Source organism: Triturus cristatus, chromosome 7, assembly GCF_964204655.1.
Source record: "Triturus cristatus chromosome 7, aTriCri1.1, whole genome shotgun sequence".
NCBI classification, from domain to species: Eukaryota; Metazoa; Chordata; class Amphibia; order Caudata; family Salamandridae; genus Triturus; species Triturus cristatus.
In genome coordinates, this window is record NC_140590.1 from 281,097,743 (window position 1) to 281,169,831 (window position 72,089).

Consider the following 72,089-nt stretch of genomic DNA (forward strand, 5'->3'; position numbering starts at 1 on the left):
GGTCCTCTTGTGTCCTGAGGACCTTAGGACACAAGTGGACTTCATCCTCCAAGCAGCAGTGTGCCAGAAGCCGTGTTTGCAGAGTGGTGTAAAAAGGGGTGTGGCCTCAGACCACCTCTCTGCAACGCAGGTCTGTGGCACTTACTGGAGGTACCTGGTGGGCTAGTTGGCCCCCAGGGTCCCCAGGGACCCTCTGGATTCAAGGGGACTTAACAGGGACGTTAGAGTTAGAAATTAGCATTTAAAAAACCTTAGAATTTTACTAAAAAAACATAGGTTTCAGGGACGTTATAGTTAGAAATTAGCATTTAAAAACCTTTGAAATTCACTGAAAAAAACATACGTTTCAGGGACGTTATAGTTAGAAATTATCATTAAAAAAACCTTTGAAATTCACTGAAAAAACATAAGTTTCAGGCACGTTATAGTTAGAAATTAGCAGTTAAAAAACCTTAGAAATTCACTGAAAAAAACACAGGTTTCATAGACGTTATAGTTAGTTGGACATTTCACTCATACAAAACCAGAGAAATTCGGCTGTTATAGTGGCATATTATCAAGCACGGCGTTAAAATTATCGGCGCTTTAGCGGCAGAAAACTGCAGCTAAAGCGGCGATAATGGGCTTGATAATATGCCGCAGAGAATTCCAATAGAAGCCCATGTTGACACCAGAACATGGGCTTCTATGGGAATTCTCACGGGCATATTATCAAGCCCATTATCGCCACTTTAGCGGCAGTTTTCTGCCGCTAAAGCGGCGATAATTGTAACGCCGTTTCTTGATAATATGCCCCATAGTTAGTAGAGCTAACTATAACTCGCGCCCCCGCAAAGCACTGCTGATGACATCACATATTACATCACTTATGACATGGTTAGTGACATCACTGATGACTTCACTGATGACATCTCAAATGACATCACTGAATTTATCATCCATGTGATAATCTGATGCACCTCCTCACACCCTAATAAAAACCTTTTATACACCCACTCTAAAATACAGACTACCAAAGACAGACCAATAGCAGTTAGTACATACCCGTTCAGTGATTCCTAGGTCTAAACACACACATCCACTCATTCACCCATACAGTAACTCATAAATGCAGTCATCAATACAGCACTATCATATGCACTCATATACCTATATATACACTCACACACCGCCACTCATCCATAGACTTACTCACACACCTACTCAGTCATGCAAAGAATCAATCACACCAATTTATTCACACACCTACTCACCAATACAGTTATACACAGACCACCTCACTTATTTATACAAATACTAACACATATTTACTCTCTTATACAATTACTGATACAAGCACACACTCATCCATACAGCCACTCTCACAATCACTCACTCTCACGTATAGTCATTTATATACTCAAACACTCACATATACTGCCTTTCACATATGTAGTTACTCACACATATACCACTGAGACATCCATTCACTCACCAACACACCCATACACACACTCACCCACCCATACAGCCCTTCACAGATGCACTCTTGAACCCATACACCCAGTGAATCACTCACTCACATATCTATGCACAGAGGCACAGAGTCACCCACCCCCCACCCACTCACACAGACACTCAGGCACCCATACAGATATTCAGACAACCGATCAATAACCCATATAGACAGTCATGTAGATACTCACCAACCCATGCAGCTGCTTATACACCAACTGACAGACTGATACAGACATTTACACAGTTTACTCACTAACCCATGCATTCACTAAGATACGCTTAATCAGTCACTTATACAATCAGTCACGCACCTGCTAAATCATCCATTCAGAGCAAGACCTCTGTCCCTCGGTCTAGGTCCACTCTCTCCCCGCAGCTCTGCTGTGCGGTCTCTTGCCTCCAGACCCCGACCTCCTCCATGGGAGGTTCGAGGCTGCTATCCGCTCCTAAGCCTGCTGCCCGCTCCTGCGCCTGCTGCCCGCTCCAACTGGGACCAGACTGCCTGCAACCACAGCAACCTTTCTCAGTTGTTTTTTTCTTAATTTTTTCCTGTTTTTCCACTGTTATTGTGCCCATCTGTGTCTTTCTCTAATTCCACCACTGTTTTTATTTTTTCGTGCCTGGCTGTTCCTTTCGCCGCCGCTGCCCCTGCGACCCCTCCCCTACTTAATGGCGGCTGAAGCACGGTTGCGCCGCTGGTGCTGCAAAGGCTCGCCAAAGCCAAGCTGGTCTGCGCCCGTCTGCGACCCAACCGCGGCCAGTGCCAGGAACCCTGGACCTCCCACTACCCATCGCTTCGACACCACCACCCTCCTCGCACTCAACCCTAGAAGACTTAGAGAATGAGAACAGGCCACGCCGAACACAACCCACGGCCAGTTCTCCTGCCTCCACTTCCGCCAGACCCTCACCGCCACCGCGGCCTCCAACACCGCCGACGCCAGCACCAGCAACAACCTAAAATGCATCCTCGTCAACGTACGCTCCGTATACAATCACGCTATGGAAATCTGGAACCTACTCGACTCTCTCTCGCCCGACGTCGCCTTCTTCACAGAGACCTGGACCAACGCATCCTCTGCCCCCGACATCAGCACCGCCATCCCAGACGGATACAAGATCCAGAGGAAAGACCGCCCCAACCACCCAGGAGGGGGCCTCGCCATCACCCTCAAGTGCACCCTCTGCCTCACCACCTCCAGCGAAACCTTCCCCTCTGCCGATCACCTGCACTTCCAGATCCAGACCACCCCCAAAGCCACACTCCGAGGAACCCTCGTCTACAGACCCCCCGGTCCCCAAACACCATTCCCCACCACCATCACCTACTTCATCGCACCCCACGCCATCGTCTCAACAAACTACATACTCATTGGAAACCTGAACTTCCACCTCGACAACCCCAGCGACCACAACTCCACTATCCTTCGTGACAACCTCGCCAGCATCGGACTTAAACAACTCATCAACACACCGACCCACAGAGCAGGACACACCCTCGACCCCATCTTTGCGGCAGGAAAGAGCATCCAAATAAGCCACACAACGCAGCCTTCATGGACCGACCACCACTGAGTACACTGCGCCATCAACAAACTCAAGGCACCGAAACCAGCCCCACGACCACCATGACAGAACTGGAGCAAGGTTACCGACGAGCAACTTAACTCCACCCTCACCCGAGACAACCACACCTGGGCAAACGACGCAGGCAGAGAACTCCACACCTAGATCCCCGGCTGTGCAGACGAGCTCGCCCCGCTACGCAACCCCGACAGACAACGCCCCAGGAAAGCCGCCTGGTTCACCACTGCTTTCCAAGAAACACCAAGACAACCAAAAACCACACCACCTACAACAGACTACCACAACCAGATCAGAGCCACCAAGAGGAGCTTCATCCACAACAAAATCCTGGCCAACTCCACCAACTCTAAGGAACTTTTCAGTGTCATTCAAGAATTCACCAACCCACGCAGCGAAGACACAGACATCACCCCATCCCAAGACCTCTGCGACAAGCTTACAACCTATTTCCACCTCAAGATCAAAGACCTCTACAATTCCATTGACCATCCACCAGGCGCCACAGACGGCCCTCTGCCCCCCAGAAACACCAGCCAGCTCACCATCTCCAACTGGACACCGATCACAGCTGAAGACACCGCCTCGACCATGAAAAGCATCCACTCGGGAGCCCCCACTGACCCCTGCCCCCCTCAGATCTACCACAGAGCCGAGGCTGCCATTGCACCCGAACTACAATGCACCATCAACACCACCTTCAAAACAGGCACCGTCCCAGACGACTGGATTTGCGCAGAAGTCAGACCTCTGCTCAAGAAGCCCAGAGCTGACCCCACCAACTCAAGAACTATCGGCCCATCTCGCTCCTCCCCTTCGCAGCCAAAGTTGCAGAGAACACAGTCAACTGGAAACTGACACGATTCATTGAAGAGAACGCCGTCCTCGACCCGTCCCAATCCGGATTCCAAAACAACCACAGTACAGAGACCGCCCTACTCGCCGCCACAGATTACATCCGCACCCTCCTGGACCAAGGCCACTCTGCAGCCCTCATCCTCAACCAATAATTTCTCCTGTGTACTTCATCAGCCTGTTTCACTGCCGCCCTGGCGCGGGGAAACCCTTTTTGGGTAGCTGTTGCGCCTTATAAATTTAACTATAAATAAATAAATAAATAAATCCTACTCGCCTATCAGCGGCCTTTGACGCTGTCTCCCACTGCACACTAGTCACCAGACTACACAACGCAGGCATACAAGGAACAGCCCTGGACTGGATCCGATCATTCCTCACTGGAAGAAGCCAAAGGATCAGACTCCCACCCTTCCTCTCCAACCCCACAAAAATCACCTCATCCGTGAGCCCCACCCTCTTCAACATCTACATGGCCCTCCTCACAGCCATCGTCTGACAACATGGCCTCAACATCGTATCCTACGCCAAAGACACCCAGCTCATTCTCTCCCTCACCAAAGACCCCACCACTGCCAAACTCAACTTCCAGAAGGAATGCAAGACGTTGCAGTCTGGATGACCAACAGCTGCCTGAAGCTCAACGCCGCGAAGACATAAGTCCTCGTCCTCGGTACCACCCCTTCTGCAAGTGGCCAACCACCCTCGGATGCCCACCTACCCCCTCAGACCACTCCAAGAACCTCAGCATAGTGCTCGACTCATCACTCACCATGAACCAACAGGTCGACGCCGTCACCTCCAGCTGCTTCAACACCCTCCGCATCCTCTGCAAGACCTTCAAGTGGATCCTCCCTGAGTCAAGGAAGTCAGTTACCCACGCACTTATCACAAGCAGACTGGACTATGGAAACACTCTACGCTAGCATCAACAAGTCCCTACTCCGCAAACTCCAGACAATACAGAACACCGCCGCCAGACTCATCCTCAGCATCCCACGACACAAACACATCAGTCAACACCTACGAAGTCTCCACTGGTTCCCCGTGGAGAAAAGAGTCACTTTCAAACTCCTCACTCACGCCTACAATTGCCTAGACAACAACGGACCCAAATACCCCAACAACAGAATCAACTACCATGTACCCAAAAGAAGCGTCCGATCTTCCAACCTTGCACTGGTCGAAACCCCGTGCATCCACAGAGCCAGAGCAGGCGGTAGATCCTTCTCTCACATTGCAGCCAAGACCTGGAACGAGCTACCGGCAGACATCAGACGCGCCCCCTCCATGAACACCTTCAGGAAGACCCTCAAGGCCTGGCTCTTCGGCTAAACAGATCTGCGTACCCCCCCTCAGCACCTTGAGACCCTCATGGGTGAGTAGCGCACTTACAATTCCCTGATTGATTGATTGATTGAGACACTTATACATACACTCATTCCTAAATACACCTTGGCATATATATATATATATATATATATATATATATATATATATATATATATATATATATATATATATATATATATATATATATATATATATATATAGATAGATAGATAGATAGATATAGATATAGTATAGATATAGATATTTAGATATACAGATATATATATATAAAAAACATATTAAAAGTTTACAGAAACACACATTCACTAGATGATGCCATCAGTGATGTCACTGACCATGTCATAAGTGATGTAATATGGGTCGTCATCAGCAGTGCAAATATATATCTATATACAAAAAAGAAGCAGAGAAGCAGAGAACTCTGGGTAGTTCTCAAGTTTAGGTGGAAAGCAGCTCCTGTATAGAGCACTCTAAACACCAGCGACACTCTAGATCTGCTCACCTCAAATGTCTGCTTTTCTATCAAAGGCTTTAAGAATAGGATTAGCACAGTGCTATCCACGCCGAGATAGAAATGGACAAAGTCTTTTGCCATTTCTACAGCAAAGTCTTTAAGCATAGGACTAGCACAGCGCTGTCCATGCCGAGCTGTGAAATGACAAAAGCCATTTACCACTCCAGGCACAGTATTACAGCTTTGAATTGGTAAAATATCAACCAAGCCAACCTGGAATGAGTAAAAGCAACCCCTGACACAGTGTTTCGCTCTCAGAGCTCTTCAGAGAGGTATAGCGTTGTCCAGACACAGGGGAGCACCCAGTATAAGTAAAAAAACATACCCTTTCAGGCATAGAGTGATGAATAAATTATGCAAAAAAGAAGCAGAGAACTCTGGGTAGTTCTCAAGTTTAGGTGGAAAGCAGCTCCTGTATAGAGCACTCTCAACATCAGCGACACTCTAGATCTGCTCACCTCAAATGTCTGCTTTTCTATCAAAGTCTTTAAGCATAGGATTAGCACAGTGCTATCCACGCCAAGATAGAAATGGACAAAGTCTTTTGCCATTTCTACAGCAAAGTCTTTAAGCATAGGACTAGCAGAGTGCTGTCCTTGCCGAGCTGTGAAATGACAAAAGCCATTTACCACTCCAGGCACAGTATTACAGCTTCGAATTGGTAAAATACCAACCAAGCCAACCAGAAATGAGTAAAAGCAACCCCTGACACAGTGTTTCGCTCTAATTAGAGCTCTTCAGAGAGGTATAGCTTTGTCCAGACACAAGGGAGCACCCAGTATAAGTCAAAAAAACACCCTTTCAGGCATATAGTGACAAATAAAATATGCAGAGAACTCTGGGTAGTTATATATATATCCAACTAACAAAGGTAGCCTCTGTGGGGAAGCCCTCCCTGAAGGTTGCTCTCATGTTGCTGTGGACTGTAGTGAAAACAGCTCTGCGCTTACATCTTATGCTATGGCTCAATGCGTTTCAGACCAACGTCCTTTGTCAAGAGCCTCACACGAAGGAAATTGGCAAACAACAGGTAAGTGTTCTGCAGCTTCATTCATTAAACGTGCCCCAGTGGGTGTATGCCCCGCCCCAGTGGGCGTATGCCGCTAGGCACTGTGGTATTTGCAGTCCTTACTTGTGCCGTATACCCATGTGGGTGCTTGTCTTTTTCCTAATTTAAGTGCATTCTTCGACCACAGTGGGTTGATGAAAGAAACACTCGCTGCTGTCCTTGCAATACGAAGTCACACAGCCTGAGCCATCCGCTCCCAACAAAACAGCCAGATTTCCAGCCGCTCAGGATCCGCAAACAAGCGGCGGTGCCTCCCCACGACTGGCAAAGGCCGAAATACATCCAACAAACAAAGGTAGTCTCTGTGTGGAAGACCTCCCGGAAGGTTGATCTAATGTTGTGTGTGGACTGCAGTGAAAACAGCTCTGCCCTTACATCTTATGCCATGGCTCAACGTGTTTCAGACCAACGTCCTTTGTCAAGAGCCTCACACGAAGGAAATAGGCAAACAACAGGTAAGTGTTCTGCAGCTTCAATTATTAAACGTGCCCCAGTGGGCGTATGCCCCGCCCCAGAGGGCGTATGCCGCTAGGCACTGTGGTATTTGCAGTCCTTACTTGTAGCGTATACCCAGGTGGGTGCTTACCTTTTTCCTAATTTAAGTGCATTCTTCGACCACAGTGGGTTGATGAAAGAAACACTCCCTGCTGTCCTTGCAATACGAAGTCACACAGCCTGAGCCATCCGCTTCCAACAAAACAGCCAGATTTCTAGCCGCTCAGGATCCGCTAACAAGCGGCGGTGCCTCCCCTCGACCGGCAAAGGCCGAAATACATCCAACAATCAAAGGTAGCCTCTGTGGGGAAGCCCTCCCGGAAGGTTGCTCTCATGTTGCTGTGGCCTGCAGTGAAAAAAGCTCTGCCCTTACATCTTATGCCATGGCTCAACGTGTTTCAGACTAACTTCCTTTGTCAAGAGCCTCACACGAAGGAAATAGGCAAACAACAGGTAAGTGTTCTGCAGCTTCATTTATTAAACGCGCCCCGGTGGGCGTATGCCCCGCCCCAGTGGGCATATGCCGCTTGGCACTGTGGTATTTGCAGTCCTTACTTGTGCCGTGTACCCATGTGGGTGCTTGTCTTTTTCCTAATTTAAGTGCATTTTTTGACCACAGTGGGTTGATGAAAGAAACACTCGCTGCTGTCCTTGCAATACGAAGTCACACATCCTGAGCCATCCGCTCCCAACAAAACAGCCAGATTTCCAGCCGCTCAGGATCCGCAAACAAGCGGCGGTGCCTCACCCTCGACCGGCAAAGGCCAAAATACAACCAACAAACCAAGGTAGCCTCTGTGGGGAAGCCCTCCCGGAAGGTTGATCTCATGTTGCTGTGGACTGCAGTGAAAACAGCTCTGCCCTTACATCTTATGCCATGGCTCAACGTGTTTCAGACCAACTTCCTTTGTCAAGAGCCTCACACGAAGGAAATAGGTAAACAACAGGTAAGTGTTCTGCAGCTTCATTTATTAAACGCGCCCCAATGAGCGTATGCCCCGCCCCAGTGGGCGTATGCCGCTAGGCACTGTGGTATTTGCAGTCCTTACTTGTGCCGTATACCCATGTGGGTGCTTGTCTTTTTCCCAATTTAAGTGCATTCTTCGACCACAGTGGGTTGATGAAAGAAACACTCGCTGCTGTCCTTGCAATACAAAGTCACACAGCCTGAGCCATCCGCTCCCAACAAAACAGCCAGATTTCCAGCCGCGCAGGATCTGCAAACAAGCGACGGTGCCTCCCCTCGACCGACAAATGCCGAAATACAACCAACAAACCAAGGTAGCCTCTGTGGGGAAGCCCTCCCCGAAGGTTGCTCTCATGTTGCTGTGGACTGCAGTGAAAACAGCTCTGCCCTTACATCTTAAGCCATGGCTCAACGCGTTTCAGACCAACGTCCTTTGTCAAGAGCCTCACACGAAGGAAATAGGCAAACAACAGGTAAGTGTTCTGCAACTTCATTTATTAAACGCGTCCCAATGAGCGTATGCCCCGCCCCAGTGGGCGTATGCCGCTAGGCACTGTGGTATTTGCAGTCCTTACTTGTGCCGTATACCCATGTGGGTGCTTGTCTTTTTCCTAATTTAAGTGCATTCTTCGACCACAGTGGGTTGATGAAAGAAACACTCCCTGCTGTCCTTGCAGTACGAAGTCACACAGCCTGAGCCATCCGCTCCCAACAAAACAAGCAGATTTCCAGCCGCTCAGGATCCACAAACAAGCGTCGGTACCTCCCCTCGACCGGCAAAGGCCGAAATACATCCACCAAAGTGCATAAATGAGTATACAGGTCTTCTTCCATATTATGACCCGCATGGCTTCTTGTATCTAGCTCCACTATGTAGCAGGATTCAAGTCTCCTCAGTTTTTTCTCTCTGTCGCCACCTCTACTATTGGATGGAATTGCATCTATAACATAGTAAATTAGACTTTGAACGTCTTTATTATGGAATCGTTCAAAATGGCGTGCTACTGGGTACGATCTATCCCAGTTCTTTATTGCTCTCAGATGTTGCAAAATTCGCTTATGCACTGGTAAAATAGTGCTACCAACGTATTGCAAATTACATGAACATCTCAAAACATATACAGCATACTTGGTTTTACAGTTATACTGCCCTTTGATCTTTTTTCTCTTTTTGCTAGCCCTGGTTTATAGGTCGTCATATTTCTCCCATGAGCACAAGCCTTACTTTTCATACATTTTATTAAACCATCTTTGCGCTTCAACCACGTAGAGTTAGTTCCAAGTACAACTTTTTTCGAAATCACATTACTGACCAACATTTGTTTAAAAGATCTTACCCTCCGAAAAGTTATTAACGGTCTCCTAGGCATTAATTTCCCAAGTGTTGTATCATTTTTTATCACATGCCAATGTTTAGACAATATATTTCTTACTGGCCCATGTTGTTCATTGTATTCACATTTTTTTCATCATCTTTTACTTTAAATAAGACTTCTTCCCTTGTTTGTTTCTTTACCTTTTCTATCGATGCTTGCAAACAGTTTTTCGTATAGCTTCTTCTTTTAAAACGTTTTTTCAGTTTCAACAACTCATTCGCTTTTACTTTTGGCTCACTACCGTTTCGTAACACCCTCAAACATTCGTCATACGGGATGCTTTTCACAAGGTTATCTGGTTGAAAACTGGCTGCATGAAGCAGTGTATTGCCAGCTGTAGCTTTCCCATACAGTTATGTCTGTACTTTTGAATCTTTTACATAGATGGTTAGATCAAGAAAATCGATCGTTGTGTTACTGACTGTACTAGTGAATTTTAGATTCAAACTATTCACCTGAATCTTACTAATAAAATCATTCACTGATGTTACCGAGCCCTTCCATACGATGAAAAGATCATCTATGTAGCGGCTCCAATGTAAAATATTATTATGCCATTCTTCTTGGTACTGCTTCCGGACCCCCTTGGGAAACTGAGGTTTTGGTGAAATATATGAAATATATATACATATTCATGGAGGGTTTTGGTGCAGTGGTATAAAAATCCATATCTCACAGGGGACAGTTAGGTTTTGAAATGAGAAAGAAAACAAATAATTTTTTGAAGCCAAACAAACAACTGAAATTCAAAAGTTATAGCCTACAGAACTAAATATAACTTATGTCCTCGCCATGCACTGCTCTTGATCTCACATATTACATAATTCATGGCATGTTAAATGACTTAATTGATGATGCTTTCGGCCATGTGCTGTAGGGGTTGGCAGCAGGGCCTTGCCTCTGGCCAGGCCCTGCACCAAACCTGACATGGCCACCCAACTCCCCCGGGGAGCCAGTACTTAATTTGTCAAAGAAGTAAGTGCCAGGGCCCTTCTCAGGAGGCCACAGTAGCCTGCACTACCCATCGCCACTGCCAGAGCTGCCAATGACGGTACCAACACAACTACTAACCATTGCACTCCTACAAGTGATACATTTCAGACTATTTTTTATGTATTTTGACTTATTAAACACACTTATTGTGCTCATCTCAAACTTAAAAAGACAGCACCACCACGTAGTGGACTGTCACTAGAGCCGATGTTGACAATTAAGTGCCAGTGCCGTGCACCAGAAACCGCCAGATCACATTAAGCACTGCGGACAACCAACCACCTGCAGCACCGAGCCTTCAGCAGGGTGCAGTGGTGAGCTTGCCCAGCACCCATCCCAGTGTAGACAGCCAAGTCCCAGGGCCAGCTTTAGGGTAGTGCAACTGGTGCGGCCACATTGGGTGCTAACCTGGGGAGTGAGGCGCTGACCTCAGGAGGGGGACGCTGTGCTTAGCAGTAACTTACGATTTCAAAACATCTTCTGCAGAGTTGCTTGTGCATCCAGCTTTCAGGCAGCAATGAAAATGTCAAGATAACACTTACTTTTAATGTTCCTGTTAGAGAGAGAGATTGGAGTTTTATTTAGTGGCAGTTTTCACTTCTCATAAAGGAGCGCAGAAGTTTAATATGCCTGCAGTAAAGAACGCGTACCGTGCAGATCACAGATCTGTATTTTATGTGGATAGCTGTGGGGATTACTGTCTTTGGCACAGAGGTCCTTTTGTTACTGCAATTCATAAGATACACCCCTAATACAGAACAGAGACTGTTCTGAACTATCATCAAAGAGCTGCATGTAAAGCACATAAAATAATTAGGAAGTTATGTTCTCTTCCTCAGTTTTTCATTATCTATTCCTAATGTTGCTAAAAAGGGTTGTTTGGGTAGATATACATTCTTATTAGTAAAGCTAGCCTTTACCAGTGCTTTAAAACGAATGAAATGAGTGGGAGAGAGGGGCTATGGAGAGATATGGGCTACTTTTGTCCAGTGATAGCCAGGAAATCTGAGGAGGAGGTCATGGGGCACCAAAACGTATCACTGCACTGGGCGCCACACTAAAACCGGTCCTGCAGTCAACCCCTATTGGACACAGCCTACTGTGTCATGGGTTTATTTTATTCGTTCCAGGTTTGCTTGGATGGTATTTTACCAATTCAAAGCTGAAAGGGTATTGCTTTGACATATACTGGGTGCACCTTTGTGTCAGGACAAAGCTAAACCTCTCTGGCGAGCTAAGATAATAACGAAACCTGTGTCAGGGTTTGCCATTATACATTCCAGGTTGGCTTATATGGTGTTTTATCAATCCAAAGATGTAATATGGTGCCGGAAGTGGTAAAAGGCTTTTGTCATTTTACAGCCTTGCGTGGATGGCCCTGTACAAATCCTATGCTTAAAGACTGCAGTAGAAATGGCAAAAGACTTTGTCCATTCCTAGCTCGTTGTGGATGGCACTGTGCTAATCCTGTGCTTAAAAGCTTTGCTAGAAAAACAGACATTCAAGGTGAGTAAATTCAGAGTGTCACTGGTTTTGAAGGGTGCTCTATACAAGAGCTGCTCTCCACCTACACTTGGGAACTACCCAGGGTTCTCTGCTTCATTTTTGCATAATTTATTCGGTACTCTAAACCTGTAAGCGTATTGCTTTGGCTTACACTGGGTGCTCCTCTGTGTCAGGACAAAGCTAAACCTCTCTGAAAATCTATAATTATTGCAAAACGTGTCAGGGTTTGTGTGTTGTTTTAATGGGAGATGTAATTCCCTTCCAGCTTGACTTTAACCCATATGTCAATGAAGTCAAGGACAGTAAAAGCTCCTTATCAATGTCGGGATTAGCCAGTTTAGACCTCAGTCTTGTCCAGTCTACTCAGATAAATTCAAAGTCAATACACCAAACATTAAAGCCTAGCTTGTTCTGAACTGAATTGTGCGCCATCAACAATAGTACCATAGCATTATCATAGCATTATCAACTGTAGACCCTCCAGCCCTAATCCCATTCCCAAATTGGGAGGAAGACATGACTGCCGAGCAAGCTCTCAAGGTCCTGGAGAGAAGCTTGGCATAAATCCTTGCATCTACATCTTCCGCCTCCGCTCCTTGCATGATTCTTTTAAAAAATATAATTTTATTGAGATCCAATAATTTGCAATGCAAATGCATCAATTCCAAATATTCAAGCACCAACAATAAATACACCAGTAAAACACATTTCATAGCAAAATGAATCCAGCATCAGTAAAAAAGATGGCAATACCATAAACTCCACATAAGATAAATACACAGAATCAATCTATACAGCTTCCTTTCTAAATGAGCCATTGAAAGTGCATAAAGAGCTGAGTGTGCAAAGTAGCAATAAGACAGGATCCAGTCTTCTAGTCTGAACCCCTGATTTCATTCAAAAACCGCCCCCTAATTTTATTATATTTCTTTATCCTCCCATTGCGCATAGCTGTTCATTGTTGCTAACTTAATTTTTCGCAGCCAATCCCCCTTTGTGGGGACCACCTGTGTCTGCCACTTTTGAAGTAGAAGGGATCTGGCCATTGCTGCATATAGTAATTTAGTCAATGTATTAGTTAGACCGGGAGCAGGATTGTGCCCCAAGACTTTCCACCAGGTACAAGGACTTCATTTAACCTGCCATTCAGTCTCCATATAGTGAAAAATGTAATTCCACAATTCCTACACAAGCTTCAAGTATCCCAGATACCGCTTTTTTACCACAACTTATCTGCCAAGAATCTAAATTATGAATTACTTTATTCAGCATTCTTTAGGAGCCAAGGAGCAGAAAATCACCTCGAACTAACTTGTGAATTTACGATATGTTTAGCCATCTCTCCCCAGATAAAAAGTCCACTAGCTTCCTAAACCCTGCTTTCGCCCACTTTCGGACAATATTGGGTGCCAGATTAGTGTGAGATTCCATAACTAGTTCTGACAAGGGTGTTACTGCGTGAATATGGGGAATGGCATATCTCCTATAGAGATCCATACGCTTCCAAAGGAACCACTTCAGACTCTTATAGCGGACTTTTTTAGGTGACTTTGCGGATTTTAACACATCACGTATATTTTATTCTTTAAAAATTAGCTGCATTCAATAATTCTTGAAAATTCTATTGCAAAGCTTTACATTAAACCTGGACATATACTGTACAAAATAGGTGAAATAGTAATCTTTAGGATTGGGAAGAACCAACCCATCTTTTTCCACCCCTTAATATAAACTGCTTAGTGCTGCTGCTCTTCCTATTTTTTTTGCCAGATAAATGATGTAAACATAGACTACACCTTTCTAAAAAATGATGTGGTTAAAACACATGGAATAGCCGAAAAGAGAAAATTAAACAGAGGGAGAAATAACATTTTAATCAAGGAAACCCTCCCCAGGATAGTCAAAGGGAGAGAATTCCAACGTGAAAATAGGTCTTGTATTTTTAGAAGCAGCGGGGGAAAATTAAGATCATATAGATACTCAATCCATGATGAGTACCTGATACCCAAATATCTATTCGGCTGCGAGGTCAAGCTCAAGGCTATATCTACATTTACAAAGCTCTGCTCAGAAACCCGCGGCCAGTGCTATTAAATGTCAGTGCACCTAATATCAAGGCTGCATAATCTTGAATCGACCTTATGGCTTTTCCATCCACTACCAGTCACTCGTTTCCCTTTTACCCCACTTACACAAGTTCCTGCTTTCTCCCTTTGCAACTTTTTTTGCAGTCTTTCTCTTCCTACTTCTTTTCTGTCTGTGTATTTTCCTCCCACCTTCTTGCGGCTAATGTCTGCTGTGGAATAATAAGTGCCGGGAGCCCTTCCCGGCAAACACCAGCTCAAATTAAGCACTGGCAGCATCCCCTTTATTTGTGATAAAGGCTCAGTAAAAGGTTATCTTTCAATCTCTAGCTAGATATGAAGAATACCAGCAGAAAACAAACATGCATTAACAGCTTGACTGTTCACAAATACAGCAACACATTGTGTTTATTCTCTAAATGCCTTTAAAGATTTAAGATCAGGTTCCACTTCTAACCCGTTTAAAAGAGTACCTCATTCAGCTATTTTGGAGCTCAAGTGCACTGTGATGTGCACAAAACATGTGAAAAAGTGAAACAAACCAAAAACTGTTTTCATATTTCTTCATGATTACTTTAGCTTGTTGTTTTTGTAAAATAGGGCAGTTCCATTTTATGCGAGGAATGTTTATAAGGACTCAACGTGAATTCCTGTGACGTCACTTACTGTGAATTACATATGGTACTTAGTCCCTCCATTATTTTTCTACGGACTTGTTCCCTGCTATTACCTATTCTCTCTGTCTCATCTCTCACTTCGTTTTTCTTACTCAGCTTTTTCGTTATTTCACATTTCTTTTTTTTTTACACCTTTTTATAATCTTTTCATTGTTCCCTCTGCACGCGGTCTTTTTCTCTACCACACTTCTTGTTTTTTGCCAAGCCATGTCGCATCTTTTTTTGTCCCTTCAGTACCTCTTCTTTACTGTCCGCACTTTCTGTTCCACCTGTTCCTCCTCCCTCTGTTCTGTCCCTCTCCTCCGTAGTTTTGCCTCCTCTCCTCCTAACTCTCTTCCTCCCACCCCTCACTCCCATCCTTAACATCTCACCTACCTCGCTATGCCTCCCTCGGTGACCCTTCTGTTTTTTCTTCTCTCTCTGGGATCTCGTGTCCCATCCCCCTTGTTCTCAGCTTAACTCTTTAATGCACTCCATCTGGTGACGTTTACCGCTCAGGAATTAATATCCGGCTATTAAATGCTCATCCCACGAATCGTCATTGCACATGGCCTTCACATGAGCGCTGCGCCTAGCAGCCGCTGCTGGGCCTTTCTACCAGCTGTGCTCTAGTCCTACGTGCAGGCCTTCTTCTAACGGCGTGCCTCCGCCAGCCGGTGTCTTGTCCCCTCAGCACTACACCGTACAGTGCTGCTGTGCCTGTCCCCGAGTCCGTGTCCTTTAAGAAGTGGTGCGGATGCCAGAACTCTGCGCTGACCCTCAGGCCTGCACTTTAGAATGAATGGTGCTGGGGCCTTCCGGTGACCTGCGCACTTCCGCTGCTAGTGTGTGCCCTCCATTGAAGCCGTGCCCTTTCCGGACACACTTCCTTCCTCTCAGCCCTTACAGTCGAAGGCTACTGGGACCAGTGGCGTAGCAAAAAGGGCGCTATGCTCCCAACACAAGCGAGGAGAATGCCCCCATCAGTAATATCGATGTATTAAATAAAAAGTATCATCAATGTCAGACGCATCTCTCTTCCACTCAGATGGTGTGCCTCCATCACATCACAAGCATTCAGGGGCAGCTTAAGGAGTTTGGGGGCCCTGGGCCAAACGTATTTTGGGGGACCCTGTTCGGAACAGTCTAGAATGTGTTATCTAATTTCAGCTCTTTCGTGCCCTCTTGGGCCAGGTCACTGAGAGCACAGGCACACTCCTCCACATTCTAAATGTGTTCACATCTAATATCCAGGGACAGTGATATGTTTTCGATATTGTGACACAGCAGCAGCTCACTAATATTACTGCAAATAATCTGTGACCCCTTCCCATTTCTCATATGTGAGGTTTTGTTTTGATCTTAAAGAAACTTTTTGTCGATATTGCATGAAACATAAACAGCATTTCTTTGCATAATGTCTGTTATAAGCTCTCACACATCACCCACTTTAAAAAAAACTTTTAAAAAATGGTATTTAAAACAATCTGTTTAATAATTAATCAAGGTCATCAGAGCAAGATTCTCTGCAGAACACAGCTTGTTCTATCAGGGGCCCCCTGAAAGGCTGGGGCCCTGGGCCAGAGCCCACTTTGCCCACGCCTCTGCAAGCATTACATCGAGAGAATTTATTTTGTATGCACTACATAGAAAGTCAAGACATCACTGGTAACTTTTACTACATTAAGAGGTCACCAAACAGAGTCACCAGGTCTTCTACATCATCTTGTAAGGTTTGGCAAACTTTCAAAAACATCCTGTTTCTCAGATCCGGGGCAGTGAATGAGCATGGATGCTTTCTGTCCAGCTGGTTAATTTGCTTCAGTTAATTTTTGCATATTTATATAGCGCGAACTCGACCCGAAGGTATTGGAGGGCTTTACATAGCACCATCAGGGCCGGACTGGCTGTAGCGGGCACCGGGCAATCCCCCGGTGCGCCTCACGGGTGGGGGCCGGTTTTGGGCCCCCGGGGGCCGTTTTTTGTTACAGGGCCGTTTTTGCAGCATAGCTGCAAAATCGCCCGTGTAACAAAATCAGCCGAAAACCGGCCGTGGCAAAGAGCTCGGCAGCACGCCCCCCCCTCCCTCCTGGGGTGGGGGGGGGCCGGCCGAGCACGTTGCCAGGGCCGGTTGTGGTTCCCAGTCCGGCCCTGAGCACCATATTTACATTACACATTCAGGCACGGGGAGATTAAGTGATTTGCCCAGAATCACAGGATGTGGACGCGACCTCGAGGCTCGAACCCGGGTTTCCTGCATCAGAGGCGGCAGCGCAGCCGACGGACCACATCCTCTCCCCTAATTCGCAAAGACCGTCTTCCATTTAGGGCATTGCACAACAGGTTCTCCTGAAAAGGTCGGAGAAAGGGTGTAGGGCTGAGGACGTCAAACTTTGGTACCCGCCCTCCTAGGGGTCCAGGGCTGCGTACCTGGGGGGCACAAAGCCTCAGTAAGCGCTTGTAAATGAAGATGGCCTGGAAGAGCGTCTATGTTTCTTTTTTTGGTTTTCAGGCTGTCTCTATTTACATAAGGCTTTTGAAGTGCATTCTTTATTTAGACTCCCCCTTTCACTCTCAGGCAGAGACATCTCATGGTCTACATTTTAATAAAAAAAATGTACAAAATCAACAACAAATTTGTTTCTGAACGATGTAGTGGCGGGGTCAAATATGTGGCTAGAAACAACAAAAGATTCTTGAGTATTTTGTTGTTTTTTTGCACTGTCAGGCAACAGCACATACAATAATGCACATACCTTAATGAAAAAGAAATGCAAATGTAACTAATTAGTGGGAAATTCGCTCTTTTAGGTTATGAAACCTCAATTAGTTAATGCAATCACTGCAGATGTCTGTTTAGGAGACAAGAGAGTAACAGAATTGAATCCTGGTTGGCACAATGCAGAAAAATGACTTGTGTATTTATGGGGTACTAGATCCCAGCCTGTAACTAAAAGCACTGTGGATATGTAAGTCATTATTTCAAAATTCTTTTACACAGAGGATAAGCGTAGGCGGCTGACTTGCTATATGGTGCACACTTATTTAAGTGAAGAACATTGCACTAATCCAGACAACACTTATGGTGATTTTAGTGGTCTTAGACAACCATAGAAAGCTCTTGAAGCGGTAGCTGTGGAGAGCAGCCTTCAGGCTTAGTCCAGAAGGAGTGTTAAGCAGCATGTTTTACCAGAACTAATAATATAGTGAAGGTTAACTGAAAAAGAAAGGTAAGTAAGCACAAATGCACAGTGGTCTCCAGGGGGAGACCAAACCTTATGCTAAAAAAGTGGAATGCGAACTACGACCGAAGTCGGGACTTGGACCAGAGGACTCAGAAGAGCTTGGGACACAAGGAACCACCTGAGGTAAGTACCCAGGAACCCCACGTAGTCTGTGTGCAGAGTGGAAACACAGCCGCGTACTCAATACAGGTCAATAGGACAGTTGGGGTTGCAGTTTTTAAGAAGAAGAACCCTTCCCAGTGGACTCTGAAGAAACCCTGTGGAAGACAGAAGGTTGGAGAGTCACCCCACCCGTGGATACCCCAGGAACCAGGATACCTACCAGGATACCTACACCAGGGAAGTGCATAAGTGTGTAGAGATGTCGGAAACCACTGTAGACCTCAATGGAGGACTTCAGAAAAGCTGCCACGGGGGAAAAAGGTGGAACAGTCTGGTGGAATTCAAGGGTGGATTCTTGAAGAGAAGAACCTGCAAGCAGAGTGGACAGAGTCTATGCCACTCAGAGGTGACCAGGAGGCACGGAAGAGCAATGACCACCGATGACGGAAGATGCAGGAGTGATGACGGTGACCTTGCTGCTGAAACTGTGAGGACAAGGCAACACTGTGGAAGACCAGGAGCCATTCACAATCTGTCCCACGTCAGAAGTCTAGAACCAGGGGGTCAGTGCAAGAGCACCAACAAGCCTTGGCAGCAGCAACAGACATGGTAAACAAAAAAGGACCAACGTTGAGACCAGCAAGGTCCAAGGAACTCACCAATTGCAGGAGAGTCAGACCAGGCCTGAGCAAGCAGGGGAGCCCACTGATGCCAAAGAAGACCCTCAAGAGCATCCACAGGCCGGAGGGACAGGAGTCGCAAGAGGATCTTGAGCAGCTCACAACGGATGCAGGCTCACGTTGCAGAGGATGTGGTGATGGCAAATACCTTGGTAGGAAGAGATGCTGGAAGCTGGAGCTTCTTGAAGCCTGAAGATATCTGGAGTACAGAGCCAACAAGCCTTGGCAATGGCAAGTCACTGCAGTGCATAAGGGGTCTGTTCCAGCGTTTCCGAAAGGGGTACTGGTCTCAAACTTGCTGAAAAGACAGGTCAGGCCTCAAGGGAGTTGCAGAACCACCACCTGTGTTACTGAGCCTTTTGTAGTCATTGGGACATCAGGAGCAGCAAACCGGCCAACTTCGGTGCGGTGCCTGCAGATGCAGGGGAGTGACTCCTTCACTCCACGGGAGATTACTTCGGGTGTCCTTAATGCTCACAGGCCTGGAGATGAACCTGGAAGAAGTACAGATGATGAAGAAGACTTGCAGAAGAGCGAGACCAGGAGCATCATGAGTCTTCCTTGGTGCAGTCTCGGTTCACAGGCGAAGTCCAGCGAAGTCCAGGTACCCAAACGGTCGAAGTTGAAGTGGTTTTGGGTTTGAATCTCATTCCACTGAGAATCAGAAAAGCCACCCACAGGTAAGCCCTTAAGTACCCTAGGGAAAAGGGTTGGAATGTTTCAGGGCTCCCTCCCAGAGGAGGAGCTGGACATAGGGGAGGATACTCCTATGTCCTTTGTCCAGTTTCGCACCAGAGCGGGAGCCAAGGGCTCCCTGAACTGGCTCAAACTGAAGTATGCAAGAAGGGCACCAAATGTGCCCTTCAAAGCAGTCTGGTGGTGCTCGCAAGAGCCCCCACCTCAGCCCAATGCACTAAGTCCTATCTGGGAGGTGGTCACACCTCCCTGTGACAGGAAAACTTCTGTTCTACCTTCCCCTTTCATGCTCAGATCAGCAGCAGGAGGGCAGGAACGTGTCTGCGGTCAACAGCAGCACTAGCTTCCTGTTAGACCCTGAAAGGCTGGTACTGGGAATACAGGGGGGCACCCTAGGGGAGCCCCCCAGTACAAGGGATCCTACATCCAACAGTGGAATCGGTGTTGGGGTAAGATTCCAACATGTTTGATACCAAACATGACCAGTTTCTGTCCGGTCAATAAATGACTTGATGTCCACCATATGTATTAAATGGCTACCCCACTTACAAAGCCTGGAGAATCGTCTCTGGGGTTTGTAGGGGTGTCCTGCTCATGCACGGTCAACCTCACACTTATAACCAAGCACTTGGCCTCAGGATTCAAGAGCCTGCCATAGGGCTGACTTATAGGTTTTAAGTGTAGTGACCTCATATATAAGGAAACCTATATTGGCTGTGAGAGCTGCAAATACCAACTCACACAGGCTGCAATGTCAGGCCTGAAGTCACAGTTTGAGTGGTCTCTCATGGGTGGCATAATGTATGCTGCAGCCCATGGGAGACCCCTGGTGCACCTTTTCCTTGGGTACCTTAGCACCATATACTAGGGACTTACAAGGGTACACCAGTAGCCAATTGTGGAGGTACCACAGTACTTACCATTGTCAAATTTAGGGCGAGAGCACAGTGACTGGAGTCCTGATCAGTAGGATCCCAGTCAGGCTAGTCATAAAACAGAATAACACCAGCAAAAATAGCGGGTGACCATGAAAGCGGATCCTACTTTTCTACAATAAGATAGACTGCCACAAAGGGATTTAGTGTTTAAGATAAAACAAGCACTTTAAATATATATATATTAGTAATAAGTAGCCAGACAGTTTTTGGTGCAAAGATTTTTATTTCCATTAAAAAGATGTTTTAAAAAATTCAGCCCCCTTACGTTACCCCTCAAAAAGAATAAATATTTGTCACCTAGAATTTTTAAGTGACTCCAGAAATCAAAGCCTATGCTTGTTACCAGCCAGCCTTTACATTTGGTGATTAACCAAATGTACATATTTGCTTTCCGTTCAGGAAGCAGATGACCCAAAAAGAGGGTGTTATGTGGGGACTCATTTTTTTAATGGACAGAGACCGCTTGCTCAGAAAGATGCCCTGAGGAAGATGCAACATCACTACCATTCGTGAAGCAGGTGCAGTGCCACTGGAGCAATGGTGTGAAGTTACAGTACACACCACTTATATTTGTGTTACTAGAAAAAATAGGGCTGTGGAGCCATTTGCTTGCTAACATTGGGAGCCAAGTCAATATTTCTGTACTGCGGCGGGAAGTGCCCAGGTGAAGGGGATCCTAGCGGTGCCACTGCGGTTGAAATCGGCCTCGGAGATCCGGAGCTACACGGCCGGACTGGCCGAGCGGCTTTTGGGCACCGTGCTGGGCGGAGACCTCTCCTACGCGAGACCCTGGTCGAGGGCCGCGATCTGGCGGATACGAGGCGGCTCTCGTGGACCCAGCTGAGACGTGGTGAGCCCTGCGACTGGCACCCGAGTGGCTGCGGTGGCTTCCTGACGTGCTGAGGCCGGCCCCTGCTGGGGAACTGGTACCGGGGGGAGGCTGAGCTGGCGGACTGGCTGCCTAGGCCTATCCGGCGTGTCTGCGCCCTGGTCTGATGCCTGGGCCGATGGGCCTGCTGGAGTGAGGAGACGGGAGAAGGAAGCTGTGGCGCCCGCTGGTGGGCCCGATCCCTGCCCGCAGAAGGTGATATCCGGCTGCCGGAACCTGCCGACGACCTGCTCTAACCCTTGTGTGCCGGCGGGCCGGGGAGACACGGCGATTGAGAGGCTTACTGAGCGGGAGGTCGGCCGGGCTGCCTCCCGGGCCACTGCGAGAGGACGGTGAGGCCGCCATTGTTACCCGACTAACGCAGACCCGCGCCCTGAATGTGACGAGAGCTGGCCTGGTCTTCCCTACTTGGCGGTGTTCCTCGTGTGGAGGGGGTGACTGTGTGGTGACCACTCCACCTACGCGTTCCTTGCGCTTGGTGGCCTGCTTGTTGCTTGATACCCCTCACCGCCATTGTTGGTAGGTGGCGGGCCCTCGGGGGAACCATGGGGAAATCGGACGCCAAACAGAGGAAGCTCCCCTTCGAGAAGCAGACCTTCCGTGGCGCCGAAGCGGTGCCGGAGTCGCAGACGGTGGTCCCTGAAACACAGTTGGACCCAACACCGGACGATGATGTCAAAAGTATGTTCCGTGACCTTAAGGGCTGCCTAAAGGAAATTGACGGAAAACTCGACTCCATGGCCCAGCGACTGGATGGCATATCGCACAGGGTCGACAAGCATGAGGAGCGTATCACGGCGATGGAAGCGAGAATTGCGGACTGCGAGGAGGGCCACGGAGACACCCAGGAGAAGTTACTCCGAATAGACAGGGTCCTGGAGGTGATACGTGGGCGCAACGAAGATTTGGAAGCTCGCTCCCGCCGAAATAATGTACGAATTATTGGGGTTGTCGAATCCACTAACATTGGAAATATGGAACTATTTGTGGAAGGAATGTTCCGTGAACTGTTTGGAGAGGGACTGTCGGCCATGTTCTTGGTTGAACGCGCACATCGCACGTTGGGGCCGCGACCCGTGCCGGGGGCTCCGCCGCGGCCAATCCTGGCCCGGGTTCTTAACTACCGGGACAGGGATACCATCCTGCGGTTGGCACGTGAAAAGGGGGAACTAACTTTTCAAAATATGGTTATCTCCTTGTTTCCGGATTTTACGCAGGCTGTGCAGGCCGCCAGGCGCGAATTCATACCGGCCAAAAAAATCTTCCAGAAGGTGGGGACTAAGTATGCGATGCTGTACCCGGCCAAGCTGCGGATCCATCATAAAGGGAAGCCCATGGTATTTACTACGGCGGCAGACGCGATCAAGTTTGCGAGACAGGCGGAACGTTCGCAACGTGAGAGGCGAGATGACCAAGAGAATCCGCCGATGGGACAGCTAAGTGACATTGAATGACATGACACAAAGACACGCGTGCCCATGCTGGGTCGCTATACTACATTAATGTAGGGCGCGCGCCCTATGTCCAACACTGAGTGTCCCTGAGACCTGCAGAGGGAGATAGGTCCGTCCCTGAGCTGAGAGACTGGTCTGTTCATGCATTATTAACACTACTAGTATCCTGCGGAGAACTGTGATGAGAAGCATGCAGGGACTTCCAAGCTGTACCTTGAGATACTGCTTTAAATGCTAGGCGGAAATGTCCGGCCACCCGGTCGTTTATAGACTGGGGAGTGAGCCGGTAACCCCACGCCCCTGTGGGATGATTCCCGAGATACTATTGCAAGACAGTTTCAGTTGGGGGGGGTGGTGGGTGGGGATGATATCTCAACCTGATTGGGGGGTTGGAGTGGGTGGGGGGGGGGTTGGGGTTATTGTTGGTTGGTTCTACATCACTACACTTTCTGGCTACACCACTACATGGCGATGCGGTCCAGACACGGGCAGACTTACTTTGGTTGCTGATTCATAGGACGGGAGGGCGAGATACCTGCGAGTGGGCCCTTCTACTGGGTCCCTCGGTGACCACACGTCTACATGAGAAAGGCACACACAAGCCGCCCTGACCGCGTTGCGCTGCCTTACCTGGAATATCCGTGGTCTTAACGATCACCGAAAAATACGCTTGACCCATGCACATCTGACGCGACACCAAATAGATATATGTTTCCTACAGGAAACCCACTTGACTCGCGCCGCCGGGGACAAGCTTAGAAATGCACGGTGGGGAGAGGTACACACATCGGGTTGCTCCAACTACTCCCGTGGAGTGGCCATTCTTATCCGTAAAGGCCTTCCCTGGCAGACGTTCAAGGTACAAGCTGATTCGGATGGGCGCTACATCATACTACTTGGGCAGCTCTTTCATATGCCGATCACGTTGATTAATGTATATGGCCCCAACTCGGATGACCCTGGCTTTTTCCGGAATGTCTGGCACCTGGCGCAATCCCTGGGTGGGGGGGCTTGCTTGTGGGGTGGAGATTTCAATGCTGTACTTTCACTGGAGCTAGATAGGGAGGGGGTGGCCCGCACGCATCATCCGCTAGCGGCTGGCCTCATCCGTGGCCTAATGGCAGATTACACTCTACTAGACACGTGGCGCGTACTGCATCCCGCGGTTAGGGAAGGCACCTGCTTCACCCCGCACAGGGGTGCCTGGTCCCGCTTGGACTACTGGCTCTTAACCCCGCAGGTACATGTATGGGTCTCTGCAGTCACTCACAGGGCGCGTTCCCTCTCCGATCACTCTCCTGTCGAACTAACTCTGAATGTCCCCAAGCCATATATCACACCCTTCACGTGGCGGCTACCACCACATGCCCTGACAGATCAGGTGTTTCGGGAAGAGATTCATCAGCAAATACTTGACTACTTTGAGCTGAATGAGGGATCTGTGGCTTCGCTATGCACGCTGTGGGACGCATTTAAAGTGGTGGTAAGAGGCCACTGCATTGCGGGGCAGGCAAGGGTCCTAAAGACTATCAGGTGTTCGCTAGGCAAATTAGAGGATCGCCTGCATTCCTTAGAGGTGCAATACTGTTCGGACCCCTCGGCGGCCACGTTGGCCGAAACTCGCACAACGCTAACTGCATATCAGGAGGAGGCTGACAGGGAACTTAAGTTCCTGACTAAGCATGCTGTGGCCCGTAGATATGGAGAAGGGGACCGCCCGGGTAGAACACTCGCCCTGCTCCTGTGCGCACAAAGACCATCTCCCTTCATATCCTCAGTGATGACACAGGGAGGGGATAACGTATGCACTCCCCCTGAAATCCTAGATACGTTTCGGACCTTCTACAGAGACCTCTACAGGTCGCGGGAGGCCCACACGCCGGTGGAGCTTGCTGAATATTTGGATACTGTACAGCTTATCTGGTTCAATGCGCACCAAAAAGGCTACTTCGATCGGCCTTTTGAGGCGGATGATGTGCGGGAGGCCATAGGCTCCTTGGTGGCCGGAAAGGCGCCGGGTCCGGATGGACTGCCGGCGCAGTTCTACAAGGAATACGCAGATCTTCTGGTCCCCCGGCTGTTGGCAATGTATGCTGAGGCGGTCGAGTCGGGTATGCTCCCAGGGTCGCTTAGAGAGGCTGTCATCATCACCCTCCTGAAACCGGACAAGGATAGCCAACAATGCGACTCCTACCGGCCACTGTCATTAATTAACACTGATGCGAAGATTTTTGCGAAAATGCTGGCCACTCGGCTACAGCCGGTGTTGCCCCTCATGATCCGTCCGGATCAGTCGGGATTTGTACCGGGCAGATCGACCTCTCACAACCTCCGTACCCTCTTTGGAGTACTACACTATTTGGCCCCACATGTTAAGGCTGCGGCGGTGCTACTGGACGCCACCAGAGCGTTCGACTCCCTGGAATGGGGGTTCCTGTTTCCGCTGCTGCAGCGCATGGGTGTGAGTGAAGCCTTCATTGGCTACATTAGACTGCTCTATACCGGCATCACGGCTAGGGTGAGAGTTAACGGGCTCGTCTCGGCGCCCTTTGCAATTCAGAGGGGTACCAGGCAGGGATGTCCCCTGTCGCCCCTGCTCTTTGCTATCGCCACGGAGCCTTTGGCTGCTCGCATCAGGCAGCATCACGCGGCTAGAGGCATTGGGTTCTCGTCGAGGGCCTTGACGGTATCACTGTATGCTGATGATATCACGTTATATGTCACTGATCCTCAGACGAACCTCTCCCCTCTGACGGGAGAACTGACGCATTATGGTCAATTATCGGGGGTGAATATAAATTGGGAAAAGTCGGTAATTATGCCCCTGACGTCCGGGACTCCCCGCTTTACTCCGGATTGCCCGCTGAAATGGGCCACTGGCCCGGTGCGATACTTGGGGATTTGGATAAGCACGGATAAACAGCAAATATGGACGGAGAATTATGGACGGGTGATGAGTTGGGTGGAGGAGAGGGTCGACCGCTGGAAGCACTTGCCCCTTTCGCTGGCTGGAAGAATTGCGGTGGCCAAAATGGTGATCCTGCCCAAACTCCTCTACCTGTTTGGGAATATCCTACTACCCCTGAATGCACATTTTTTGCGGCGGCTACGCTCGAAGATGGTGGAGCTGGCCTGGGGGGGTAAACAACCGAGGGTGGCATGGGAGACTCTGACTCTCCCACAGCGACAGGGAGGCCTGGCGGCGCCGGACTTCTCCTTATATGCTTACTGTGCACAGGCACAATTCCTGCATTACTGGGCACATCCTACACCGTTTCAACCACATGTGGCGATAGAGACGGACAGAGTAGCCCCGCTGCCGCTAAATGTAGCACTTTACGTGCCACACACCCGGAGATGCACGGACATAGACCCGGTGCACGCACTCAGGTGGGCATGGGATGGGCTGCGGCGGAGGGCCGGACTTGACCTTCTTTATTCACATTCTGTGCCCCTGCGCGGGAACCCGATGTGGCCGCCGCTGCGCAGCATGCAGACCGGGGAGCGAGCTGAAGAGCTGGGCCTCCGCACTGGGGGCGATTTGTTTCCGGGAGACACCTTCCTAACTCCGGAGCAGATGTGTAATGCAGAGGCTCCGACGGTGCTGGACACGCTTCTTTACTATCAGCTCCGTCACTCGTGCCGGAGGTTGTCTCCCGCGTTCCCGGCGCCGCCGCCGGCCCTGCTTGCCTTGGAAAATGTACTAGCTGTGGAGTCCGGGCGCAAACTTATATCCCGCTTGTATGTGCAAATGCAGACTTGCCACCCCGTGGTTCTGCCGGCGGCGCGGGGCATGTGGGCGGCAGAACTGGGTACGGATATTTCGGATCAACATTGGGACTTGTGCTGCAAGAATCTTGAGATTTTGTCCCCCAACTATAGGCTGCGCCTGATCCACTTCAAATATATACACATGACGTACCGTACCCCTAGCCGATTGCACCGGATGGGTTTAAGAGACACGGATGAATGTTGGCGCTGCTACACTCAGGGCGCCACCTTTCTGCATATGGCATGGAACTGTCCTACATTGTCGTCATTCTGGGCAAGGGTAGTAGAGATTATATGCGAAATCACTGGCCTACAGATCCCGTGCACCCCACAGGCTGCGCTGCTTGGTATTTTGCACATGGTTAAGCCCAAACACCGTAAGCTACCAGCGATGCTATTGTTACTAGCTAGAAGACAAGTTGCGATGCACTGGGGAGTTGCTACGTCACCTAGCATTCGAGCGTGGGTCACGAGCGCAGTCTACTGCCAGACACAACTTGCCCTGTACTGGGAGCTTATGCCGCTGCGTTCACGACCTAAGGACATTTGGGGGCCTTTCACACAATGGTTGGAGCAAGCTACACTGCAGGCGCTGTAACTCGATACTATTCCCTAAGGCGGACGTAAGATGGCGGTGACTGTATTTCTCAGGGGGACTTTTTGGGTGATGAATCGGATTGAGGTGACGCATGCGGGCGGGATGGGACGCTCGGCTGCTGAATGCCACGCACCTGATAGTGTAGCACTGAGTTCGTGTGATGGTACCCACATTGTGATGATCTGCTTGGTGTGGAGGCGTATCGTCATCGCTTGTCATATGTACACAACAGTGTGTGATGTTGTTTTAAGTTTGTTTTTGAAAACTGCAAATAAAAAGAATTTAAAAAAAAATATTTCTGTACTGGGAACAGGCCACAAGCAACAGGACGCAAAGATGTGGGGCATTTCTGACCATTTTCTTTTTAACATAAAGAGGCAGACTGCCTGCTTTAGACCTTAGACATAGGATTGATGGCCTAGTGGAGTGGGCAGCAGAATAGGTATCATTGGTGCAGCAGGTGCAGTGGAACAAGGACCCAAGGTTGTGAAGTTCCAACTAAACCCCAGTTACGGCTGTTTTAGTATCCTTCTTTTATTGCAGTAGGGCCCAGAGCATCCTCGCTTTGCCAGTGTTGTTTCAGGCCTTGGACCAAGGGCACGAGAGAGAGGAAAATTGAAGCAGAGGAGACAACTTGGCTGATGCCTCAGAAAGGCAACGGAGTTAAAGATGGGGCAAGATGGGGGCCAATCTTTAAAATCCTAATGACCCTCAAAACCGGCACTGACCATGCCCACTGCTCACCCCTCTACCCCTCGGGCTACACCAGACCTCCCCTCCACTACCCAGAATCTCAGCCTAACAGCTGGCTCACCACTCCTTCAACAAACCGCGCTCACAGACCAATTCGATCTACTCCTAAGATGTCACATAGTGAAGCGATAGAGCTGGCCAAAACATACAAATGGACACCATCCAGTAAAAGAGAACCCACCTCCAAGATCCAGGTGATCACTGGTATCGGGAGAAACCCTGTTTCACCCAGGTTAACGCCCCGACCGCCAGCACACCTCTCGGGTATCCCTAGGGCACCCACCTCTCAGAAACACAACAGCAACTCGAGTAATACCAACTGCCTACTTATAAACTGTGGATCTGCCTCCAAGCATGCTACAGAACTGGCGGAAACAATCCTTAACTATGAAATTGATATTGCATTCATCACTGAGACTTGGCTCAATGAATCATTCTACCCGATCCTCAACTTAGTTACTCCTGGATTCTCAATCATCAAAAAAGACAGAATCGACCAAATAGGCGGGGGCTTAGCATTATCCACAAGAATACCATCATGATGGTGGAATCTGTCTCCTCCACTTACAGCACCTTAGATTATCTCAACTCCTCCATACGGTTGAAAAACTATAACTCAACAAACTTCCACCTTCTCTACCACCCCCCCAGGCAAAACTCACCCCTTCCTTGACCACCTATCAGACCTGGTAAATCACTGCTCACTCTCAGATGCCAACAATATATTCCTAGGCGATTTCAACCTCTACCGGAATGATGATAAAAACACCCAAATCCAATCCTTAAAAGAACTATTACTCAAGCACAACCTCAACCAACACTGCAAAGAACAAACCCACAACAGAGGCTCAACCCTTGATGCCATCAAAGCCCAAGAGAAGTAGATAACCATCAACAACATCCTCCCAGTTGATTGGTCAGACCACCGCATCATCCTGTTCCACCTACATCTAGAAGAATCATACCCCATCCATACTAAGAAAACCCTTCAGTAGTCCAGAAACCTAAGCCAAGCTTCCCTAGCTGAGCTGGAAAAAACAATGATCCCTAGCCTTTCCCCTAAATCAGGCAACCTCTCAACGATCGAACTCACAACCCACTTTAACTCTACGATGACAGTCGTCCTAGACCAAGTAGCCCCTCTGAAAGTAAAAAAAGATTAGAGACACCCCTTCGAGATCCTGGTTTACCAAGGATCTCAACTCAGAAAGACTACAACTCAGAGCTGCAGAAAGACTCTGGCGAGCCAACCCTTCCTCAACTCACCTCCACCGACTCAGAGCAGACCGCAGAACATACAAAAACCACATCATCAATGAAAAAGCAGCCTTTTTCTGCAACGCCCTTGACAATGCAATAAACCGCCCTAAAGACCTTTTCAACATCATAAAAAACCAGACTTCGAAACCTCCCGCTAAAGCCCCTCAGGGCTCTAAAGAACACTGCGATAAATTCACCAAATTCTTTGAAGAGAAAATCACGTTGATCGAGTCCTCCCTCGATAGCCACACACAAGTGCCTGACTCCGAAGCAGGATTCCCCCTCCCTGAGACAAAGGAGGGCAACCAATCCCCAGGATCCCCCTCCACCCTTAATTGCTGGAAAGCATTTAAAACACTCGCAGAAATGGACATCTCCAAACTAATTGCGAACTCTAAACCCTCCTTCCACTTCGCCGACCCCCTACCGGCCTCTATGGCAAAAAACCTCAGCCACGTCATTTCACCCCTCTGGATGATGATCATAAACAGCTCGCTAAACATGGGGGTCATGCCAGACTGCCTAAAACGTGGCCAAGTCTCTCCACTACTAAAAGAAACAGGCTTAGACCCTGAGGACCTTAACAACTTCAGGCCAATCTCAAACCTGCCCTTCCTGGCCAAAATCCTCGAGAAATGTGTCCTACTCCAACTCAACCAGCACATCGACACAAAAAATCTCCTGGACTCTCACCAATCAGGCTTTAGCAAGGGCTGCAACACAGAGATAGCCTTACTAAATATAGCAGATGACATCCACAAATGTATGGATGCCGGTCGCTGCTGCCTGCTCATCCTCCTACAGCTTTCCGTGGCCCTCGACACGGTAGACCATAAATTTCTTCTCAACACACTAAAACAAAGGACCGGAGCAGATGGCATGGTGCTAAAATGGTTCACCTCTTTCTTTCGCAACAAATCAAAATAAATAACGCAATCTCCGATACCTCCACTATAACCAGAGGTGTCCCTCAGGGCTCAGTCCTCTCACCTACTCTCTTCAATATCTACATGGAGCCCCTCACTACCATAATCAAACAAGCCAACATCACCTACCACCTTTACACAGATAACATCCAGCTCAACCTGGAAGTCTCCTCCCCAGAAGACATACGCCGTCTTAATGACACCCTAAAAAAGATTCAAAACTGGCTATCACACAACCACCTAAAACTTAACTAAGAGAAGACGGAAATCCTTCTCCTCTCCAACGAAGGAAAAACCCACCAGGTCCAAGAATGGATTAAGCTTATGGACTCCCTAAACTTCGACCGTACCGCTGGGCATCCTTCTAGACCCTAACCTGAACATGAGCGCGCACATAAAGGCTACCGCTAGGAGTGTCCACTATAAACTAAATCTACTCAACAAAATCAAGCCCTTCCTCCGGCCAAATGATCTCAAGACTGCAACGCAAGCCCTGGTTCTATCCAGACTAGACCACGGAAATGCCACCCTCACAGGCACAGCGAAATCCCGCCTAGCCCCCATGAGAACAACTCTAAACACAGCATCAAGGATGGTCACTGTAGCAAAAAGACACTATCATTTCTCACCCTCCCTGAAAAACCTCAAATGGCTCCCCATTGAAGCTCGCTGCCAGTTCAAAACTGATTTTCTCACCCACAAAGTCCTTCACATTGGCAAACCAGCCTACCTTGTAGCCAAGCTCACCAAGGCAGGCCAGGCAAGAAACCTGAGGAGCACCAACAACCAACTTCTAATCCCCCCAAAGAGACTCAAACAAAAAGCCCAAAATCTAGAACTCCCTACCAGCAGATCTCAGAACCAAGCCCTCCTTCGTGACCTTCAAAAAAACCTCAAGGATCTCCTCCTCGCTCGACACCTCTAACCTTCACACAATTTCACTGCAGTGCCTTCCCGTAGACTCTCCTTTTTGCTCTGTCTGTCTGCTATCTCTTTTTCATCTGTGTACATGTTGTAAAGCGCTCTGATACCCTTGGGTCTTGCCAGCGCTACGTAAAACTCTCAAAATAAAAATAAAAAATAAAATAAATGAAACAAGGGTCAGAGGAGACTGTATGCTTTGCAAGGCAGTAGCTCTCAGTAGTGAAGCAGGTGCAGTGGCACTGATGTCCAGCAGTATGCGGGATATACTGCATCACATTTATGACTGTCTTACTGTACCAAAGAAGCACGATGGTTAATTAGCCTTGCTAGCATTAGGGCTGAGGGCACCTCTGCTACAAAGATGTGGGCAACATGTGGGAGCTAATTTTTTCTGAATTTCTGAAACGTACACAGAATGTCTTTCAAGATTGGAGAAATGGTCAGGCAGGGTCGGGGAATGAGTGAAAGAGGCAGAAGAGTTAGCCTGATACTCATGGCGGCAGCTATCATAAGTGCAGCAGGTGCAGTTGCATTGGGGTCAAGGAGAGTGAAAGGCTCACAACACCCAAATTATGAGGAGTAGTGCGTCAATTTTTGTTTTCGTTTGATGTAGTTGCTCTTTTATAAATCTCACATTCAGTGTGGATTATTAGCTACAAAAAAAGCACCACTGATATGATTTCATGAGCCCTGCCCTCCCTCAACCCCTTCCCCAAGTCCTCCAATAAAGTTTTGAAAGGGCCTAACTTCAAAACATTTTCCTTAAGGGGGGTTCTAAACAAAAAAGGTTGACGACATCTAGTGTAGCGGTATGTTTTGCATGCTGACAGTTAAATTACCAATTGATTATGCAACAACATAATCAGTTAAGGCGGAGGAGCGTTGCACCACTGCTTTCAGCAATGCAAACAGGAAAAATAAATGATAATACAACAATTTTAATTCATTTTTCAGCACTTAGGCAGTCTGGGGCAGGGCTGGGCTAGGGTATCGTGACGGAGCAAGGAGGAGTGTGCATGACGATTTGGCCAGCCATCTTGGGATGGCCAAACCGACATGAGTACTTATCATTTTTCTGCCCGGCTGTGTAGCACAGTCGGGTGGAGAACAGTCCCAGGCACTGTCTGAGCAGCAAACCAGGCCGCTCAGACCAATCACGAAGCTGCTGTCATGCTGCTATTACCAGGATGACAGCAGTGCCATGATTGGCTAATGCAGCACTGCCAAGTACAACGCATCAAGCGTTATACTAACGCATTGCAGTGTGGTGGTCCGCATCACCGCACTGAAATGCAAGGTCGCGCTTTATAAGCGTGTCCTGAGCTGTCAAGCCAGAGCTCTGCTTAGGCATGGACATTACTGAAATCTGGAATGGCAGCGTGCTATGCGCTGCTCCCGGCAGGCTTGGGGGTTGGGTTCAGGCAGCTGCTCGCAGGCAGCTCTAGCTGCTAACAGTGTAACAGTTTTGTCAGTCAGCCACAGACTTTGATAGGTCGCGGGACGTCCTGATGCCAGCAGCGCATCCCCAGCATGCTTAAGTAAGTTCAAACGCATTGGCTGCTCGCTCTACTCTGGCTAAATCCAAAATGGAAATCCTCCCGTGACCGGACCACCCAACCTGTCACACCATCACCAGCGACAGCCAGCTGACAGTGACTGAACAGACCGTGGCGCAACCACCAGAGTAGCACACCACTGTTTAGTGTGTACACAGCTGAGCCGCCCTGACTGCAGCCCGCCGGGTGTCATCCTGTCCACGGGGAAATCCAACTCATACTGTTGACTGCGACGCGAGCGGCCCGTTTCCGAGCTCCCGCGCTCAACAGACTTTAGGAAAAGAGTAGGTGGAGTGAGGTATGCTCTGGTTTTGTTTTCTATTTGCATTATACTTGCGCACATATTTCCCTGACGCCATTCCTCAGTCACAATCAACAATAACATTGATGATTATGAAAAAAAGGATTAGGCCCCGCACACGGTCTGAAATTACTAGTTTATTGGCAGGGCAGGTTCCTTTTAATGTACTCATGGTTCAGCAGCCTGCCTGGCTCTGTCACTGGTCAGCGTGTGACTAGCACCAGACAAGATCAGGTTTTTAAACAAATCCTGCTGGGCCCCCACAAAGACTTTGCTGCTACGCTGGCAGGGCCCCGGCAAAATCATATGAAATATTCGACTAGTTTCCGGTCACAGTGTTGGTGCAATTTGTCTGTGGTTTTGCAAGCAGTAGTAGCGATCACAAGTGTAAAATTATGTGGAATGTGAGTAGATTGTGGACATACAATCATTTTACAGCAGGATCAGGTGCTTTGCAGCAGTTCTTTTTATAGTTTGTCCTTGCTCAAATGAATGTAATTTCTTCTGTTTTATCTGTTTCCATGTACTTCATTCCTTGATTTTGCTCTAAAAAGAGTGTCACTCTTAGTATCATACCATTAGTAGTTGTATGTCATTTATAAGTACTGTGAAACCTTAAAAATGGCTCAACTAAGCACTATTAAAATGCAACTATGCAGTCTGTGTTTTATGTGGGATAGTGTCCTTCCATTTCTGGTGCTTTGCAATAGTTTGAAGATCTTCATAGAGTTTCTTGTTGCGGGAATGGCTGTAATTTCTGATGTTTTATTTGTTTCCCTGGTTTTCATTACTTGATTTTTGCTTGTGAGAAAGTGTCACTCATAGTCACTGAATGTCACTCATAATTTTTTTTAAAAATGAAAATGTCACACTTAAGCAATCTGAAACCTTGGCAGCTATGCTTAGGGATGTCTGGGTGCCGGGTCGACAGCAACAAGGAGGATGGAGGTGGGTGCTGGCAGGTAAGTAATCTTTTCTTTTTTATTCCCTTTCTTTTTTCATTCCCCTACGCTGCTCCACCACTTCTTTTCCGCAAGAGCCACATCTGAACAAAATTAAATGCTATTGATAACATAAACTGTAACTAGGGTGACCAACTGTCCGTAAATTTTACGGACCATCCGTAATTTGGACCTCACGTCCGTTGTCCGTGAGGATCATTTTTACGGACGCCTTCTGTCCGTAATTTGGGCATTGCAGGGAACAGCACTGTTCCTTGCATGAAGCCTCAACTCCCTGATGGGGCTGCCTTGCACTCCTCCTCAGAGCACAAGAGCAGCCCCACCCGCCCATTGTCATTCTATATGCTGGATGATTGCCACATACAGAAAGACAATGGGCCAGTCTGGGCTGGTAAAGCATGTGATGGGCCTCCTCCAGCCCCTGTCTAGGGCAGGGCATTCTGTCAGACAGAAGAAATGTGCAAAAACGCCAATGCTGCTACATGAGAATCCAGTTCAAGAAAAGAAGCTGGTGAAAGAAGTTAAAAAGAAGGGGCTAGAGCTCTTTCACAGTCTCACCATTTTAGAACTGATGCATTTTCAATATTTTATTCAAGGAAGCCATGATTGCTACTTTTTTATTTTATGCAACTAACAACCTTTGACAAAGCCAACAGTTTTGGCTTGTTGCAGGTGTAACGTTACTTGTTGCTATATATCTGGATACAATGACAGAAGAGGTAAGTTACCAATCAGGCGATACACTATACTAAGCACAGATTTTTAGCTTAGGTGTTTTAAGCCACGCCCTTAATTACATCGAACAACCCCTTTGGAGAGACTCCCCAGTTTTTTCATCCCACTTAAAGCCCTGGAAACAACACCATGTCACAGTCACCTCATAGCCTGGCACTGTGCATCATGCATGACTTATGACTCAGATTGCCTATGTACAGGGGCATAGTGAGCCCACCCCAGCCCCACTCTTTGCTTTAGGAACTACAGCAAGGGTGAAATTCTTGATGGGCCTCTTCTGTCTGCAAATCAGCAGACAAAGGCTCAGCTCATAATTAATATGAAAAGGTGGGTGAGTGCGTAAGTGAAGGGATGGGTGAATGGCTGGATAGATTAGTGAAAGGGTGAATGGGTGAATGAAAGGGTGAATGGATGGATAATGAGAGAAAGGATGGATGAGTGATTGGAAGGATGGATGAGAGAAAAGGTAAAAAGATGGATGTATGGGTGGACAGGTAGATGGATGGATAAAATGGTGGATGGATGAGTGAAAGGATGGATGGATGAGTGAAAGGGTGGATGATGGTCAAGTGAATGGGTGGATGGATGAGTGAAATGATGAATGGATTGATGAATTGATAAGTGAAAGGGTTAATGGATGACAGATGAGTGAAAGGGTGGATGTAAGGATGGATGAGTGAGTCAAAGGGAGGGTAGATGGGCAAAATGATGTATAGATGAGTGAAGGAGTGAAAATGTGGATGGATGAGTGATAGGGTCAATGGATGGATTCATGAGTGGATGAGTAGATGGATGGGTGGAAGGAAGGATGGCTAAGTGCAAGGGTCGATGGAGAGAGAAAGGGAGGATGGATGGATGACTGAAAGGGTGAATAGGTGGAAGGATGAGTGACTAGGTGGATGGATGAGTAAGTGAAAGGATGGCTGGATGAGTGAAAGGCTAAAATGCTGGATGGATTAGTGAATGGATGGATGAGTGGAAGAGTGGATGGATGACTGTACCGATGGATAGGGTGAAAGGGTGGATGGATGGATGGATGATGGATGGATGAGGGAAAGGGTGGATGGAGGAATGGATGAATGAAATGAAGGATGGAGGGATACATGATGGATAGGTTTGCAAATGATTGGATATGTTTGGATATGGATGGGCTTAATTATATTCTATTGCGCGACCTCTGATGTGTTTGTAAAACTTACCTTTTGATCCTGAAGTTTTGTCCTGAATTTTGACATCCTGTCCTGAATTTTTGCCCTGAATTTTGACCCTTTGTCCTGAATTTTTACACTTACCGTCCTGAATTTGCACCCATGCCAGTTGGTCACCTGAACTGTAACCACACTCCTTGGCTCCTGAGGCGAAAAGCCGGGAGCAGGGGACAAATTGATTTTTAAACATTGTGTGTGATACTTTGTTTTTAAACCTGTACCTGGGCTTCCACAAACAGCGCTCCTCGCTGCAACGACCCCCCTCATTCCGACGCCATTCACGAGGGCGAGGCGAGACACGCCCCCTCGGCTGGCCACGCCCCCCCCCCCCCGCCAGGAAAACAGACAAATAGAGCGCGCCAAACGCCCTGCGCCGCACTTGTGATTGGCTCCTGAGGCGAAAAGCCGGGAGCAGGGGACAAATTGATTTTTAAACATTGTGTGTGATACTTTGTTTTTAAACCTGTACCTGGGCTTCCACAAACAGCGCTCCTCGCTGCAACGACCCCCTCATTCCGACGCCATTCACGAGGGCGAGGCGAGACACGCCCCCTCGGCTGGCCACACCCCCTCCTAACCTCCCGGTCAGCGGCATAAAGCATGTGTCTTGGTCGGACGCGCAGCGGACGAGCGCAGCGGGCGCCTAAGGCAAGCCCGTCTGCGCCCGTCCGCGGCCGGCCGGGGCTAGGGGCACGACTCCATGCCAAAACTACATCCTTTTCGTCCAAGGATCTAATTGCTCTCCGAGGCCATTGGCCACTCTCGGATCCCATCCGCAGACGGATCTCCTCTCTCGGCCTGGCCTCCTCTCCCCCCACAGCCCCTAATCCCCCATTACATGCTCCCCTGTCACCCTGCCCCCTTCCCCCTGACCTCCTCCCCCGCTCGCCAGCACTGTCCGTCATTTTACTCAACACCAGGTCAGCGGTCAAGCACCACCATGAGCTGTTCGTCTTACTCGACTCCGAGAAACCTGACCTACTGCTCTTGACCGAAACTTGGTATTGCGACACTTCTCTCCCCGTTCTCCTGGCCACCCTACCACCCTCCTATGTGGCCCTGCGAGCCGACCGGCCGGCAGGCAAGGCAGGCGGTGGTGTCGCCCTGATTGCTCGGTCCGAGTTGAATTTTCAATCACTTCCCTCCCCTCCCATTCCCCCTGCTGACTTCCTGGTAGTCCGCTCTCTTTCATTTTCTCCCCCCATTACCTGCCTATTAATGTACCGGCCTCCCCAGCCCTCGCCCGCTTTCTTGCCGGCCTTTCAAGACCTGTTGGCCAACTTGGTGGTCAACTACGCTTCGGTCTTGGTGCTAGGGGACTTCAATTACTGGCCCTCCGATCCACACGAGTGCTCAGCCTCAAAAAAGTTTACAGACTACCTCTCATCCCTTAATTTCGTGTCGCACATATCCGTTTCCACCCACTCCCATGGGCACACTCTGGACCAGGTCTGGTCCCTTAACCTCCCCGTGGCCTCGGCCACCGTCTCGCCGTGCCCTTGGTCCGACCATGCCCTCATTTCCTTCTCTATTCCCCGTAACGCGAAGCTTAAAACTCCGCATGCCAAAAACATCTGGGCGCGGAACTGGAATAGACTGGATTACCCCTCTTTGACCTCCATGCTTCGCGACTCTACCCCTACTCTTGTTGGCTTACCATCTTCCTCTCAAGCCAAGGCCATCAACACCTGGCTGGCTGAAGGCTGCGATTCTGTGGCGCCCCTACGCCGCATCTCCATCCGCCGACCAAAGGACTGCAATAGATGGTTCAATGACCACCTAAAAGATTTCAAATTGAGCGCTCGACGGGCAGAGAGGCAATGGAGGAAAAACTACAATCCCTTATTAAAAACCCACTTCATTTCAGCACTGGACAAATACAAAACAGCAATCCTGGCTGCTAAGACCGCCTACTTTTCGTCAAAAATTACCTCTGCCGAAAATAAACCCAGGGAAATCTTCAGGATAGTGAATGACCTGGCATTCTCAGATCGAACCTCGCCCAATATCCCTCCCTCCCAACCACTCTGCGATCAGCTTAATACTTATTTTTTAGACAAAATAGCAACTATCAAACTCAATATCCCTCCACCTTCTTCTGCCTTCGTCGATCCCTCCCCCCCTCCCCTCCCCTGCCTGCTTACCTCCATCCCCCTCCTTACTCAGGATTCTTTTATGGAGATACTCCCTAAAGTGAAGTCGGGGTCTCCCGCGGACGTCTGCCCAGCACGTGTCCTGCAGCAAATCTACTCTAGCTGCCCTGACCCCCCCATTGCCTTCCTCAACAGCTCCCTGGCACAGGGCATAGTGCCCACTGCGCTCAAGGCAGCTACCATAGTGCCCATCCTAAAAAAACCTGGCGCTGACTCCTCTATCTCGGCCAACTATCGCCCCATCTCCCTGCTACCCTTTTTGGGCAAGGTGATGGAACGCCATGTTACCGCGGTGCTTTGCGCCCATGTTGAGGCAAATGGGGGACTGGCATCCCGCCAAGCCGGGTTCCGTCCCAGGCATTCGACCGAGTCAGTTGTGGTCTCAGTCTTGGACAAACTCAGAAAAGGTATGGATGGATACAAACACCAGGCACTGGTCCTCCTTGATCTCTCCGCCGCCTTTGACACGGTGGACCACACCATCTTACTTACCCGTGTCAAGGCGGCCGGCATCGGGGGATCAGCCTTGATCTGGCTCTCCTCCTTTCTGAGGGAACGCACTCAGGCGGTCCGGCTAGGCGACTTCACGGCCACTCCCCTCCCTGTCACCTGTGGTGTCCCCCAGGGATCCTCTCTCTCCCCCTTACTTTTCAACCTTTATATCTTTCCTCTCATCTTTGCACTACAGCAGCTGGAGGTCACCGTCTATAATTACGCGGATGACCTCCAGCTCATCTTTGATCTGTCCCGATCTCCTCTCTCGGTCTCTAATTTCCAGTCAACTATGACATTCATCAGGGACTGGATGAACCACAACCACCTTAAGCTGAACCCGGATAAAACCGAGCTGGTTCTCACTGGTGGTTCGTCCAGTCCCTGGAACTCTCTCTTCTGGCCCCCCTCCCTTGGCACTGCACCGACCCCCTCCACTACGGTCAAAACACTTGGTGTCAAAATAAATAGCCAACTCACCCTCCATTCACAAATCAGCTCTGTGGTGTCCTCCTGCTTCCTCTCTCTTCGCACTATTCGCACTGTCTCCCGCTTCTTTTCCCCCCAGGCACTTAAGACCATTATGGCCGCACTCGTGATATCGAAACTGGACTACGCAAACGCTCTTTACCACGGTATCCCCGCATACAGTTTGCGTAGACTCCAGACTGTCCAGAACCAAGCAGCCCGGCTGGTGTACGGTCTTCCTCGGTATCACCACTCCACCCCTCTTCTTAGGGAGCTTCACTGGCTCCCTATAAAGGAACGGGCCCTATTTAAGATCGGCTGCATGGTCTTCCAGGCCCGCCAGGGCACTGCCCCCGCCTTCATCTCCTCACTAATCAAGTCTTATGTACCTTTAAGAGATCTCCGGTCTTCCTCCAAGTCCCTCCTTCAGATCCCTCGTTTCTCTCGCAAAAAGTGGGGCGGGGCCAATTTCTCCACCCTGGCCCCAACCTTTTGGAACTCGCTCCCTGATCACCTCCGCTCTGCCACTCAGTATCTCCCCTTTCGCAGAGATCTGAAAACGTTCCTCTTCAGTCAGGCTTTCCTCACTTAAACTCCCTCAAAATTCCCTTCACCTCTCCCTGGTCTTTCCCCCTCAGTTGCCTATCCCCCTAGCGCCAAGAAACCGCAAGGTGTACGCTGCGCTCTAGAAGTTTTTTAAATTAGAAATTAGAAGGTGAACACTGGTATCGGAACAAATCAGACATAAAATACAGTGCAATACACACAATGTACCACTAGATGGCAGTCTAGTGGAGCAGAAGCACAGTCCTGTTGTTGGAAGATAGCTGGCGGTAACTAGCAAGCTTTACTGTGAAAAGAAGATGTCCTTAGGAGCGTTGGAACTGCAGGCTGTGAGGAAATGTTGCAAAGAAACACTAAAGTTGCAATCACGCCAAACGTAAGGAAATAACATGATGATGGAGCAAGGTTTTGAGAAATAAAACCTGCTCGGATTAACTCCCCAGAAACATTTACTAACAGTGTGCTGTGAGATTAATGTGCACAAACACGAAAATATGGGAAAATGCTTTGCACATGCGTGGACTAATGTGGAGACTACTGCATGAAAAACGAGGCCGCACTTGCGTTCTGCTTAGAAAATAAAATAACATTAATGCTGCTTTGCACGTTAATGCTTTGCTAGATAAACAATCTGGGATAGTACAAGTGGTGGGTGGTAAAACAGTGAGGATTTTATTCATGAAATTAATAAATGTCTGTGTTTTTATTCACCATAGTGATGCTTGCATGGGTCTACATCTCAGCATGTCATTCAAGAGTTAAAATAAATCAAATGTGAATAAAAGAGCTGAAAATTGGGTTCCGACAGAGAGTGGAGAAGGCAGAAGGATGATGTCCTTTGAAGAGCGTTGTATGTCTGCCAAGTAACGGAAGGATGGCCATGGGAACGAGAAGAAATGTACAAACTTCTTCCGCAGAAGCGTCTGTTTTTAACAATGAAAATGTAGAAACTTGTAACATGTTGCTTACTAAAGGAAATGTGATTTCAAAAGTCGTGGTTTATATAATGAGAAATAAAATTAACAAAGAACACTATGAAAAGGTGAATGTGACTATGGTGGCTTGATAGAACACCCCCAAATCAACCAATGAGAGACTGAGTTTCTGTAAATGTTTCAACAAGTGTGGGTTGGACATGTAGGTTTAGGGTATAATTGAGGTGCCCCAGGGGGTGGAGGTAGGCATGGTTGGGAAGAAGCTTAGAGGGAGATTGTCGCTGTCCCTTGGTTTGCTGAGTCCTACATGTTTCCTGACCCTATCCTGTAACCAGTATCCTGATAATCTTTGTTCCTTGAATCTGTCTCAGGGGACTCCTACTATCCCCGCTGCCAAGGGATGGTATTTCCCGAATTTCTTTAGGTTAGGATTAGTTAAATGATCTGTACTTTGCATAATATTTTGCAAATGTATTTTGCCTTTGAAACCTTTTGTCTCTCCACCTATCCACTCCTTCATTTGCATATGTTCGATTGATATGAGTTTGACACTGTTTTGCATACAAAGTTGTTCGCTGTCTCTCTCTCTCTGTTTGAATCTTTTGTTTGCTTTGTAACCTGTACATGATGAGCATTTTACCGTCACATTATTTTGTGATAAATACCATTAACCTTACATCATGTTTGTGAATTATTTAGAAGAATAGATAGTTAGTTAGTTAGTTCTAATTATTAACATCAACTTCTGAACTTTTGGTCCATCGACCAGAGGAAAGAGAGTTGATGAATTCTCCTGCTGCCTTTTATAGCTCACACCCCCATACCGAACCCCTCTGCCTCGCAAGCCTCCTAACCACTCCAAAACATTTACCCCCTCCTCTCCCACATGCTACCTTGTATAGCTCTCACCGCCCGAACCGAACCCCTCTGCCGCCCAAGCCTCATAACCACTCCAAAACCTCTACCCCCCCTACTCTCCCACCTGGCCAACACCATCAGACCTCCCCTTCCGAGATCATCTCCTCTCCTTACCACCTTATGCCGCCTCCAGACTAAAGGAAATCAACTGGGAGCTACAAAAACTCAAAAATGACATAAAAAACCTCCTAACCATCACCTCAGAGCTGGCCTCAAACTTATTGCCCAACAAGGTCCCGCAGTCGTACCTGCAAATGCCCAACCACTACCCTAAGACACCCACTCAAGCTGCTGAGACGAGGAGTGACCCTAAGCATACATTCCCCCTCCGGTCCTGGCACACTACCCCCTACCCAAACGCCATGTTCAGACCCACTAGATTTAAGAACCACCTCTCGAGCACAGACTTCCACTCCCTTCTCCTAACTTACAACACCACTCAACCTGATATCCCAGTCACATCCAGACCTATCCTAGCAATGCTGCTAGCCCCTTCTAAAGATCCTAGTAATCTGACTGGCACCCCGGAGACCATTCAAACCATTACACTAAACCCGCATAGAACCCCAACATTTAACTCCAATGCACTAAATACCGCGAATCTCACGCAAGTTCACATTGCACAGTCTACTCCCTCTGACTCCAAAACTCAACTGAGATGCACCCTTCTCAACTGCAGATCCACAGTGAAACATGCCGCGGATATCGCTGACCTCATCCTTGATCAAGAACTTGACCTCCTGATTCTCACTGAAACTTGGCTCAATGTATCCTTGGGTCCTGTCCTGGACATCCTAGTTCCTCCTACTCACAACATTATCAGACTTGACAGAACTAAGAGTACGGGGGAGGCGTCGCCTGTATTTACCATAATAGTCTCTCAGCAAAACAATCTCTGTCCGCTCCTCTCTCATCTTGTGAATACCTCAGCATCCCCATCCTCAGCAAACAAAGACCCCTTTGTAACCTACACATCTTCTACCATCCACCAGGAGATAACCTACTTATGATTGAACAAACCATGGAAACCATCTCATCCCATCTAGGTCTGCATTGCCCCCAAATCTTCCTGGGAGACTTCAATCTACATTGGAATGACCCGAATGACCTAGCTGTGAACAGTCTTAAAAAATTCCTACTTGACCTCAACTTAACTCAATTCTGCAACAGCCCAACACACAACTTGAGCACGACCCTTGATCTAATCATCTCCAACCCAGTGGCGTCACTATGGGGGTGCGGGGGGTGCGGACCGCACCGGGTGACACCCTCAAGTGGGGTGACACCAACAGGGCCCGTTAGGGGCCGGCTTTAGGGTGGTGCGACCGGGTGCTGGCTTCCTGGGGGCGCCGTGTTTGAAAGTTTATTACGCTTTTGAAGCACCTGCTGCAGCGTTGTTTCTTTCCACCAGCAATTACCAGGCCTCACATAAATGTCAGGATAACTGGTGTGATTAATTATCTTCCTGGAGAGAGATCAGTGTTTTGTAAAGTTGAGGTTTTGACTTAGGTGAAGTTAGTGCAGAGGGTTAATATGCCTGCTGCAAAGAACGTGTGCCAAGTAGATTACAGAGTGCAGATCAGCAGGTTACTGCTTTCAAAAGAGACATCCTTTTGTTGCAATTTATAACTTAAAGTCCTAATATTCAACAGTGAGCTATTAACTTTCATCCTAGAACTGCATACACACCTCAAAATATACATTATTAGAACATTGATTAATGTTGCAAAAAGGGTTAATTTGGCTAGAAATAGATTCTTCTTATTAAAGAAAACTCTCAACTATGCTGTTTCTTTTTCGACTCTGCGTTTGTGCTTCTCCACACCAAGCACTATACTGCCTACCAGTATGGATGACATGTGACTCCTACACTTTCAGTCCTTTGGTTTATGTATCATTTCCTATACACGGATTTACACACCTATGATTGATTGTCTCTGTGTAATGTGTGTGTGATGCAAAGTGCTCGGACACCCTACACTGGTATGAGTGGCGCTATATAACTAATTCAATGCATCTGAGAGAGTGTGGTTATGGTGACTTGGTCACTGTTAAGGGTGCTAGTGAGAGAATCCGTGGTGGAGGTGGTCATTGGGGGGGCGCCAACCAACATTGTCGCACAGGGCGCCACCAGCGCTAAAGCCGGCCCTGGGGCCCGTGTGCGCAGAGCAACCTAACCTTTTAGGAAGAGGACGTGCCTGTGCGCAGTGCACACTGTCTCCTCTCCTTTCTTTTATTTGCTTCCCTGTGAAATGGATCCAAAAAAGAAAATCCCTTTTGCTGGAAATCAATGTCGTATTTTTCTGACATTTAATTCCAAAATGCAGCATCAGGAATAAAAGTTTAAAAATATGAAAAAAAATAACTAAATAAAGTAAGACAGAGTGGTAGCAAACTGTCCAGATTGATTGTTATTCACACCCAAACACATTAGCGCCACTTTTACAGAGTTTGCCAGTGAAGCGCTATTTTTGTTGTCTTGGCTTTGTTTTCCCTGGGCTTGGAGCTAGTGCACCAATCCTGGAGGTACTGCAATGTGAGGATTGAAAAACAAAATTTGTACTGCTGCTCTGTATCTAGGGATGTTATCTTCTTTTACCATACTGCTTACGTTTTGTAAGGATATAATCAATGGCCATTGAAATGGGTCCATTCAGGGCCCTGTTGTCATGTCCTTAACTTTTCAGGCAAAAGCACTGACTGATTTCTGAACAGTGAGTGTAAAAGCGTTAAGGTAACCATGTTGTTCCTGCTTACATTTCACATGGTTTGCAAAATGTTGCATTCCCTATGATTATTTGCTTTTTCCAGGATGCTGTCACTTTTTTTTGTAGGCCACATATTGCTCTTGCCCAGTGCGTAATTTAAATTGAGCCGCATCCAGGTGTTTATAGCTGGCAACAATTGGGTTGTAGTTGAAGGCAGTCTGAGTTTTTCGCAGTGGGGCAGTATGGTGTTCAGTGGGGGAGAGGATGTGGCACTATGGCCAGAGCTGCTGAATTTGGAACTGGGGAACCAGGTTCAGCCTTAATAACCAGTCCGCCAGACCACTCTCCTGAGAGAGCACTATCTCATGCTAGACCTTAGAAGGCTTCGCAAGACATTAGAAGCCCCGGTGTCGTAGCACCAGCAGGTGGACCCTAGCATGACAAGTGTAGGTTAACCTTCAAGGCTTGTCCACCACTATTCATACTGAAGTTCACCTCCAGTTTTGCGGCAGGCCTATGAAGCAGTACACCCTAGAACAGTGACTCTGTCACTGAGATCACAGGACCCTTGAGAAGGGCCAGCTCTAGGGCGGTGCAACCGGTGTGACCGCACCAGGTGCTCACTTTCGGTGGAGGCATCATTTTTGCAAGTATATTATGGTTTTAAAAGCGCTTACTGCCTCCTTCCTGGCCTCCAGTAATTTTCGGTAACAATAAAAATGTCATGATGACTCTGGTGATTAATGTTCTTCCTAGAGAGAGATCGGAATTTTGTCTAATGGAAGATTTGACTCATGGAAAGGTAGCTCAGAGGGTTAATGTACCTGCTGCAAAGAGCATGTACCATGCAGATCACAAAGTGCACATAATGTAAATAGGCCAGTGGGCTACTGCTTTTGTCAGAGAGATCCTTTTGTTACTTGCAGTTTATAAGTTAAAATCCTAACATAGAACAGTGAGCTATTAACTGTCATCTACTCCGCAGCAACACAAGTCAAATTTTTTATTAACTTTTGATACGTTTGAGCAACAAACAATTTATTAGTTTAAATGGTGAGATCATGCTGCAGATCTTGCATTATGAGGCAAATATGGCAGAGCCATTATTATTTAGAAAACATTTGCAAACTAGGATTTTTAGCAATTCATGTTTGAACTGCTGTTTTGGTAAAGGGAGAAGTGCTGATGACAGAAACTCCATGGCTCGGAGACAAATGGCTTGTGCTTCCACATTTTATCGTATTTGGGGACATTCTGTGATTAGAAGCATAACCCACTTTGTGAACACATTTTACTGTCAATAACTCATTATAACCTTAAATAATCATGTGTATCCATTGGTTGATAAAACTGGGCAGTGAAACCAAACAAATACAAAAAATTGGGATGTTTGCGCATTCTGGCCACGCCTCTGGCTCTGCCCACTGATCCAATCCTTGGGTTATTCCCGCCCTTTGATTCTCCGCCCACAGTTCCCCTACTTTTTTTCCCCCACTTCCACCACTGATATATCGTGTTGATGGATAGTGGGAACACCACACCAGTAAAAAGTACCATACCTATGATATTATAAATTCCAATAAACCGTTGACTAGCAGGTAGCCCACTGTACAACCTGATTAATGAATCATTATCACACTGTTGTTAACAGGCACATTTTGTAAATATAGGACCTACATTTACAAACGTTACTAAGGATTCTGTATGGTCCCGTTATTTGCCAACTGTGTCCACTGGCGGACTCGGGGCGGAGGAGGTCCATGCGGTATGTCGTGAGGGGGTGACACCATGAGTTACCCGCACCGGGTGACACCAACCCTAGTGACGCCACTGCTCCAACCCCAACACCATTCAGATTGAATCGATAGCCCCCTGTGACTGGTCAGATCACCACTTTATCACCTTCCTCATACTTTAACGATGGGACACCCAAAAACTTCAACCCAAGAAACTGAAACACTGGAAAGGATCGATGCAAAATGCTAACATGGACGACCTCATTTCACACAGCAATCTGTCCCTGTCTCCACCCATGCTCATGGCAGATGTCCATGAACTCACAGATCACTACAACAACTCCATGCTAAATGTTTTGGATGCAATCGCCCCCTTCAACTAAAAAGAAAACCCAACAAAGACTCCAATCCTTGGTTCAATGACTGTCTAAACTCAGACAGGCGCAACTTAAGACTTGCGGAACGAGCTTGGGGATCCTCTCCATCTGCTGAACTCCTCAAACCTCTGAGAGCAAGAAGAAGTCTTTACAACAAGCACATCAGAACTGCAAAAGCGACCTTCTTCAGAAGACAACTAGACAAAGCTAGAAACCGCCCCAAAATGTTGTTTGAACTGATCAAACGGCAATCCAACAACACACCCATTTAATCGACAACCACCGCCAGTCCCCAACCTAACTGCGAGGACTTTGCTGCCTTCTTCATCAAAAAATCCAACAAAATTGAATCAGATCTAAGGTCTGCCTTGCTCGAATTATCTTCCTCACCAGACTCGCACCTAACTCCCCAGTCCCCTCTTCCTACCTACCACTCCCCTAAAAACAATGCGCATTGGAATCAATTCTCAACCTTCAATGACACTTCCATTCTCAACATTCTCTCTACTCTGAAACCCTCGAATCACTTCAACGATCGCCTTCCCTCACATTTCTTTAAAGAAATGATAAGGCCTCTAGTTCCGCTCTGGACCAAGATCGTTAATGCTTCCCTGCTTCAAGGTGAGGTCCCTGACTGCCTAAAGTCCGGGCTAGTTCTCCCCAACCTCAAGAAAACTACGGCAGACCCTGGGGATCTAAATAACTTCCGACAAATCACTAACACCCCTACTCTGGCAAAGCTCATTGAAAAATGTGTACAGGTACAACTATGTAACCACTTTGAGGAATTCCAGCTACTAGATCAATTTCAATTGGCCTTCCGTCAAGGCCACAGCACCGAAAAAGCCATCACTTACATAGTTGATGACGCACTTATCCTACTTGACCGAAACGAATCCGGCCTATTAATCCAATCTGTTGTAAATTAAAGCAGAATGTGATTAAGCATTTACTGAAAACATTAATGTTTCCCTTTTATCGTGTTTTCCTCATTATGTTGGCCGAAGTCCGGACTCCATTTTGTATTGACATGCTGCCATGTGTTCACCACGAGGAGAGTCCGACCTCTGTGTTAGTTGCTCTTGTAATCTGCCTAGCAACAGTTTATAAATAGCTCTCTCTTGTCCGTCTGGCGCATGCCCAGACTTGACCACATCTGTTATAATTAGCTTTGCTTGACCATGTCCTTTCACGGGCTCAAGGAGTGTGTTAGCTCCGCCCATGTATTGATTCAGTATCGAGAATGACCCTAAATGGTAATGTTCTTCAAACCCTCATGTTGTATCCACCCACTATGAGCCCCTCTGCTGTGTATAAAAGGGGACTATGTACGCAAGTTCTTTGTGCTACTCCATGCAATACTGAAGAGTGTTGTGTGGATTGTAGGACCACCCTTAAGGGTTAATAAACATTGTTTTTGTACTTTGCAGTTTCCGTGCCAACTTCCTTATAGATTTCGTTACAGAAGGGCGAACCCTTGTCTCTTGCGGGCCTAGCTGGGGCTTGTATTCATCAATTGGCGCCCGTCACGTGGGGCTCATCGGCGACTCGGATGCTCGAAGGACTGGTCGCGACGAAGGTGAGGAGTTTGGCCGGGGACGTGATCACTGCCAGCGGCGTCTTAGCCCTGGCATCCCGAGGTTTTTCTTCCTTCCCTTCCGAGCTGACCGTCTGGGTGGCGCCGGTCATCGACTGAGACCTCTTCTGTCGGTCCTGCCGTGAGAGCCGTTTGGGCGATTGTGGAGCTTGGCAGTTGGAACCTGGACTCTTGATTGGTAAGAACCGTTGTACGGTACTTGCTCCGAGTTTTGAAGCCTGGTCTGGCTATTTGAGTTTGATTGATGGTGACTAGTCATATTTTGAATTTGTCTTTGTGAAAATATATGCGTTGCAACACATATAGGCAGGTAATGTGGAGAAATTTCTCCAGGAGCTGTGTAAACTTTGAACGGCGCAACGATTAAGTGCCATTTTCTTTATAATATTGCATATTTTGCACTATTCCTAGCATGCCTGCTTTTAGCACACTCCGTAAGTGGTGCTGCTGTCTTGGAAACCGGTTGAACCTCGAGGAATCTGCTCCAGCTCCCCCAGAGGGGACTCCTAATAGGGATATGTACGTGAAGCATGGTCTTTCTTCCATAATGTACAGCACGTTATGGAGGAAATACACAAAGAAGGATCCTGAGTTGCGATGGCCTTTGTATGGATCGTTTGATATACGTAAGATTGAGTATGTGGAACAGTGTATGTGTAAGCGACGTGCTCGTCAGGATATGTTTGAGTGTGTGCGATTATGGGTGAAGGAAGTGCGTGAGCGAGAGAAACGTGAGAAAGCGCTGTTTGATAAGGAGCAGCGAAAGAATGATCATATGCGAGCGCAGGAAGCGAAGCGTCGGGAGGACAAAGAGCAAACGGACAGACAAGAGAAAGAGCGTAGGCTACAAGTTTCGGGTCAATATGTTGTTCGTCAGCCACTTTATCCTGTCCTTAATAATCCTGATGACGATTTTTATTTACTAGATCGCTCTCCGCCCCCTTATGTTGGCGCATCCGCTCCGCGGCCGCAAGATTCTGGCCCGGCTCCGGGTAAGGTCGACACACGGTCCATGTTATCGACCGAGCATATGGCTGAGCTTCGGAAACTTTCCCTCCGTGCACTTAAGGGCAAGGTGTCTAAGGATGAGTTGTTCCATACTTGGGGGTCGTGGCAAGATAGAGAGAGGGTGTATTTTCTGTCTCATTTTGCAGAAGAAGTAATTGCTGCTTTCCGAAAATATTCTAGTGTCCTTGAGCCTGACGAAGTGTCTTCGGATGCCGGAGCATTACGTAATGGTGTTTTTTTCTCCCCCTAAGGCTTCTGAGGCGGCTCGGCGGCTGTTCGCTTTGCGGGACGAGGTGCTGGCCCTTAGAGAGAAAGCACGTCAACAAACGGAGGAGGAGAAGCAGTCGGATTCGTCTGCAGCAGGGGGCCACCCATCCGCCTCCCAGTCAGATAAGGACGACATAGTGCATGCTAAACCAATGCGAGAGGCGGCGCCTTTGTATGTTCCTCCTAAGGGAGCAGGGACTAGCTCGGATATTAACTCCGCAAGGGGATATTTTGTATATAATTGGGTTTACACTCCATGGCATAGGGCCGATGTTATGGCATTAAAGAATGCGCTGCCTGACCCCCGCAAGAATCCAGCGGCCTTCTATGAAGAAGTCGAGGGGGCCTTGAATTCTTGCATTATGACCTTAGCAGATATAGACCTGTTCTTTGGCCTTATTCTACCACCGGACACGTGGCGGTCTGTCCGAAAGATAGATGATATAGTTGCCTTTAAGGCTCGATGGTCTGACCTTGAGGATGAAGATAGGGAAAGGAAGCCCGCACAGAAACCACCCCAGAATATTTTAGATCTCCCTGCGGCTATTGTGGCTAAGTTGAAGACGATTATCCCCCCTAAAAAGATTGACTGGAATATGTTAGCAGCATGTAAACAGAAAGTTGACGAGTCAGTTGCAGATTTCTTCACGCGCTTTGAAGAAACATTTCATGACTTTAGTGGCCAGTCGCTTACTGACGACACAGGCCGCCATCTTTTCGCGGACAAATATGTGGCCAATCTGCTACCGGCAGTTGCGGCCCGGTTAAAAGCGAGCGAGAGTTCCTGGTCCTCCGCGACGCCGACGGCCCTTCTGACTATCGCTCAGTATTATGAGCGTCAGGAGCACGAGGCGAAGGGTCAGGAAGAGAAGAAATCGAAAGATCTCAAAACCAAAGTGATGTTAGCACAGGTATATGGCCCGCCCCGACGGGGTAATAATAATAGAGGAAGGGGCGGATCTTATGGTCCCCCTTCGGGCCGATCTGATTTGAATAGGAACCAGTGTGCGTATTGCAAGCAGTTGGGCCATTGGGCCAGGGATTGCCCAGCGTTGCGTGCTTCGCGTCAGGGGCACACTCCGGGTGGCCCGAGAGGTAGAGGGGGCTTCTCGAACTTTAGAGGGAATTCCAACGATAATGTCCGTTTCGATACTGCCGGACAGCACCGAGATAGCTCAAACGTTTTCGATCGCCAGCACCAGTATCATGTATCGGACATCGATCGCTCGGAATATCATGATTCCCAGCATGCATAGGAATGCGTTGGATGGGGGTCTGAATCAGTTGAGGTACCGGTCGATCAGACGGGTCCTTATGTATCGGCTGAGGTTTTAGGTTCTACTGATCAGTTCCTAGTGGATACAGGAGCGACACGTAGTGCATTGTCTAGGTACTTGGTTCCGGGGGCTCCCCCATCCGGCTCAATAGTTACATCGGTAGGGTTTGACGGTACACTCTCCCGAAGCCCTCTTTCACAGCCCCTTGCATTTAAAGTTGATTGTTTTTCTGCGCCCTGTCCGTTTCTGCTTGCTCCGTACACACCGGATAACATTATGGGCCTTGATATGTTAAAGTACTTTAGGGCTACAATTCGCTGTTCCCCTGAGGGTGTGAGGGTGATTTTAAATGACAACTACCCCCGATCTGGGCGGATGTGTACGATCTCAGAGGATGCGTTGTTGGCTACCCTCCCCCGAGCTTTATGGGCGACTTCGGACACAGATGTCGGACAAATGGTGATTCCTCCGGTCCACATTAGTGTCCAGGAGGGGGCGGTACTACCGCGCCTCCCACAGTATCGTATTTCCCAGGAGGGCGAGGAGGCTCTCATACAGATTGTGCAAGACTTGATCGCAGTAGGGGTAGTGGAAGAAGTTCCCTATAATATCTGTAACAGTCCGATTCTCCCAATTTTGAAAAAGGACACGGATGCAAAAGTCTATCGGTTCATAATTGATTTGAGGGAGGTAAACAAGATCGTGATACCTCAGTACCCGGTGGTTTCTGATATCACGACGTTGCTTACCTTGGTCCCGCCTACGGCGACCATGTTCTCGGTGATTGATTTGAAAAATGCCTTCTTTTCTATTCCCATTCACCCTGATAGCCGATTTCTTTTTGGGTTCACATTAAACAATAGATCTTATCGTTTTTGTAGAATTCCCCAAGGCTATACAGAAAGCCCTAGTATTTATAGTCAGGCTTTGAAGCGACAGTTGGACTCCTTTGCCTTACTCGAGGGGGTCGCCCTCATTCAATATGTCGATGACATCTTGTTGGCGGCTGACACCCTGGAGTTGTGTGAGAAGAGCACGTTAGCCTTACTTTCCTTTTTAGCATCCCACAATCATAAGGTGTCTAGGAAGAAGTTGCAATTCTGTAGACCAAAGGTGACTTATTTAGGTCACCTTTTGTCTAAGGAGGGGCGTGCACTCACACCGGATCGTATCCAAGTAATTTTGGACACACCGAGGCCATCCACGCAGAAGGATGTGCGTGCATTTTTGGGTCTTGTTTCTTTTTGTAGACAGTGGATATTGGGGTTTTCACACATAGCTAAGCCATTACTAGCTCTCTTGACAAAAGACACGCCCAACCCGATCCCCTGGTCAGATGAGTGCGACGCTGCTTTTCAGCAATTGAGACAGGCCCTTTGTTCAGCACCAGTGTTAGGGACCCCTGATTATGCAAAACCCTTTTCGTTGTATGTGCATGAGAAAGATGGATGTGCATTATCAGTCTTAGTGCAGATGCACGGCGATAAGCAGCGCCCTTGTGCATACTTTTCGGCTGTACTTGATCCTGTCGCCCGAGCATTGCCAGGGTGTTTTCGCTCGGTTGCGGCGACAGCTGTGTCAATACGGCAGAGTGAAGGAATTGTATTGTCCCATAAACTGTTGGTGTTAGTTCCCCACGCTGTTGATGCCCTGCTTAATCAAACAAAGACGCAGCATTTGACCAGTGCCCGTTTAACGGGATATGAGTTGACGCTTTTGGCTCCTCATATTACGTTGAAAAGGTGCGTGACATTAAACCCGGCCACATTGTTGCCATACCCCGAGACCCAGCCTGAGGCACAGAAAGCGCATGATTGTATTCTTGTGACTGAGGAACAAACAAAGGGTCGTATTGATCTCCAGGATACGCCCTTTTCAGATGTAGATGGAGAGTTGTGGGTAGACGGATCATGCCTGAAGCTACCAGATGGTACGACTTCAGCAGCGTATGCAATTACCACATTACAGACGATAGTGGAGACAGCACGCATACCACAGAAATCAGCTCAAGCAGCGGAACTGATAGCGTTAACGCGAGCGTGTGAGCTCAGTACAGGATTGTGTGTGAATGTTTACACAGACAGCCGCTATGCCTTCGGAGTAGCGCACGATTTCGGCCTACTCTGGAAGGAGAGAGGGTTTCTAACGTCACATGGAGTACAGATGATGCATGGAGAATTAGTTCATAACCTTTTAACTGCATTGACATACCCAAAGAAAATCGCCATTGTTAAGTGTAGCGCCCATAGGAAAGTGGTTGATAAGGTTGGAGAAGGGAATGCGTTAGCGGATCGAGTAGCACGGGAGACTGCGATGCAGCCCGGTACTACTGCCATGTATGTAGTGAAATCGCAGGTGGAGAGATGGCATGATGCGAAGGAGGAAGTGCGAGAAATACAAAAGACCGCTTCTGACAAAGAGCGGGAACAATGGGCTAGCGAAGGAGAACTGGATGACGAGGGTTGCTGGAGAAATAAGCAGATGGATAGATGGAAATTACCCACGGCCTTTGTACAACCTATGGTTCAGATGGCACATGGGCTAGCACATGTTGGAGCTTCCGCAATTGTGAAATTGCTTACCCAAGTCTGGGAGCATCCAGAGATTGCTAGCACGGCAAAGAGGGTGGTGCAGACCTGTATGATCTGTCTGAAGTATAACCCAGGGAAAGGCACGCGAACTCCAGCAGGAGGATTTGCGACGCCCACTGCACCCTTTGAGGTTCTGCAGATGGATTACATCCAGCTTGAGCGCTGTAACAATTTGAAGTATGTTCTAGTAGTGGTTTGCGCCTTCAGTAAATGGGTTGAGGCGTACCCTGCGAAAGACAATACTGCAATGACTACAGCGAAGCTATTGCTGAAAGAGTTTTTCCCCCGATACGGCGTCTGTAGACTTCTGTGGAGTGATAATGGCCCTCACTTTGTAGCGGATGTTATAAAGTACGTCTTGAAGGGCCTAGGCATCACCCAGAAGTTCCACGCCGTGTTCCACCCCCAGTCTGCAGGACTAGTCGAGAAGTATAATGGTACGTTGAAGCTTAAGATCGCTAAAATTCAAGCTTCAACATCTTTGACTTGGCCAGACGCCTTGCCACTGGCGTTATTGTCAATTAGGTCGGTGCCACACTCTCGAACCGGCCTTACACCCTATGAGATTGTATTTGGACGCCCAATGAATATTTGGGGTCCACCAAGGCCTAAGGCTGTGTATGATGTACCTTGTGTGATGATGAGTGATTATCTGGCACAGTTAACGGATAATTTGGTTTCTATTCATCAACAGGTCTGAGAGGCGCTCCCTGATCGGTCTACTGGCGAAGGACATGGTCTCCGGCCTGGAGATCATGTAATGATAAAGGTTTTCGACAGATCGAACAGTTTGGAGCCGAGATGGGTAGGACCTGAGCAAGTCCTTCTTGCAACGAGGACGGCAGTGCGAGTCTCGAACAGGAAGAATTGGATCCATTCCTTGCACTGTCGAAAGGTACCGCCCGGATTGGTGGAGTCTGCCGTGCTGACCGATCAACGAGACATCCTAGCAGCAGAGACAGGCTGTGCTGCAGAGCCAAACGACACTGAGGAGCTCTTTCCGGACCACGCGACTTCTGGAGGAAGGCGATATCATCTGCGACCAAGGAGGTGAGGTTTCCAGTACCGGGACATACTGTCAGAACGGCCCTTGGGTTAGTGAAACGGAGAGCCGATGAGGCAAGGGGGGGGATCAGCCCTGCATTAGTGTAGCGACACCCGTCTTGGCCCGCTGGTGAAGAAATCAACCGCTGCCCAAGGGGAAGAGTTCTGACAGACTTTTTAGTTTCAGGAAGATATCAGGGTATTATTTCCTTTGACATGGAGAAGAAGAAAATTCTTTGTGCGTTGGGGTTCATGCTAACAGTAGCTATCGTTGGTATAACCACATGGTTTGTGGAGGAGGCAACTCCTGCTCGAAAGACGCTTGTGTTGACGACTCCAGTGCCTGCGGAGCACTACTTTATACATTGCCATATCAAGAGTTGAAGCATCGACAATCCTATTTGAATAATACTTTCATTCAGATGCTGCATCACACCCACGTTGCTACGAACGCTACGAACTGTTGGATATGTGGGATGATGCCAGCCCATCAGAAGAAAGGAGGTACGCCATTCATACCACTTCCTTTCTCTCACAATGGCTCTTGTAGAGCATGGTACACTTTGTTGTTTGCCACTCGGAAACCGACAGTGGGACGATTGCTTTTCAGACTTAATAAAGAATGCCATCAGGACAAGAATGGATATCCACAAGCGAATGGGACAATTTGGGAATGGGAAGAGTACCGACCGGACAATGAATCCATCCCTTATATCTTCACGAACACCAGAGACACTGTGGGGAAGGACAAATTCGTAATCCAAGTAGCACAAGCCCAAGCGGACCTGTGTGTCCAGAGTGTGGGTTTTATCCCTGTTGGTGTCAGTGATTGTATAACCGTATTAAACATCGATGGGTTAAACAACAGCACCTTCCTAGCGTCCCATAATACCTACTTTGTATGTGGAAATAAAGGCTATTACCGTTTGCCGGCTGGGTGGTCTGGGGTATGTTATGTATCATTCCTATTACCTCCTGTATTCTTAGCACCTGCGTCATATCATAAGGATTTAAAACTGTTGAATAATGTGACTGTAAATAGATATAAACGTACTCTATCGATTAACGATGTGGATCAAACTGATACCAGCTTGCAACAGTATATTGATTTTAACTTAGGACTGTTTTTCTTTGTTGGAGCCGCTTTGAATAGTAGAAAGATCCGAAGATTGACAAGAGTGGTAGAAGCTGTGACTAATCAGACTGCTGCTGCTCTTGGGAATCTTACGGAAGAATTACAAATTACTAGGATTGTTGCATTGCAGAATCGTATGGTATTGGATGTAATGCTAGCTGATCGAGGAGGAGCCTGTAAAATTATTGGAAGTAGCTGCTGTGTGTTCATCCCTGATCATACGCCATCCGTTTATAACGCCATTAACAAACTGCATAAAATAGCAGCTGAAATCCACACAGAAAACGGCACTTGGTCCTTTTCTGGATGGTTTTGGGCGTTGGTTACTGCCTGGGGATGGAAGGTCTTAACTGGTCTCTGCATTATTATAGCAATTCTGTTCCTTTTCTGTATGTGTATTCAATGTGGACCATTGTGCTGTTCCGTATGCATTTCATTCTGCATTCCAGATAAGAAAGCCATTGCCGATGTTGCCCGCCAGAAGGGTCTAGCTAAAGAGGTTAAAGGAATGATGATAATTGACATATACGATGATTATTCTTGGAAGCCAGATGTCTTCAGTAAATGCTGAAAGGGTCGTCTGTTGTAAATTAAAGCAGAATGTGATTAAGCATTTACTGAAAACATTAATGTTTCCCTTTTATCGTGTTTTCCTCATTATGTTGGCCGAAGTCCGGACTCCATTTTGTATTGACATGCTGCCATGTGTTCACCACGAGGAGAGTCCGACCTCTGTGTTAGTTGCTCTTGTAATCTGCCTAGCAACAGTTTATAAATAGCTCTCTCTTGTCCGTCTGGCGCATGCCCAGACTTGACCACATCGGTTATAATTAGCTTTGCTTGACCATGTCCTTTCACGGGCTCAAGGAGTGTGTTAGCTCCGCCCATGTATTGATTCAGTATCGAGAATGACCCTAAATGGTAATGTTCTTCAAACCCTCATGTTGTATCCACCCACTATGAGCCCCTCTGCTGTGTATAAAAGGGGACTATGTACGCAAGTTCTTTGTGCTACTCCATGCAATACTGAAGAGTGTTGTGTGGATTGTAGGACCACCCTTAAGGGTTAATAAACATTGTTTTTGTACTTTGCAGTTTCCGTGCCAACTTCCTTATAGATTTCGTTACAGAAGGGCGAACCCTTGTCTCTTGCGGGCCTAGCTGGGGCTTGTATTCATCAAATCGACCTCTCATCAGCCTTCGATACGGTCAAACATGACAACCTCCTGAGCCTTCTGGAACATAGGATGGAGCTGTCTGGTGCAGTACTAAAATGATAGAGTGTATACCCAAGCACACGTAAAATTCAATTGATAGTTTCACAAGTTAATCACACATAAAACACAATAAATCAATCCGTTTCTTTCTGCTTTTTTCCTTCTTTCTTTTTAATTGGTCTTCAAGTTTTCAGTTAGTAAGCAGTTCCCAAGCCAACACGTGTTTCATCGCCTCAGTATAGTTGTACATGCGACTAGGTATAGAATAATATGATGTTTTACATTACTTGTTATTCGCAAACATTTGTTAATACCAGAGCAAATGTGCTCCCAGGGGAATTAAAATGACGCAGTGCTAATCATATATTAGCACCTTGAAGTCTAGTATTCGTTCATGCATATAGTGCCAATAGTGACATTCAAATCAAAATGTGAGACATCACACGTTATGGAAACAGTTGTACGCATATATTTTCTTGTGCTTTAAAGGTGAAAAGTGCGCATGACAACGATTGGCTATGTGATAAGAGTTAAATTCTATATGAATCGTAGCACCGGTATTTCTAATTCAAGTCCAAAAACGTCACCCAGTGACAAAACCTGAAACACCACCTTAGTTTATAAACTGAGACCTCAACGTTATACTCAGTTCTACCAAAATCACAAATACGACACCCACTGACCTGAACAGATTCACTGTATTGAGGTCTGTGAGGAGAGCAGAGAAAGGAAAACAAGGGTGTATATTACACTCTGGACTGATCTCTGCAATTTCAAAGATTCAAAGCTAACTGCTGCGCAGTAATTATCATCCTTCTACATTCCCGTATTTTATACATACTTAAAGTGAGGCGATAATTCCAAGCCACACTACTCCTGTGGCGTGAGGGGAAATCCTGATATGGACTGCTAGGCCAGTTTCCAGAAACAAATCCGTTACTTTGCAATCTTAGTTTTCAACTCTATTGAAGGGATAAACAAACAAAAACCGGCCTGGCTTTAATACAGAGCGGCATTGTTGCTCCGAAATATGCCCACCATTAATATCTAAAAGACCCCACAATTCCGCACTCTACCGCGTCAATATAGGGCACGCGCTAAGTTGTCATTACCTGGATACTAAACATGATTTGGGGCTCTTATCAGACATAACATGGGAAAATGACATGAAACTAGTAACACTAGACATTACCGCACTCTACACAAGTATCAAGAGAGAGTGTGGACTTAAGGCTTTTAGAAAGATCCTAAATACAAGGTCAGCCAGCACATGGGAACACACGGAAATGCTGATCACAATGATTGAACTGATCCTAGATAATAATGTATTTCTATTTAAAAACAAATGGTACCGCCAAAAACAGGGAGTAGCCATGGGTTCCAGGTTCTCTCCCTCGTATGCCAACCTTCTCATGGGTTGGCTGGAGGAGAGTTGGATCTGGGGCCCAGCGGGTGCTATTTGGACTGACTCCATTTTATTCTGGGGCAGATACATTGATGACTGTCTTATGGTTTAGACAGGGGACACTGGCAAACTGGTTGAATTTGTAGAACATCTCAACAACAGCTGGAACATCAGATTTACATAGGAATACAGTAGAGAGAAAATAACATTTCTTGACACAGAACTATATGTGAAGGATAGTCAGATTCACAGTAGGCTATACCGTAAGAATACAGCCAGTAACGCAATTCTACATGCATCAAGCACACACCCCTCTCACCAGATTAACGCTATCCCTTACGGAGAATTTGTGAGAGCTAGACGCAACTGCAGTTTAGAAACGGATTTCAAAGCCTGTACAGAAGCAATGACTCACCGCTTCAAACAAAGGGGTTATGACACACGTACCCTAGAAAAAGCTAAAACAAGGATAGATATGACATAGAGAGAAACAACTCTGAGGGACACTGCTAACAAAAAGAAGAGTGACAACAAAATCAGATTTGTTACAATTTATAATAATCTCTCGACTGTTTTGACCAAAAGTCTTAATAGACATTGGCATATTCTGAGGGAAGATGTAACACTGATAGGATCTATCAACAACAGACCAGAAATAACGTACAGGAGAGGAATGTGTCTCAGGAACCACTTGAGTCCCAGTTATCCCACACCAAAAACTAATAAGAATTGGTTGACTACACGCACGGTGGGATTCTATGGGTGTGGACGTTGCTCAGCATGCAAATGGGCAAACAGTAAAAAGGTAGACTTCACAGGCCCTGGCAACAAACGCTACAAGATCACCACAAACATAAACTGCAGTACCAATTTTGTAGTATACATAATTGCATGCCGTTGCACCAAAAAATATGTGGGGGGCACCATACGACCATTACGTGAGAGGATTGGGGAACACATGAGGGCGGTCAAACAGGGCGACCTCAGATACCCTATTGCGACGCATATTACAGAATGCCATGCACAAGGACAACTTAAAGACTTCTCCTTTTTACGGGATAGAGCAAACCTTGAAAAATCCAAGGGGAGGTAACAGAGAACTGATGTTACGCAGGAATGAGGCATCCTGGATTCTCAAATTACGGACGACAGATGTTGGGATGAATGTTGATAATGAGATGCACTATTTCCTAGGAAAATAATAACTACAGATAGAGTACATTTGTACGAAAACATACTGAACAACCTTGTGAATTATGATGTGATCTGATGCATAAAAGTATAAATGGTAAACTAAGCAGCTTAAGTAAAGATTATACTTCTCAGTGTATTATATTATGAGTCACAAACAGTAATGTCACTTATACACAATAGCCACTGATGACAACCTGTAAGTTATATAGCAGGTGCACACACATAACTAGAACGCAGGGAGAGTTTTTGATCCATACGTATTCATTTTAGAGAATTTTTTGGCAGTGTTTAGACAGATGCGAGACTATTCGTCTTAAAAATAAACGCTGGGACCCATTGGGCTTGTGCAAGATAAGAATGGTTTCACAGGATATGAGGAACACAGACTTGATATAATTTTCAGATATTGACCACAGGAATTAAAGTTATTGATTATCATGTTATGATGTGTAATAGTGATTATAGACAAATTTACAAAATTGTGGAGAGCGCAACCGGTATTGTAGCGCTCACGTAGAACATCCCAGGACTAATTTGTGCACAAACAGGGTGCTTACCCGATCCAAAATGGCCGCCATTATAGCACTAGCCTAAATGCATAGGGAATACTGTCCCGCTATTTTACAGAATTTTGGCCATACGAATAACATACCATGCCACATACGACCTGCTTTTATGACGTACAGGGGTATTTTAGACATTAGTATTATTTTTTACTGAAACTCGCGCATTCAAAAAATCCAGCGTTTCTTCTCTTAAAAATATCCCAAATGGACTGGAAAGAAATTTTACAATTACCGCCGAATCTCACACCGGGATGGGGGTAGGTCCATACCTTAAACACTGATATTCAATGACATTTTGCCCACATTAAGATGGGGATTGCTGCCTAACCACACACGTGATCGCGCACTGGGGACGCGATCACGTGACTTATCAGGGCAACATAGCGGGACGTTTGGAGGCATGCCAGCACTCGCATTGTGGAGTCCGGCGTGAGGAGAAGAGTTCGCGTATCGGTGGCTCGTTGTGTACACTCTCCAGGTAATGACGACTTAGCGCGTGCTCTATATTGACGCGGTAGAGCGCGGAATTGTGGGGTCATTTAGATATTAATGGTGGGCATTTTTCAGAGCAACAATGCCACTCTGTATTAAAGCCAGGCCAGTTTTTGTTTGTTTACCCCTTCAATAGAGTTGGAAACTAAGATTGCAAAGTAACAGATTATTTTCTGGAAACCGGCCTAGCAGTCCATTTCAGGATTTCCCCTCACGCCACAGGAGTAGTGTGGCTTGGAATTATCGCCTCACTTTAAGTATGTATAAAATACGGAAATGTAGAAGGATGATAATTACTGCGCAGCAGTTAGATTTGAATCTTTGAAATTGCAGAGATCAGTCCAGAGTGTAATATACACCCTTGTTTTCCTTTCTCTGCTCTCCTCACAGACCTCAATACAGTGAATCTGTTCAGGTCAGTGGGTCTCGTATTTGTGATTTTGGTAGAACTGAGAATAACGTTGAGGTCTCAGTTTATAAACTAAGGTGGTGTTTCAGCTTTTGTCACTGGGTGACGTTTTTGGACTTGAATTAGAAATACTGGTGCTATGATTCATATAGAATTTATCTCTTATCACATAGCCAATCATTGTCACGCGCACTTTTCACCTTTAAAGCACAAGAAAATATGAGTGTACAACTGTTTCCATAACGTGTGATTCTCACATTTTGATTTGAATGTCACTATTGGCACTATATGCATGAACGAATACTAGACTTCAAGGTGCTAATATATGATTAGCACCGCGTCATTTTAATTCCCCTGGGAGCACATTTGTTCTGGTATTAACAAATGTTTGCGAATAACAAGTAATGTAAAACATCATATTATTCTCTACCTAGCTGTGAACAAGTCGCATGTACAAATATACTGAGGCGACGAAACACGTGTTGGCTTGGGAACTGCTTACTAACTGAAAACTTGAAGACCAATTAAAAAGAAAGAAGGAAAAAAGCAGAAAGAAACAGATTGATTTATTGTGCTTTATGTGTGATTAATTTGTGAAACTATCAATTGAATTTTATGTGTGCTTGGGTATACACTCTATGATATCTTGTTGTTTTTGCCACAAAACCTAGGGGGGCAGGTGGTTCTCTCTAACCCTTGAGCACCGTCACTAATAAGGTCCTTTTCAGAATACCTGGTGTAATTACCTATAGGTGCCTACATCCTATTACTTATACCACCGTATCTAGTAAAATTACGCAGTACTAAAATGGTTTGCCTCCTTTCTCCACTTTAGAACACAGAGAATTAAATCCAACCAATCCCTTTCTCATCCCAGTCCCTGCACCCTGGGGGTGCCCCAAGGCTCCTCATTATCACCCTCTTTTTAATCTATTCATTGAACCCTCCACCGAAATCCTCAAAGCATCTAACATCCAATACCACATGTATGCAGACGACACCCAGCTGTACATAAAAATCTCCTCACCTGTCGATATCAAGTCACTCAATGGAACCTTACGCAAAACCCTCAACTGGCTTACCTTCAACCATCTCAAACTAAACACCCTCAAAATGGAATGTCTCCTTATTTTCCCACCCAAGCAAGCACCCGTCATTGAGGAATACATGAAAAATCGGTCTGCTCTCAACTGCACACCACATATCATAGACTCTACGAAATCCTTGGGTATAGTGCTGGATAGGAACTTGAGCATGCAGGACCACATTAGTGCTTCTACCAAAGGAGCGAACTTCAAACTGAGCATCCTAAGGAAACTAAAACCTTTCCTTCCCCCAGATGACTTCAAGTCCGCAGTACAAGCATTAGTCATCTCACGATTGGAATATGGCAGTGAAACACTCTGCGGTCTGCCTAAGTACAGACTGGCCCCCCTCAAAAGAATCATTGAATGCGGCCGTCAGGCTCTTCACAGGCTTCAAGAATTACAATCACATCTCCCTGGACCTGAAAACACTCAACTGGCTACCTTTCGAAGCAAGGATACACCTTAAACCTGCCTGCATGACCCACAAAGCCCTTCACTTCAACACACCTCTCTACCTCGCAAAAAAACTTGAGCTGTCGGGTGGTGCCCGCACCTCCAAGAGCTCTAGCACCCTCCTACTTAAACCAAAGAAATAAAAAAAATAAAAAACTTTAGCCGATCCTTCTCAGGAATGGCCCCAAGAATCTGGAACACCCTTTCAATGGAAATGAGACTGATTCCATCAACAGTGTCCTTCAAAAAGGAAATTAAAGCACTACTGATGAATACCTACCTGCCCTAAAGTCCAGTAGGGGTCCTGAGTCCTGAGTCGCCTCATATACTATTACGCGGATGACTTTCTCGCCTTATCCTACTGACTAATTCTTTTGCCCACTATTACGTCATTATGTAAAAATTGCTATTTTTGCCTATCATGTCGTCACGTAACTACTGCTATTTTTGTCTATCATGTCGTCCTGTAACCATTGCTATTTTTGTCCATTGCTATGATTCTGCCATGATTGCCCCTTCCCATATGTGTTGCATCCCTCTGTAAAGCGCTCTTATACAACCTGGGGTCATGTTCGCGCTATAAAAAACTTTCTAGATAAATAAATAAAATTACAGGTTTAGTTATGTATTTAGTGTATTAGGAATGAGCCTGTATTATGAAACACTGATTTAACTCAAACTAGAAACAACGCAACAGGGATTTATGAGTTAGTTGTATGTGTATGGGCAAAAGGTATGTGATACAAGTCTTTATTGATCCCTTATTGGCTCTGGATCAGTTTCTGGTAGCAGAGGACGGTTTATTATTGATTAGTTTGGTAAGAATTATTGATTATTTGTTCTGTAACATGAAAAGTTAGTGTTTGGTTCTATGTTGTCTAGAATTGCGGGTACGGAGTTACCTGAGATCCCGGGATAATGTTAATAGCCTGAAGTAGGCAGAAGAAGAGTGTGGATAAGTTATCACACTGGAGAAGTACTTTGTCTGTTGTCATAATACTGAACGGCGAAAGGCTGTTGGTGTTATATTAGGGACTATTCGTTTGAAAGTAGATTTTGCTTGAAATAGGGAAGGGTCCACTTCTGAAACTCTGGCCTTACATCCCCAAGGGAGTTCCAAGACCTCTTTCCATGTGAAAGTCCTGTTCCGAAACTTTGGCTAGTATCCCTAGAGGAGTACCAAGTCCACCTGTAACTTGTTTGTGTGTAGAATAGCGCTGGTCGTTATTTTACTTGAAGTGAAAGAAATCTCTCTTTTGAAGTAAAAACGGTCTCTTTATTTAGAGGAACAGACAAGGTAGCATTGTTTTATGTTGTTATCTAACAAGTTTAATTGAGAAAAGTATAGAAAATCATTTGTCATATTATTTTGTAAAGGGAGGGTCAGTAGAATTAGTAATACTGACGTCACAAAAAGATGCGCTGGTATCGGTCAGACAGCGAGCGCTTGGAGTGTTGGGATTGGTTGATTTGCTGTGAGATGCGCTGGTATTGGTTGAGGTGCGGATTACGTAGTGGTGTCCTAATTGATCAGTTGGTGTGTTGTGCTGGTATTGGGTGATTACTAGCAAATAGATTAAGCAGAAGTACGAAGAGTTTGTTACTGTTTACTGAATTATACTTTAGTGTAAAAAGACAGGAAAATATTAAGCTGATTAATAAAATAAAGGGTTTCCTTAAAAAGGACCAACTAATAGTGACCAGAGAGGGAATTCTTATTCCACCTCCAAGAACGCCTGCTTCTTTCATGATGTTGCAATGTGGTTACCATACGTGTACTTGGTTAGAGAATTGGATGAAATACACAGAAGATGATGGTGTCTTAGCCTTTCCAGAGTATGGTACATTTAATGTAAGGATTTTACAGAATCTGAGAGGACTAATGAATTCTCTAGAACCAAGACCTAGACCTACTCAGTATAAAGCGCTTGAGGAATGGGAATATGAGGCAATTGAGAGATAGAAGTATAGGGGTGGAAGAAGAAACAGAAATATAATTACTAGACATCCTTTTGAGAGTTGGGAAGAAAGAATGAAAAGATGGAGGAGAGCTGTGGTAACCAAGGGTTTATATCCAGTTTTAGTTGCTGAAGAAGCAGCTGGAGACAAATGTAAAGAGAAAAAGAAAAATGTAGAGACATCAGGATTACATTTTGACTTGAGTGAACCTGATGATGAGTTGTTAGATGACATCCTGATTAAAAGACCACCACCATATCAAGAAAAGTCGAGTAAAACAGTTCCAAATGCACCATTAATGGGACCCCCACTAATTCCACAGGTTCCACAAGTCCCGGTGGTTACTAGAGTGGTACAGGAGAATGAAATGGACATGTTGCATAGGACGAGAGAAGAGTTGACTTTTAAAATTAATCCATTGAATCTGAATGTGGAAGCATTAAAGTTGTCAGTAACGATTGGTCCCATAGTTCCATTGTATGGGGGAAAACAGAATGTATCGAGGTGCATGCGTTAACAGTCCCAAGGAATAGTGTCAGGTATGAGGTTGTATCGGTAACTGATCAGACTGGACAGGCTGAAACAAGTACGTCATTGATTGATCTTCCAGTTTGTGAGATGTTAACAGAAACCCCTAAGAGAGGTGCGCAAATGGATCCGAGGAGAATAGTGAAAAATGTCACTCCAGTGTCAGGGAGTTCAGTGGGTCCACCGCCAGATGAATTAGATGACTGGATAAGGAGAATGGAAAAGCGAAAACCTCAACAACAGAACATAGATTTGAGTAAACTGAGAGTGGATTTGGAAGAGATGATTATTGGTACCATAAGCCCAGATAGAGTGAGTAACTACTGAGATTAAATGAATGAATGAAATAAAATTAAATTAAATTAATGAATGAAATGAAAAAGAGATTTATAAAGCGCCATACAGTTACCCGAGGGTGTCAAGGCGCTAGCTCATCATGTAAGAAAATGCCAAAGGTTCTTCACCCAGACTCAAAGGTTAAAGACCCAAGTCTTCAAAGCCTTCCTGAAGGCCAGCAAGTATGTTTCATCTTTTAACTTCTGGGGAAGCAAATTCCAAAGTCTGGCCGTGCCGACCAGGATGAAGAGTTGCTATTCCTGTGTAAAAATATAACTTGGAAAGCAAGAAATCTTAATGAGAAGTTGACAGAGGCTGCTTGTGAATATGGAGTAGACATAGAGAAGTCAAGAGTGCTACAGAAAACGTATAGACTGAATTTGACTGAAAAGGATTTAGAGAGTCTGAATGCATCTGGCAAAAGATTGCAAATAAAAGAATTGATAAATATTTTGAAGAAATTTGGAGATGTAGAACAGTGGAAAGGTAGATGGGCGAAAAAGAAAGCAGAAATGGCTGCCAATAAAAATGTGTCTTTATTTCCACTAAGAGAGTCAGAACAGGTTGAAAGGGTGTATCCAATGAGAGAAGTTCCCAGTTGTGGATATGTTCATCTACCTTGGTCAGGACAGGATATATTATCCTTTACTAATGACTTACCTAAGTTGAGGGAAAAGCCAGTTGAATGGTACAAACAGGTAGAGAGGTTTATAAAAGTTTCAAAGGTCTTGTTTATGGATCTAGATGATTTATTTGACAGTGTTTATGTCTTCTATCAAGTGGGGGGAGAAAGAAGGATTTGTAATCCATTCAGCTTCCTTGCAGTAGTACAAAATAGGATCACTTGACCTGAGTAACCAGGGTTTGCAACGTGTTGGTTGTCTTACTGTAAAAAACCCTCATTCACGTTCTTAAGCCATGTGGTGGTATATTTTGATTCTCCGCCAAGTTAAAAATGTGACAGCATCATCATTGGCTTTTTTTTTCGTATTCTTTCCTCCACCAGGAGGAGAACCACTGGTTATTGCAGTATTGATCAAGTAGAGGTGAATGTGAAGTGCTCTAGTGAAGTGTGTTAAAATTAAGAGCCTCGTATATCCTAGACTGAACTTTTAATAAGTCTGGAATCGAGGTGAATAAAAACAGTGTTGTGTGTAAAAAGACGAATTATTGGTCTAACGCACTGAAGAATGTCCAAGAATAGGTCGACATGTATCATCCCTATGGGATTGCCCAGTTGGGTCAGTGGGGCTTTCTTCAGGACCTTGGAGAAAGAAAGTGGTGGCTGTGTATAATGACAACAGCCCTAAAGGACCATACTATGGCTTGCTTGTATTAGAGAAGGTCATTTCGTACCTGTTCATTGTGGGGAAAGAAAAAGAAGAAAGCAAAAATGGAATGTCACAATTAGTATTCATTATAAGTTTCCAATAGTGTTTGTGTGCTGTCCTTAGAAAGCACTTTTAGCATTAACGGTGCACCGAAGAGAAATGTAATGTAAGGAACTAGGAAATGGCAATTCTTTATCCCCATTTTGTGGTGTAAATAGGGCTTTGGGGTCATCACCCTACTTTTGTTACACTATGTAGTATGTATAACTCAGTATGTTAATGGTATAATCCTAACTGATTTGCGTTGTGAAACACATAAGGATATCGCATAGCAATCAATTGCATACTCTTAACTCGTTCGCGTAGTGAAGAATAAAGGACTGTAACATGAGACGATATGTGATTTTCAAATTATGCTCTTCCTAGCAATGGTGCGTTTCGCACTCAATTATGTGTGAAGGGATAGTCGAGTGCTAGGTTGTTAGTCACTGTGCTCTCTGCAGTATTAGGCATCATATCGAGCAAAGCGGTGCAGCGTATAATAACATTCGCCCCCATGATTCAGTAGGATCATAAGAGGTGTTAAGGATGTTAGTGCGCATCTACAAAACAGCATTTAGAACGGAAATTTCTCACAGTATCGAGTGAAAAATGAATCAGTATGGCATTGCGGCATACCTTCAAAACCAATAATACGGGTTTCAGCGGGGAGCCGGCGGGCATATTAACCTGCTAAAAAAGTGAAGAATGCATTTCAATTGAGATAATTCAAAGGATACGATACGTGTCTCGTGGTCTCTTCGTTTGTATCTGCAGTACCTGCTTCTGTTGAGTCCTTTATTTTTCACCACGCGAACCAGTTAAGAGTGTGCAGTTAATATACTATGCGATATCCATATGTGTTTCACAGTGCGAATCAGTTAGGATTATACCATTAACATACTGAGTCATACATACTACATAGTGTAACAAAAATAGGGTGATGACCCCAAAAACCTATTTACACCACAAAATGGGGATAAAGAATTGCCATTTTCTAGTTCCTTACATTAAATTTCTCTTTAGTGCACCGTTAATGCTAAAAGTGCATTCTAAGGACAGCACACACACACTATTGGAAACACATAATGAATACTAATTGTGACATTCCAGTTTTGTTTTCTTCTTTTTCTTTCCCCATAATGAACAGGTACGAAATGACCTTCTCTAATAAAAAGTAAGCCATAGTATGGTCCTTTAGGGCTGTTGTCATTATACACAGACACCACTTTCTTTCCCCAAGGTCCTGAAGAAAGCCCCACTGACCCAACTGGGCGATCCCATAGGGCTGAATCATGTCGACCTATTCTTGGACATTCTTCAGTGCGTTAGACCAATAATTTGTCTTTGTGCGCACAACACTGTTTTTATTCACCTCGATTCTAGACTTATTAAAAGTTCAGTCTAGGACATACGAGGCTCTTAATTTTAATGCACTTCACTAGAGCACTTCACATTCACCTCTACTTGATCACTTCTGTAATAATCAGTGTTTCTCCTCCTGGTGGAGGAAAGCATACGAAAAAGAAGCCCAATGATGATGCTGTCACATTTTTTACTTTTTGGAGAATCAAGCTATACCGCCACATGGCTTAAGTACGTGAATGAGGGTTTTTTACAGTAAGACAACCAACAAGTTGCAAACCCTGGTTACTCAGGTCAAGTGATCCATTCCAGCAGATTTATGGACAGAGAGTAAGATTGCGGTTGATTTGCCTAAAGAAGAATATCCTAGAGATGCGAAAACAGGTGCGCCTTCAGATGAGGTGATGAAGAAATACCATCAGGTGATTACTTACCTGAAGGGTAAAATTTACCCAAAGGAAACAGAATGGGTTAAAATTGACAGGACAACCCAAGAACTAAAAGAATCGGTACATGCTTGTTCTGAAAGGTTGTTACAGGTGTTCAAACAGTACAGTGGGTTTGAAAATATCGGAGATAAAGACATGCGACATTTTGTGTATCGTTGTGTGTTTGGATTGAAACCAGAATGTAGTAACATGATTCAGCAACATTGGATTTGTTGGCAGAGTAAAACGGTTGATGAGATACTGAGGTATGCAAAGTATTGTAATGATGACATTAAATCGAGGCACAAGGAGTTAAAAGAGAAAATGATGTGGACTCAAGTGAAAGTGGCAGAACAACAAGAGGAAAACAGTGGTTCCCAAACAGATTATCAGATGAAAAATCAGAATCAGAATGGTCAAGTATCAGGTGTTGGTAGAGGTAGAGGTAAAATGAATAAAGAAGAATTGAAAAATAAATTACCTTGTCATGCGTGCAGAAAGTTTGGACATTGGAAGAACGAGTGTAGAACTGTTCTGAAAAATAATGGGTTGAATCAAAATTTTAATTCACAGATGCAGAATGAGGTGGTTGTGAACCAACAACAGCAGCAGCAGCATCAGGTAGTCACTCCACAATCACAGGTGCCACAAGCTTCATTGCCAAATAATGTGAATGCTAAATTACAGAGATACAGTGTGAACACTGGGTTTCACGCAGGAGAACAAATTGTTAAAAATCAAAATGTGCACATGGTTTCGCAATACTTGTTGTAGTCCAATGAGAGTGATTCAGACTCATCTAATTGATGGTGCCTGAGGGGGGAGAAAGAGGGCGTGCTTGGCGCAAAATGGAAAAGTGGACGGTAATGATATTACATTCCTAGTGGACACTGGTGCTACCCGTTCTGCTGTGAGAGCAGCAGAAATTCCAAACCTACCCCTCTCGGGAGAAACTATCCAAGTAGTAGGAGTGTCCAATAAGCATATCAAAACCCCAATAACAAAGCCAATAGAAGTTCATATTGGAAGATTCAGGGACATGCATCTGTTTGTGGTATGTGATACGAGTCCGGTTAACCTTTTAAGGAGAGATTTGTTATGTAAGATGAATTGTACCATCTATTGTACCCCTGATGGTATCCCTTTTCAAACACCAGATGAGGATGTAGCGTTTAAGATGATGCTAGCGAATCAAGGGACAGAAGTGGATGAATTGTTTTCACTTCTTACTGAGGTAGATTTACTTGCAGATCTGAGAAATACAGTAAGTTCTGATGTATGGGACTTCTCAGGAAAAAAATTGGTTTGATGAAAGGTGTGGATCTTATTCAGGTTGCAGTGAAACCCGGTGCAACATTTCCCAACACACCTCAATACAAAATGAGTCCTGAGATAACAGCGGGAGTTATCCCTGTGATTGACCAGATGATTGAGCAGGGTATTTTAAGAGAAATACTAAGCAGTCCTTGTAATTCGCCTATTATGGGAATTAAAAAGCCAAGCGGAAAATATAGGATAGTACAAGATTTACCTGAAATCAATAAAATTTTGGTACCCTGTTGTCCAATAGTGCCAAATCCAGCAGTGATCCTTTATCAAATTCCCTGTGATGCAGAATGGTACACAGTAATTGATCTTTGTCAAGCATTTGTCTCGATTCCTTTACATCCGGATAGACAGTATTTGTTTGCTTTCCGGTTCGGAGACCGTGTTTTGGCATGGTGCTGAGTTCCTCAAGGGTACACAGAGAGTCCCTCAATTTTTAATCAGATTTTGAAAAAAATTTATGGAGACTTTGGTCACGCAAAAAGATCGGTTTGAGTTCAGTACATTGATGACCTACTGGTGGCCTCAAAAACATGGGAGGCATGTGTGACAGATACAATTGCCTGACTGAACCATCTAGCAGAAGGTGGACACAAAGTGTCACCAGCAAAATTACAGTTTTGTAAACAGGAGGTCCAATATTTGGGACACAAAATAGAGAAAGGAGTCAGGAAGGTGACACCGGAACAAATCCGTATGATTCAACAAATGAGTCCTCCTAAGACCCAGAAAGAAGTGCAAATGTTTTTGGGAATGGTTGGATACTGCAGACAGTGGATCAGTGGTTTTTCACTGATTGCAAAACCTCTTCAGAGGCATACACACAACGATGTGACTGATCCGATTGAGTTGGATGATGAAGGTGTAAAAGCTTTTATTGAATTGCGAGACAGTCTTTGTCGAGCACCTGCATTGGGAATACCAGATTATACAAAGGATTTTGCGTAGTTCTGCTGTGAGAGAGATGGGTGTGCATTATCTACGCCGGCATCAACAAGTCCCTACTCTGCAAACTCCAGACAATACAGAACACTGCCGCCAAACTCGTCCTCGGCATCCACCGACACGAACACATCAGCCAACACCTACGAAGTCTCCACTGGCTCCCCGTGGAGAAAAGAGTCACTTACAAAATCCTCACTTACGCCTACAAATGCCTATACAACAACGGACCCAAATACCTCAACAACAGAATCAACTTCCGTATACCCAAAAGAAATCTCCAATCTTTCAACCTCAAACTGGCCGAAACCCTGCGCATCCACAGAGCCAGAGCAGGCGGAAGATCCTTCTCTCACATTGCAGCCAAGACCTGGAACGACTACCGGCAGACATCAGACGCGCCCCCTCCCGGAACACCTTCAGGAAGACCCTCAAGACCTGGCTCTTCGGCTAAACAGGTCTGCGGACCCCCCCCCCCCCCACCGCCTTGAGACCCTCACGTGTGAGTAGTGCGCTTACAATTCCCTGATTGATTGATTGATTAACTCAAAAACATGGAATGGGACGACGTCTAGTGGCATATTTTTTGTGCTACTTTGGATTCAGTGGCTGCAGCGTTTGCAGGTTGTTTGAAAGCAGTAGCTGCTACTTGTGTGAGTTTGGAACAGAGTGAAGCAATTGTAATGGGACATCCATTTAAAGTATACGTGCCACACTCAGTTGAGATTCTTTTGACAAGAACACATACGCAGCACATGACCTATAGTCAGCTGACTAGGTATGAAAGAGTGATCGTGGGTTGAAAATGTGCTGAAAATGTGACTGTGGTGAGATGTACGACAACAAATCCGGCAATGCTATTACCTAGTCCATTTTGTGAGTAAGTGAAAGATGAAGCAGATCATGATTGTTTGAATGTGACAAAGCCAAGGCCGGATATTAAGGATACTCCATTGGAGGAATCAGACAGTGTGATCTTTGTTGATGGATCATGTCTGAGAAATGAAGGAGGCGTATTGAGTTTTGCCTATGCAGTGTGCACGGTAGCTAAAGTAATAGAAGCATCCTGTCTAGAAGGGGTAAACTCTGCACAAATTGCTGAACTAATAGCTCTGATTAGAGCATGCAAAATTGGCAAAAATTTGAGCGTAGCCATATTTACTGATAGTCAATATGGTTTCCGGGTGGTTCATGATTTCGGGCAGTTATTGATGCAAAGGGGATTTCTGACTTCTTCAGGTTCTCAGATTAGAAACGGCAAAAATGTGAAAGATTTATTGGATGCTTTGCAATTGCCTAAAAAGATTGCAGTGGTCAAATGTTCCGCACATAAGTCAGGAAATGATTATGTGACGAACGGTAACAGATACGCGGATCAAGTAGCGCGTTTCTGTGCACAAAATTCAATTGCAATAAACAGAGGGATGGAAAAGAAAAATACTGATTACAACCAAATGGTTTCCTCCTGGGAGACTTGGGATGAGATTAGACAGTTACGAGAAGAGGCAAGTGATGAGGAAAAACAAATATGGAAGAAATCAGGCTGCAAGAAGAGAGCAGAAGATTAGGTTTAGGTGTATATAGATGAAAGACAAGTCATGCCAGATTCTTTACTATCCCAAATGGCAAGGGTGTGCCATAGAATTGCACATTTTAGAAGAGATGCAATGATCAAACTCTTCAAGCAGTCATGGTACAACCCAAAATTCTGAGTTATTGCAGAGAGTCTATGCCAGAGGTGTATTACATGTCAGCAGCAAAATCCAGGTAGAAAGACAGTAGTGAGTTGGAGAC